The sequence below is a fragment of the Bombyx mandarina genome, chromosome 20 (genome assembly GCF_030267445.1).
Source record: "Bombyx mandarina strain Sakado chromosome 20, ASM3026744v2".
NCBI classification, from domain to species: Eukaryota; Metazoa; Arthropoda; class Insecta; order Lepidoptera; family Bombycidae; genus Bombyx; species Bombyx mandarina.
Window position 1 is genome coordinate 1 of NC_143226.1, and position 58,337 is coordinate 58,337.

At 39.7% G+C, this 58,337-nt stretch overlaps 6 protein-coding genes and 2 long non-coding RNA genes across 11 annotated transcripts; 2 read left to right on the plus strand and 6 right to left on the minus strand.

Annotated features, from left to right (window-relative positions):
• Nucleotides 1-842: 842 nt before the first annotated feature.
• LOC114250710 (uncharacterized) lies at nt 843-11,153 on the minus strand. Its single transcript, XM_089735726.1, has 11 exons — nt 10,816-11,153; nt 10,552-10,733; nt 9,772-9,850; nt 8,043-8,273; nt 6,789-6,925; nt 6,217-6,343; nt 4,105-4,213; nt 3,743-3,859; nt 3,292-3,392; nt 2,049-2,165; nt 843-1,079 (listed from the first exon to the last, which is right to left on the minus strand). The coding sequence occupies exons 1-11, from the start codon at nt 10,957-10,959 to the stop codon at nt 858-860; spliced, it is 1,566 nt and encodes a 521-aa protein (XP_089591852.1). The 5' UTR covers nt 10,960-11,153; the 3' UTR covers nt 843-857.
• A 2,898-nt stretch (nt 11,154-14,051) lies between these two features.
• On the minus strand, nt 14,052-14,381 carry LOC149500563 (uncharacterized). Its single transcript, XR_016324774.1, has 2 exons — nt 14,241-14,381; nt 14,052-14,157 (listed from the first exon to the last, which is right to left on the minus strand). It is a non-coding gene; the product is annotated as an uncharacterized LOC149500563 (long non-coding RNA).
• A 1,544-nt stretch (nt 14,382-15,925) lies between these two features.
• On the minus strand, nt 15,926-18,255 carry LOC149500564 (uncharacterized). The gene is made up of 3 exons (XR_016324773.1): nt 18,048-18,255; nt 17,271-17,353; nt 15,926-16,339 (listed from the first exon to the last, which is right to left on the minus strand). It is a non-coding gene; the product is annotated as an uncharacterized LOC149500564 (long non-coding RNA).
• Nucleotides 18,256-19,274: 1,019 nt separating this feature from the next.
• Nucleotides 19,275-21,747, minus strand: LOC114250711 (uncharacterized). The gene is made up of 2 exons (XM_028184697.2): nt 21,219-21,747; nt 19,275-20,414 (listed from the first exon to the last, which is right to left on the minus strand). The coding sequence occupies exons 1-2, from the start codon at nt 21,626-21,628 to the stop codon at nt 19,391-19,393; spliced, it is 1,434 nt and encodes a 477-aa protein (XP_028040498.2). The 5' UTR covers nt 21,629-21,747; the 3' UTR covers nt 19,275-19,390.
• Nucleotides 21,748-23,868: 2,121 nt separating this feature from the next.
• LOC114250716 (peptidyl-prolyl cis-trans isomerase Fkbp12) lies at nt 23,869-25,250 on the plus strand. Its single transcript, XM_028184704.2, has 3 exons — nt 23,869-24,055; nt 24,130-24,290; nt 24,370-25,250. Exons 1-3 carry the CDS (start codon nt 24,019-24,021, stop codon nt 24,496-24,498), a joined length of 327 nt encoding a protein of 108 aa, XP_028040505.1. The 5' UTR covers nt 23,869-24,018; the 3' UTR covers nt 24,499-25,250.
• On the minus strand, nt 25,237-26,386 carry Pex10 (peroxisomal biogenesis factor 10). The gene has a single exon (XM_028184703.2). It carries the CDS (start codon nt 26,248-26,250, stop codon nt 25,432-25,434), a length of 819 nt encoding a protein of 272 aa, XP_028040504.2. The 5' UTR covers nt 26,251-26,386; the 3' UTR covers nt 25,237-25,431.
• Nucleotides 26,387-30,452: 4,066 nt separating this feature from the next.
• Nucleotides 30,453-38,346, minus strand: MrgBP (MRG/MORF4L binding protein). 4 transcript variants are annotated; one of them, XM_028184698.2, is made up of 5 exons: nt 37,887-38,345; nt 35,895-35,978; nt 34,786-34,893; nt 33,131-33,259; nt 30,453-32,353 (listed from the first exon to the last, which is right to left on the minus strand). In XM_028184698.2, the coding sequence occupies exons 1-5, from the start codon at nt 38,236-38,238 to the stop codon at nt 32,244-32,246; spliced, it is 783 nt and encodes a 260-aa protein (XP_028040499.2). In that variant the 5' UTR covers nt 38,239-38,345; the 3' UTR covers nt 30,453-32,243. The 4 variants fall into 4 exon arrangements, with proteins under 4 accessions (XP_028040499.2, XP_028040500.2, XP_028040501.2 ...); XM_028184699.2 differs by having other exon boundaries at nt 33,143-33,259; nt 37,887-38,344; XM_028184700.2 differs by lacking the exon at nt 35,895-35,978 and having other exon boundaries at nt 37,887-38,346.
• A 784-nt stretch (nt 38,347-39,130) lies between these two features.
• On the plus strand, nt 39,131-57,418 carry NiPp1 (nuclear inhibitor of protein phosphatase 1). The gene is made up of 9 exons (XM_028184707.2): nt 39,131-39,294; nt 39,689-39,903; nt 40,452-40,560; nt 41,378-41,480; nt 49,174-49,257; nt 50,085-50,295; nt 51,783-51,885; nt 52,663-52,751; nt 53,561-57,418. Exons 1-9 carry the CDS (start codon nt 39,266-39,268, stop codon nt 53,656-53,658), a joined length of 1,041 nt encoding a protein of 346 aa, XP_028040508.2. The 5' UTR covers nt 39,131-39,265; the 3' UTR covers nt 53,659-57,418.
• Nucleotides 57,419-58,337: the final 919 nt, after the last annotated feature.

A 58,337-nucleotide genomic window follows, 5' to 3' on the forward strand; every position in this document is an offset into this window, starting at 1 on the left:
CATGTCCTTCTTCAAACGAGGCTTGTGGAGATTATTAAGCGGTAGGCAGCGGCTTGGCTCTGCCCCTGGCATTGCTGAAGTCCATGGGCGACGGTAACCACTCACCATCAGGTGGGCCGTATGCTCGTCTGCCTACAAGGGCAATAAAAAAAGTCTGCGTCGTGCGGAGCCCGAGCGGTCGTTCATCCGAGCGTCAGCTGTTTTTGATTTTGTGTTTCATTGCTGGTTTTAGTAATGTATTTTTTTATGAAACTATGGTTTCATTTGGCTGTATTAACACGATAGAGCGTAAATAATGCTAATAAAACGTTTTAAAAATATGTTTCTTTTTTTAAAATCAATATCGATATTTTCCGTACCATCATCAAAGGTGTCATTAGTACTATCGTCTGTCTTCGTTTTCGAAAGCGGTCTCCTAACACCCTGTATATTGGATATATATTTTTGTTTTAGAACATTTTTTATTCTTTTTCTAGTTGATCGAAATCGATATAGATAAGCATGGCATAGGTAGAAAATAAGTGGAAGGTAGATTGTATAGTAACAAAGCATTTGAAGATTTAGTCTATACTAATATATAAATCTAGTCGTTTTTACGGATGTTCCGTTATAACTACTAAACCATGCATCCGATTGACTTGAAACTTGGTATCCATGTAGAAAATACATGTACTTAATGGATAGGCTAATATTTATATGAGTATTGGACTCCCTACACCAGTTGCGGGGTCGTTAATTATGAGAATCGTCGTGGGAGTGGGAAATAATGATGTTAATTTTAAATGCCCAGCGAAGCGGACGGGTACAGCTAGTTATTATATAATTTTATACAATCTCCTCGACAACCTGGTTGATTTTCAATCTTTAAGAAGTAGAGGACACATAGAAGACATATCAATAGACACAAAAGCTCGTTCCTTTGGTGGTACCGGTACAGCTGGGCGCTGGGTTACCTGGTGGTGCGCCAGCATCCTGATGAGAGCGGCCTCCCAGTCCCGTGCGGCCGGGCACAGGCACAGCGCGGCGCGGCACGACGCCACCGCGGCCTGCTGAGAGCTCTCTGCTCCGACTGCGCCGCTCTGCAAACACCAGATATACATATAAATATTTTGAAGTCGTCGTGGCCTAAGGGATAAGACGTCCGGTGCATTCGTATGTAGCGATGCAACGGTGTTCGAATCCCGCAGGCGGGTACCAATTTTTCTAATGAAATACGTACTTACCAAATGTTCACGATTAACTCTCACGGTCAAGAAATAACATCATATAATAAAAATCAAACCCGCAAAATTATAATTTGCGTAATTACTGGTGGTAGGACCTCATGTGAGTCCGCACGGGTAGGTACCACCGCCCCACCTACTTCTGCCGCGAAGCAGTAGGTAATGCGTTTCGGTTTGAAGGGTGGGGCAGCCGTTGTAACTATACTGAGACCTTAGAACTTATATCTCAAGGTGGGTGACGCATTTACGTTGTAGATGTCTATGGGCTCAAGTAATCACTCAAAAGAAAAAAAAAATCTGCTACAGAACTTGTTGTTTATTGATATCAACAGTTGTTTCAAGGGACGACTGTCAATAACATAGACACAAATCTAATTAGTTACCGGTTACACAATCAAGTCTTTGACCGGGCGTCGCAAGGTATCGGCAAAGCCTTGTTCGGACTAGGAGAGTATTTTAGTCGAGTACCGAGTAATTTAGTGGCTAAACTACTCGCTGCTCGCCCGAAAAAATAGAACAAAACGGATCGACTTGACTAAATTATTTACTAACCTACTCGACTAAATTTTTGGTGCTCAGACACATTTAGCTACTAAATTACTGGGTACTCGACTAAAATACTCGCCTAGTCCGAACAAGGCTTAAGCGACGAGTATGTGCCCGGACAACTGCTACACGATTACAAGTTTTTTTTTTTATTGCCCTTGTAGGCAGACGAGCATACGGCCCACCTGATGGTGAGTGGTTACCGTCGCCCATGGACTTCAGCAATGGCAGGGGCAGAGCCAAGCCGCTGCCTACAAAGTTGTAGAACAATTAATGTACCTGCGCGGTGTAGTGCAGGACGTTGTACAGGGTGTCCTCGAACGCGTGCGGCGTCACCTCCTGGAGTACCTTCTCCTGAGTTTCGCTCGACTCGCACAACGCACCGACGACTTGCAGCTAAAACAAAACCTATATATTAATACGTGAAGCAAAAACTTTGTACCCCTTTTTACGAAATATTATCCGGGCGGAGGAGTATGAAATTTCCCACGCTTATAGAGAATATAGAGAAGGAGTGCGTAATGTTTATATTTTTTTTAAATTATGCAACAATAATGTACATTAAATCAAATATGTAGTAGTAGTAGTATGTAGTGATTAGCGGATTTCAAAATTAGAAAAAGGAATACAGTCAAACCTGGATAAGCGAGAGTTCAAGGGAGCACAATCTCAGTCTCGCTTATAAAGGTTTCTCACTAACCCGAGTTTCTCGCTAATGCACACTCTGAATTTCATTTCGCGATTTTCCGGATTCAATGGCATTCACTATTTTAAGTTTATCACTTTAATTTTCCGTTTTGACATGATGCAGAACAGAACTTTCCTTCGCAATTGATTAACAATAAACTGAGTAAGTCCGACAGAACGGTACACAGGCACACGTGTCCATTCGAAAAGAGTGCGATAAAATAACAACGTTATTTAGTTGCACGAAAGTTAAGAATGAGTCATAAAATAGCAGATGTTAAATCTGTAATTTGTTTTGTCATTTGTTCCTCCTAAATAATATAAATAAATAAAGCTCGACTGTCGCTTATAGAGGTACAGATAAGTAGCACTTACGGAGGTCCATGAGGGAAAAACGACTCTCTCTTACAGAGGTTTCTGTTTCTCGCTAATAGAGGTTTTGGGAGCTTAAAATGACGGGTCCTGGCTCTTACTCTCACTTATAGAGTTTTCTCACTTATCCAGTTCTCACTTACCCAGGTTTGACTGTAGATACTCAACATTTAATTCTACAAGACACTGGTCATGATGTCGTTTTAGTAGTTTTAGTGATTGATTAGCACAGCAGTTTACAACTAAATTTCTACATTATTGTCTTATGGCACATTTCCATATAGAGTCGACGTAGATACAGATTACTTTGTTACCCGAGCGCTGTAAAAAGTTCTTCTTCAAACGAGGCTTACGGAGAGTACTCAGAACGCCTTGACGTCCATGAGCGACGGTAAGCATTTACCATCAGGCGGGCCGTATGCTCGCCTCAAGGACAATAAAAAAAGTATAAAAAATCACCCACCCATTGTAGTCCTGCTTTCCCTGGCTCCAAAGGCGGCACCAATAGACCAGGTAGTCTGTCGCTTATTATTGATATTAGCTCTTGCGGTAAGCGGCCTTCATCTAGAAAAAAATTAATAATCTATGGTACCTTCTAGAATCATCCCAAATCATAGACAAGATTTAAAACATTTTTAAAGTTTTGTCCACAACTTCCCAGATGTCTTCTTGTGGTGATAGCTTCGTCGATAAAGCCCATAATTATTATGTTTAGGATTAGTGGTTTGCTATCAGTGAACACAGACCAGTGCCACTTTCCTGTCTTTACCTGCTGACTAGTAACAAAGAGTTCTGGCCTAAAAAGCACTACAACCATGATTATATGTAATTAAGACATCCACCTTATCTGTGCATCAGCCGCTCAACAACAAGAAAGCCCATGTGCAGAACAAAAAAAAACAAATATAACTCACCCCTGTACTGTGTTACAATTACTGAGAAAAGCTCCAAAGACTCAGGCAAACAGACGGCACTCGTTTTAATACATAATAACATTAATTGACTGTGATGACTCCGTAGAGAATATAGATCTGTAAAAATAAGAAGAACTAAGATACCCACAGTTTAGGGTCAGCTGGTACTGACTTCAGAGGAATGTGGAAAAATGAAGTGCATATTATCTAGTGTCACGTTAATAAGCTAAATGATCTACTGACGATCTCAAGTGGTCCTAGATGGTCTCACTCTCAAAATATCCACACAATACATATTATGTGTGTAAATTATATTAATTTTTACTAGATTAAAAAATTTAATAATTTTAAAGGTAGCTCACCTAATCCAGAAAGCACAGTTAGAAATTTGAGTACGTGCTTAAGACAAGCGCTCGCGGTCTCTGGTTCCCCAACATCATCAAGAGCTGTGCTCACCAGATCGTCTACGTCCTGAAATTACAAAATATAGTAGTAGCATGTGCATACATCAAAGCCATACTAAAAAATTAGGGTTGGTATAATAGCCGGCAAACTTCTTGAGCATTTGTCGACGTAGTGGGGGTAAGTTCGCGCATGGTACACTCACGTGCAAAAACAATATTTACTCTGCGTCATAATGCTATTAAATTATTAAAATCAACATATTATGTATTTAATATAGGTTAATAATTGTAATAATTTAATCTTGGGATAAAATAGATATTCCTTCTATTAAGTCAAAACTAGAGCTGTTGCCAGGTCTTGGTTCAGTTGAAGCGAAGCTGGTATTTGTAATTTTTTTTTCGTTATCATAATCTTGACCAGCATCATCATCAATGTTTTCATCACCCGAGTCGCTATCATCGTGATGAGTCGACATAGGGCTCATCGGTGTAGTTTACAACTTGGTCGGTTCGGTCTTCTTTTTTGTCTATAATTAATTATTTTTTGTAGATATTCGATTCGTAGTAATCGAATGTAACTTTTTTGAATTACCAGCTTCCGATTACTTTCTGTTTTTTTTTCCATCATTCTTCATTCCGAGCCATTAAAATTTATATCTTCTTTAAATATTTTCGAAGCCTTTCTACGATACGGAGTTTCGCTGCTTGTTATGTAGTTATTATGATTACATCTTTTTATTACAGATTGAACGAAACTATCCATTACGGTAACTTTCTTCTTCCCTGATCTTTTCTTACCCGGAGTCCGAAATACGGCGAGCAAGCCAGAGTCTTTAGCTTCGTTAATAATGCACCTAGCAGTACTCACTGATGTTTTTCTTGCTTCCGAAGTCTGTTTTACTTTTTCCATATCATTCTTCTCCTGTTTTATAATGAAGCAATATACGTCGTACACAAAATTTCTACCCTTTCTTTTGAATACTACGCCATAGTGTATTTTTTATAAAAAATCAACAAACACTCAACATATAGCAATGGCAACTAAGTCAACAAGCAATTGAGTCGACTATTATCAAAGCCGGCAATGTGACTTTTGGACAATTATTGTTAAATCAGAAAAACGAATTATTGACTTTGTATTCCATTGGCAGTCACAAAACTCTTCTGAACGACATCTTAGATAAATAACAGGTTAAGTATTAACCTTTATTTAATGCAGGTTTTGAACCGTATTCTTTGAAGGAGACGATTATATTCAAATCAATCTGTATTGACATATCAATAATATTTTTTTGTCCAAATGCACAGATTGCCACCTTTGATAATAGACGACTCAATTATAACAAATAACTTAACGATTAATAACGATAGACTTTTTACTGTACGCAAGCGTACTTTTGGGAGCAAGCGGAACGAGGGCGCGGTGCGGGGCGCAAGGTTCGACTGATCTACCAATAACGCGCTCGATACGATTTCCCCTGCCGTCGCGCCTCACCCTCACCACCAAAGTGATCTAAAATTCGGTTCTGTGCAGTCAAGGTCATTTGCTCACCAAGTTTGCCGGTTACTATAATACAAAAATTTTATGATGAATATATTTTATTTCTTAATTTTTATGTTATTTTTATATTCATATTTGTTGGATAGAATATCCACCTACTTTTTGAAGTGTCTCCCTTACGACCATATGTTAATATTAAGTTAATGGTACTGTGGTAAAAACCATACCTGTAACTCAATTGACAACTGTTCAAAGTTTCAACTTTATTGATTGAACAAACAGTGTCGGAGTTTATCAATGCAATAGGTACCTTATTTACTGGTGGTAGGACCTCTTGTGAGTCCGCGCGGGTAGGTACCACCGCCCTGCCTATTTCTGCCGTGAAGCAGTAATGCGTTTCGATTTGAAGGGTGGGGCAGCCGTTGTAACTGTACTGAGATCCTAGAACTTATATGTCAAGGTGAGTAGCGCATGTACGTTGTAGATGTCTATGGGCTCCAGTAACCACTTAACACTAGGTGGGCTGTGAGATCGTCCACCCATCTAAGCAAAAATAAAATAAAAGGTACCTTAAGAGAATTCGTAAGCGCAGCACTAAAATGAGGGTATGTCAAAACAAATTCCCTTAAGTTCGATTCTGAGCAGAGATCGTTTAGAAATGTGTACGCGTGCAGCAACTGTGTCGCATCACGGTCTCTGGAAAAGAAGGTTTATTAAAAAACAAAGAATTAAGTTTAACGTTATGAGATACATTACATTAAGTTCAAACTGGTTTACATTTCACATAAATTTTTACCAAATATATTTAATTAAAGAGATATATATTGACTTAAAGCAGGATTTAAAGACAGAATCCTATGGCACAATAATCAAGCATGGTACTTTTTAGAGTACAAGATGGATTGGTAAGTTTTGGAGATGGTTGGGTACTGATTGGTCTTAACTTTAATTGGTAGTCAACATGTGAAAACGCGTCACACCACTGGCAGATGCTTATGTATTGTAACTATCAGCTACAGAATCATGAAAAACCTGATTACTAATCTCTTCTGAATGAGACAGTTTCTTATGAAATCAAAGTTACAATTTCATCCTCATATGTGGCCAAAATGATTAGGAAGTTAACAAATAACATTCTTACACAACAGCTTTTTTGAAAGTTCTCATAGTACAGCACAGGTAGCTGTGTGCGTCAGGTTGCCTCACAGCTGTTCCTCTAGTTGCTCCGGACAAACACAACAATAATCTACATACTTCGACACCACCATAGCCCCCGTCCTGTAAGTCAAAAATAATGCTTGGCACCTTTTTTTGATGAATTTTAGAATTTCATCTCCAAGAGTTTGCAGTACTTTCAAGTAATAAAACTTCTTTTTAAGCTTTTTTTAAGTGATAAAAAAATATTAGGCATACTTGCATTAAGGTACATTGTGACCCGCAGTGAGTAACCACCATTCTGCCTATGAACTCTCTCCCCTACACTCTTACACCCGACGTCCGATCTCCGTCCGGGGTCAGAACCCGGTCAGAGTAGGGAGGTTCCCGCGGTCAACACTACAACCAGACACGCGGCGCCACCCCGAGGACGCCCGACCGACGGGTCGTCGAGACGATAATCGACGACCAACGACACCAGTCTCCGCGGTACGGCGGCCCTAATAGGCCGCCCGAGCGGTGCCGCTGGTGTTCCGGGATACCCCGCTGGGCCAGAACCAGCCTACCGGGTTGGAAGGCGATACACCGCCGATCGGGTTGCTCTTCCACGGTATGTTCGGCGACGACAGCGACGACGACAACGCGGACCGCATCGCAGGACGCGTCGTCCCGTCCTCCTGGTGCCAGCGCGCTAGTGTCGGTAGCGTGCGGCGCAGCCTCAACCCCCTTAGGTCGCCCCGTGACCATCACCGGGAGGAGGCTGCCTCCTCACAGAATTCAACAGGGCATCTTTACCTTTAATCCACAACGACTTCAAGGTATCAATGTGCTTCGGTAACCACTTAACACCAAGTAAGATGTGAGCCTATACACCAATCTACACAGATTATTTTAGTAACCAACTAACAATATTTGGTTTGTATTGGGAACATACAGTACAAATAGTCTAGATAGTTGGGTTTTTTGTCAGCATTAAGAAGGTATCTATTAGCAATTATGCTACCCTTCCAATCAGAATGCTTTATGTAGTAGATAGCCAACCAAATTAAAAATATGCCCTTCTAGAAATATTCAAGGTCAATGCTTGGATAAGTACTATTTCGGATGGAATTGAGATGAATGGAAATGAAATTTATTACTAATAGAAAAGATAGATAGATAAGGCTAGAGAGTTCTTAACAAAAAAATAATTACCTAATAACATTACAAGGGTCTTCCGAAACAAATAAATATTGCTTACCTTTAAACTAATCAAATGCACAACAAATTCTTTTGTGTCTACTGTCCTCATTAGAGCATATATTGCAGGCAGGTTTCCATAACACACATTAACAAGCACTGTCAGTGACTTGTGACCAATTGTTTTATGGTGTGGTTCTGTCATCGGCTGTCTTATCCAGTCGGTCAACTGTTTCATCAAACTTGTCAGATATGATTCTTGCCAGCTAATTTTGATACCATATGAAATATCCTATATTAAAATATGTTTGATTAGTTAAACTATATTGTAGGGTAAAGAAACAAAATTGATTTTAGTAACGGAGCAATATATCACACATGCTTAGAAATGTGACATACATAGTTTCAGTATTTTCTGAGGTCTTAGATAGGCAACAATAATTTACAGTTATCAAAAGAAGTTTGACTATTTATTAAATAATATAACATTATTTAATAAATAGTCACACATAAAGCACCCAAGGTGGGTGGCGCATTTACGTTGTGGATGTCTATGGGCTCCAGTAAGCACTAAACACCAGGTGGGCTGAGAGCTCGTCCATCCATCTAAGCAATAAAAAAAAAACCTTGAAAACTACACATTCATTAAAATAATATGTGTAATAGTAGCAGTGATTTTTTGTTAAGGACAAATATGAGATCTATGCTATCTCTCCCAGCAAATAATTCCCTGGTCAACTGATAGTCTGGACGATATAATTGGTAATACAATTCAGGTCACTAATATTTAATAATTGTTTCCTTTACAAGATTCAAAATTAACAAAGTTTAGAAGCACCTTGTGTTTTTTTTTATTTTTTTTATTGCCTTTGTAGGCAGACGGGCATACGGCCCACCTGATGGTGAGTGGTTACCATCGCCCATGGACTTCAGCAATGCCAGGGGCAGAGCCAAGCCGCTGCCTACCGCTTAATACTCTCCATAAGCCTCGTTTGAAGAAGGACATGTCATAGCGCTCGGGAAACACCGTGGAGGGGAGCTCATTCCATAGCCGGATGGTACGTGGCAAAAAAGATCTCTGGAAACGCACTGTGGATGACCGCAGTGGCTCCAGGTAGTATGGATGAACTCTACTCCGGTGGCGGGCGGTGCGATGGTAAAAACGAGATGCTGGTATCATCTCGAACAATTCCTCAGAGCACTCCCCATGGAACATACGGTACAAAATACAGAGGGAACCGAAGTCCCTCCGCAGACCCAGAGGCTCCAAATGTTTACTAGTAATCACTAAATAATAATAGTAATAGTTTAAGAAAAAAAATTAGTGACTATATTTTTTACATATCGTCGCTGTCAAACCAAAATCTGCTATGTGCACTTTTTGAGATTTTTACTTTTTGACCTTTTCGTGTAGTTCACAGCCCTATCTACCATATAAAAAAACTGTTATGCGTCTATAGCTTTAATATTTATCTATAGCTTTCATTTGATATAGTTTTTAAAAATTCACCTTCCTATAAAATTTTATACAAAAATATTTTACTCATTAATTCAAAATAGAGTTTTTGCACATAGCAGATTTTGGTTTGACAGCGACTATATGTAAAAAATATAGTCACTAATTTTTTTTCTTAAACTAAATATTGATTTCCAATTGAAATAAATTAGATAATGTTAAGCTGAAGAAGTATTTCTAGTAGCCGCCGTTATTCATATACAATAATAAGTTAATTTAAGATATAACAGTCAGAAGCTAGGCATATTTTAAATGTTAATTTACAAGCACATACCTGCATTACAGATAGTAATTTTATTTTCTTCTCATTTGATATTGAATCTGTTAACAACCGTGACAATATTGCTATAAATCTGAAATAAAATTAAATTATTACAATTTCAGCAACAGTAAAAACCTAAGCATGCTCTAAGCTTACTGCCCAATGATCAAGCCCTAAAAAACCTGTCTATTATCACTATTTTTACTCCTATTAAAGGCTCTATGTAAATCGGTGCCTAATGATTTTTAGCCAATTTAACACACTAAAATGAATTTTACAAGGTATAATAGGTAATAAGGATGATAAACATGACAATTTTTTTATATCGGCAGTAAGCCCTGGGCATGTTTTGTGTTAATTAATTACTGCTAGAGGTCACTACTTGACTTCTATCATCCAATTTGAGTGTGTTGTTCTACAAGTCACATAATTTCATAACACAATTCAACCAACAAAGCATTTCTCATAATTTGTTATATTGTAGCACAACAATCAGCTGGGAAACATAGACTTACCTAGGATATTAAGGTTTCTTTCTGGCAGTCTATATTCTGTAATTTCTAAAAAACTATCACAGTTTAAGGTATTAATTACGTGCGAACAAGCAACCTTGAACTTAAAGAAGTAATTGAGGTAAGCACAATTAAACACTTGTCTATATCGACTGGAAGCTTGGACGTCGGCCGGCGGCGTCTCTGCCGCTCCGCCTGCATGCTTGCCCCTCAAAGACCCATAAGGAGTAACAATTAGGGATGTGCGCGTTATAAATTTAAAGTTCAGATGTATACAAACTTGTATGTATGGGTGAGTGCATGCCTCGCGCTTGGCTCCGCTGCAGCACGTGACAGCACTGCTACTCCTGCCCAATGAGGACCTCGCCCATCACACATTACTCTCCACAAAGAACTGAAGAACGCGCAAACTTCGGAACGGCCAGGAGAGAATATTGTTAAGTCACAGGAAGATGCAATTAACTAAAATTTAGACAGGAATCATTTCAGAGTAAAATTGAGTATTTATGAACGTGCCATTTTTAAATATACATAGTTCACTTACTCCAAGATACCGAGTCATTAAATTAAGTGCAGATTCACTATGCGTTGCTTCAAATTCACGAGCGGCTGTTACAAAAGCTTTTAAGTTCGCAAATTTGCCATTATCGGAGTTAGTACACCAATTATCAACACTGTCAACTTCCATTATGGATTCTCAGAGAATAAATACAACTTGGTCACCATTAAAAATCTAATAAAATCATATCAAATGTCTATCTAAACTGCGTAATAAAAAACTTTATTAATTATAGAAACGAAAACAAAAGCTCCACTGTTTTTATATTTAAAAATAACAGTCCTTGGTTACATTTTTTTTATTTCTCCTGAATTGTCGGTAACGCATAGGGAACAGAGCCCATACATACTTCAATAGGTTTTTTTTATGATATTTATTTAAAGGACAATGCCCAAAAGTGGGCCAACTTTATGTCAAAACTATTTGTACTTGAAAAACTATGCCTTATTTTTTCACGTTGTTTAGTTTATGTATCAATATTTCTTTCAACCTGGTATTGTTTTCCAAAAAAATATATTACTTAATTGATAACATCCCAAAACGATCCATGCCATAGTTTTTAAATTCGCCAATAGGCAAAGGGCTTAGCCCATACAGCCATATAGCAAACCTTATATGCTGTCAAACGTAATACGTAACGTTGTAATAATAATTATTACTTAAAACCATGAATTATTTAATATTTTTAGATATTAATGATTCCATTAGTAAAAATATCAATGGCCTACCATTACTCTATTCTTATTGTATATGATCAGAGTTTTGGCAGCAACCCGAGTGAAGCGTCACTTGAATTTTTATTTTAATGTTTTTTTAATAGTTTATTGTGTAATTTGTATTATTTGTATTTGTAATATTGTGTATAAAAGGTGTGCGTAAGCTCATGCTCAGTCAATGTGGTATTCGTCGAGTTGACGTCGAAACTCCCAAAAAGCAATAAAACTTCGACAGACTAGGCTGTATAGGCTACGCTCTTTGCCTGCTTATTGGTGAATTTAAAAACAACAACAACAATATCGTTGCCGGCTTCAGGTGAATGAAGCTAGCCCCTAAAAAAAATTTTTTTTCCCTATTTTCTACTTATTTTCTATTAATTCGTTTGTCCATCATTTGTTCTTGATTGTTCACTGTTAATAATTATTTGTTCTGCATTTATTTATTTAAAAAATTTATTTAAAAATATACCTACAAGTTAGCCCCCCTACTGCAATTTTTAATATTTTTTCATCCTTAATGACTCGTAAATATTTATTTTCGATTGTTCTTATATAAAACACGTTTGTTCTCTTTCGAAATTACTCGTTTTTTGTTTAATTAACTATTTAAATTAGTTGAATAAATGTATGCAAATTTTTTTTTAAGTGATTATATGACCTGGTAACTAAGACCTTTAAGTCATGTCTTATTTTAATTTATATTCTTATTTTTATGAAAGATGATAATATGGAGTGAAATGAAATGAAAATGATTAATTTGAGACATTAATAATGAACTGGGATGAAATCAAATGAAATGAGATGATATGGGATGAAATATAATCTTAGTAAAATGGTGGTCATTTACTAAGATTTTTTCAGTGGACTTTTTGGAAGATCCCGAGAAGTTGCATCCAGCGGCTTTGTTTCATTTTCCCACATTTGTGCACTTTCACAGATATTAAACAGTTAATAAACCACCGTTATTACACATTTAAACCTGAAGAAACACTAAAGAGACAAAATAAAACAAATCACACAACTTCACTCCTCGCGTTCCTGCCAAAAAGTCCATGTATGCAAAATATGTGTACTGCGCATAGATTAAACACTATATTTGGTACTGCGCATGCGTTAACTATAATGCCTAAACTTTCTACGCGGTTTTAACCTATCTTTTTTATACCTTCATAACGATTGGTAGGAGGATGGAAAAATGTATTTGGTCTAACTTTACGCCAATGCACATTATTTCATTTATTAATTTATTAATTTTTTTAATTAAACTGTAGACCAATTAATTGATCCTTCAGGATTTATAATTGTTTTTTTTTTCACGATTAAAACCGCGTAGAAAGTTTGGGCATTATAGTTGACGCATGCGCAGTACACATATCTTGCATACATTTATTCAACTAATACAAATAGTTAATTAAACAAAAAATGAGTAATTTCGAAAGAGAACAAACGTATTTTATCTATGAACAATCGAAAATAAATATTTACGAGTCATTAAGGACGAAAAAATATAAAAAATTGCAATCGGGGGGCTAACTTGTAGATATATTTTTAATATTTTTTTTAAATAAACAAATGCAGAACAATCAATTATTGACAGTGAACAATCAAGAACAAATGATGAACAAACGAATTAATAGAAAATAAGTGGAAAACATGAAAAAAAAATTTTTTTGAGGGGCTAACTTCAGTCACCTGCCGGCTTCCGGATTTTCATTTCATTTTATTATTATTATGAGGATATCATAATAATAAAATGTACGTAAGGGCTTATTTCTAGCAACATTAACCACAATTAACTTATTTAATAGGACTTTTGGCGGGAACTCCAAACGTGGCGGTCGATTTAAATATTTTTACTGGTTTTTCGTTAAAAAATTACCAAAACTTATTTTATATAGTATATATATATAGTGTAAATAATTGTACATTTTGTTAATTAATAAAATGAACGAACCGGAGGATCCAGGTGGAACCCCAAAACGTTCCAAAATTCTTCGTAAAAGAGGTTCGAAGGAATGTGGACCTGAAGCAGGCGGCGGTGAGGATGTCTTTATTCCGTTTTTTAAGCCAGGTTATCTGAGACTTTATCCTGAACATTGTACAAATACGGACTTCAAAGTGTTTGTTGAAAGCCAGGACCAACAGGTTAAACTTGGAAATAAAAGCCCAGTTTACTTAAATCATATTTTTACTTCGGAAGTGAAAGGTGTAGTAGCTTTACATAGAGTCAATGCCAACAAAATTGCAGTTGTTTTTAAGCAATACAACACTGCAAATAATTTCATCACAAATACAGAGTTTTTAACAAAGCACAACTTGAAGGCGCATATTCCTGCAGCGCAAATAGAAAAAACTGGAATCATCCGATATGTGCCTACCAACATTTCGAACAAAGATTTATATACGAAACTGTCTTCGATCTATGAAATTATTTCAGTGAGAAGATTCACGAAAAAAGTCGGTCAAAGTACTGTAGGTCTTGAGACTGTTAGTATAACTTTCCTATCAAATGTTCTGCCCGACAACATCCAATATGACCTATTTTCGTTCAGGGTGTTTGAATATGTCCCGCCGTTGCAGCAATGCTTCCGGTGCTTCAAGTTCAACCACCCTGCGAAAATTTGTAATGGTAAACAACGTTGCTCGATATGTGCTGGGGAACATAATTTCAGAGACTGTGATAAAAAAGAGAACTTGTGTTGTGTCAATTGCAGTGGCCCTCACCTGGCCATTTCCAAATCTTGCCCAATAAAAATGAAAAAAATACTTGAAAAGAAGGGTAACATTACTTATGCCTCTGTGGCTAATACAATTACGACATCTGATTTTCCATCTTTACCTACACAGTCGAGCAGCATAGTTAAGACCCTGCCATCAATAAACCAAAGTGTACATAAATTAAATAAAAATGTAAAAATTGTAAATAATGTAAATAAAACAGTGCCTGAACCCAACTTGAACCAAACTCAACTTAAGGCTCAAATTGCAAACAATAAGAATATTTTGATGGCAATGGTCCAAACTTTAGTTGAATTGGGTAATAAAACAGATAATGAACCGGTGACTACACTGTTCATTAAAGACTTACTTTTAAAAAATCTGTCACATTAATGGATAGTACAGTACAGAACATACAGCAGTTATGTATCGCTCAATACAATATTCAAAGTATACATAGAAAAAAACCTTTATTGTCTAAATTTTTAGCTGAGCAAAATGTTGATATCTGTCTACTCAGTGAAACTTGGCTGAAAGATACTCAGCATTTTAAAATTTCGGGATATAATTCCCACTATCATAATGCTCAAAATGAGCATGGTGGAGTAGCAATTTTGATCAAACCGTATTTTAAATATAATATTATTCAAACCAGATTTTACCAAGACATTCAGACTGTGGCATTATCGTTATATGTAAGTGGTAACCACTTAACGATTTTATGTGTATACTGTCCTCCCTCGAATGGTAGCTTCAGAATAAGTAAACTGCGTAATATAATTAGAGATTTGCCTAAGCCAATATATGTGGCTGGAGATTTCAATGCTCACCATGTGGCATTTGGGTGTATGACCACGAAAAGTCGGGGTCATCAGTTATACGATTTAATTGATGAATTTGATCTATGTGTCCTTAACAATGGTAGCTTCACTACTATTAATTATCCTAACCGAAATCCATCGGCTATTGATGTCAGTTTTTGTAGTGCTCCAATCACTCCACTATGCGAATGGTGGGTGCATGATGACTCTATGGGGAGCTATCATTTTCCTACGCTTACTCGTGTTTTATTGTCCGTTGATAGATACCAAATTAATCCTCCCATTGAAAAATTCTTATACAACAAGACAGACTGGACGAAATACAATGAGCTATCTTTAACTGCTTTTTCTAACTTTGAAGTTAATAATGAGAATCCATTACAGTCATATGACGAATTTATCGAAAGGCTTGATACACTTAAGAGGGATACTGTGCCAAAGTTTGTCAAAGCAAATAACTATCGTTGCAAACCTCCAGCACCTTGGTGGAGTGACACATGTGAACAGAGTGTTATTAAAACTTATGAAGCTTTAAAACTATACAGAAGACATCCAACCATTGATAATTACATTAATTATAAAAAACTTGATGCTGTTAAGAAAAAGACTATTTCAGAACATAAACGCAATGGTTGGGCGAACATCTGTAATACTTTTAACAGAACTACACCTGTTAGTATTATTTGGAAATACATCAAGTTATTTAAACGAATAAAATGCAATAATAGAACATATAAAGACGAATTTGTTGTCCCTCTCTTAGAAAAATTATCTCAGAATGGATGTAGGGTTATTGATAATCTAGAAAGTTATTTTCAAATTAATAATAGTCTTCAAAAGTCCAGTTTCCTCATAGAGCCCTTTACTTGGAGTGAGTTTTGTACAAGTTTACAATCCAGACGAAACACAACCCCTGGTTTAGATGATTGTCCATATATTTTAATCAAAAACCTAAATCAGTCCGTTCAAAAGAAACTATTAGCTAATCTTAATGCTCTTTGGCACTTAAAAAAAATTCCTGAATCTTGGAAAACACAGTGTATAATCCCTCTACTTAAGCATGACAAGCCACCTGAAGACCCTAACTCATATCGTCCCATATCATTGTCATCTTGTGTTGGAAAGCTTAATGAAAACATGATAAAGATGCGTCTTGAGTCTTATGTAGAGGTGAACAACATCATTCCACATGTTCAATATGGCTTCCGGAGAGGGCGAAGTTGTGCTGACAGCTTCATCTCTCTCTTGTCAGATCTGAAATATGCCAATAATAATAATAAGTCCAGTGTTTGTGTTTTTCTGGATGTTCAAGGTGCGTTTGATAATGTAGATCCTGGCATTTTGGTTCAAGTTCTTTCTGACACTGGTATACCAGGCATACTTTGCCATTGGTTATTTAATTTTTTAACAGATAGAACTTTGTATATAAGGCATAATAATATTCTCCATGGTCCCAGAAAGGTCTCCAAAGGTACAATGCAGGGGGCTACATTATCTCCACTGCTGTATAATATATATACTAGTCAAATTCTTGATTTTGTAAATATAGAAGGTGTAAATATTTTACAATTTGCAGATGATCTTGTAATATATTGTACAGACCATAATGTAGATAGAGCTGTAAATAGTATAAACAATGCTCTAGATCAATTGTACATATATTATAATGACAGGTTGGCTCTACAGATTAACCCTAACAAAAGCAAGGCCATGATTTTTAGTAAAGATTTTCCCTCTAATGGCATACTCTACAATAATCATCCAATTTCAGTTGTACCAAACCATAAATTCCTGGGTGTTGTCATTGATAACAAACTTTGTTTTAATTTACACATCAATCACATTATAACTAACTCTCTTAAGGGCTTAAATATTATAAGATGTTTAGCTGGTGTGTCTTGGGGTGCAGACCCCAATGTTTTAAGTATGCTATATAAATCTATAGTCAGAAGCCACTTCGACTACAGTTGTTTAGCCTACTCAAATAGTAGTTGTGTAAAAAAACTAGACATAATTCAAAACAAAGCTCTGCGAATTATTTCTGGGGCTATGTGTTCAACTCCCATACGAGCTATGGAAGTTGAAACCAAAATAATGCCACTGTGTCTTAGAAGACTTCTGCTAATAGAGAGATATTTACTAAAGCTGTTATCTGGTAATGATAACGTTCTCAAAAAAATAGTACCTTTTCCTGTACAATGCTCAGCCCAGCAGACTTCGGGAGGTGAGCTTTTACGAGGTTCTTTCCCAATTCTGCCTCTCATTGTACTGCAAATGAATGAAGATTTTAAAAATGTAATTAAACAATCAAAGTGGACATGTTACTCATACCCATATTCCTGTATTATATTTGAGACCAATATTGTTACTAAAAAAATTTTTAATAATAGAGAATTGTTAAGTTTTCTTTCCAACAATAACTACTATACTTTGTATACAGATGGTAGTAAAAGTGAACTCTTTGTGCGCAGTGCTGTTTATGATCCCCAATCTAAGTTTGGTCAAAGCTTTCTTCTGGACCCTAAATGCAGTGTTTTCACTGCAGAGGTATATGCGGCCCTCGAAGCCCTGAAGAGGATCGCACGTATAAATAGTTTTAATAACTTTTTAATTTTAACAGACAGTTTAAGTATGGTCCAAAGTTTAACCAATCTCAGATTTGACTTTAAAAAAAACTATATTTTGTATAATATTAAAAAATTGTTATTTGATTATGCACAAAAGGGTATACAGGTCTCTTTCATGTGGATTCCATCACATAGGGACATAACTGGAAATGAGATAGTAGATAAAATTGCACGTGATGGAACCAACATGTTGGATGTTAGCTCCATAGTAAAAGTACCTTTGACTGACTGTTATCAAACTATTGACAACCAGGTCAATAATTTATGGGTCGAATTTTGGAAACAAGACCAAGAACAGAAGGGTAAATGGTATGGAAATGTTCAAGCAAATCTACCTGTAGCACCATGGTATAACAAACTGAAAATGGCCAGTCGGGACTTTATTACGATTATAAACAGACTGCGTTTTGGTCACTCGACCGTCCCAGCCCACCTAGCTCGGTTGGGAATAGTGGAGAGCAGCTACTGCACCTTCTGCAATGATTCGGTTGGTGATATCGAACATTTCATATTTAAATGTGAGTGCTTTTCGTTTGACAGATTGATTCTTGTCAGTGAAATTAGTGACATAGTGCAAAATCAAGTGACAGTGCAAGATCCCTCCCGCCGCCTGAGTGATATGTTAAAAAATAGATCCTATTACGTGCCTCTATATAAATTCATCAAAAATACAGTGGGGAAATTATAATAAACCGAATAAAAATACTTAAGACTTGGCCTAAAGGTCTAGATACCAGGCCATAAACTCCAAAAAAAAAAAAAAAAAACTTATTTAATACTGTAAATAATTATGAGAGCGATTATTGATTTCGAAGAAAACAATTAACAACTTAATTTTAGCTGCAGAAAAAAACAGATTTCTCTTAAACCTGGGTGAGAATATAAAAATCGTTTTCTGAATATGAAACGATATTTCTTTGTCTATCAAATTAAGTTAAAACCATCATGACAGGACAACTTTTTTTAGGGGCCCAAACGCCCATAGAAAATGGGCATTGTCCTTTAACCCTTATTTGTTGTACGACAGTCGAAAAGCGAAATGGAGCCGAAAAGCGAAATGGAGCGAAACGAAATAAAATTAACAAACATAATTTGATAAAGGGGTTAAATTTTCAGTAAATAAAATAACGTCTCAGAAAAACGGTGGGACTTAACTACAACTTGAATGAACTTTTAAAAAATCCCGTGAAACTACGTTCGACGAATTTGTTACAATTTTAGATACATGGGTACTGTTTTCGAGATTATGCGATGGTAAACAGTCCACGCCGCCTTAAGCCCATCATTTCGAATCCTTCTGATCCACTAACGGTGCTTTTAGTTAGGTACCTCAAGGCTCAAGCACCTGTCACCGCTCTCGTCGAACCCGTCGCTTGCGACGAAAGGTTCGGCATTAATAACTCAAAATTTACTAATATGATATGTGAACTCAATCAGTAAGAGTAATATCATATTCTTCAGAGATTATTTAGAGCATATCTTGTCAAATAATAGAATATAGGAAATTTATTTACGTGCTAGGGGCATTTTTGAGGATTTTATGGGTTTAATAAAAAGACGCGTTTTTAAGCAAAGACTTTATAAACCTTATACCTAGTCTTAACCTGTAAAAGAGTCTAAAGTTATGTTGTTTTTATTCAAATACAGAAAGAGCATTTTTTATTGGTATTTTAATTCCTTATTTATCCTTTTGCATAAAGCCATACACATTATTATTATGCCTTTTTGATTTGCAGTGTCTTACCAACTGCCCTTTTATTATAAAACTGTAATTACAGTATTCACATTTGTAAGGTCTGTCTTTTTTATGTATATACAGTATGTGAGTTTTTAGACCTGCAGCATTAGGGAAGCGTTTTCCACACATCTGACATGTGTACCGAGAAAAGTCACTATGAATACGTGAATGCGTTCTCAGTTGTTGTAAATGAAAATATTTTTTCCCACAAACATTGCATTGGTGTCTTTTTACAGTGTCATGAGTTACTTTATGGCGCTGCAATCCTATTGTGTCTTTGAACTTTTGGAAACAAATCTTGCATTCATAGGGGCGTTCATTTGTATGAACTCTTGTATGGTTGTTCCTTTGCTGATTGTTTGCAAAACCTTTTCCACAGTAAAGGCATTGGAATAATTTGATGCCAGTATGCATGGTCATATGCAAATTGTAATCTGATTTGTTGACAAGACATTTTCCACATTCAACACATTCATAAGACGTTTCGTGATTTCTCAGATGACTTTGTAAATTGTAATTTTTTATCATTTTAAAACACAGATGACATTTCGTTCTTCTATCAAAGTGTGTTTCAATATGTTTTACGATGCTTGTTTTATTTGAATATGTCCGTTCGCATTCTTCACAAGTAAAAACCTTTTTTGTGTTGTGACTTGCCTTGTGAATGAGATAGTCACAGTTATTGGTAAATGCCACTGGGCATTTATTGCAAATAAAAAATGATTCATCATTATGGATTTCTTTATGACTTATCAAATCATTGTTTTCTGCGAAAGTTTGGAAACACTGTGCACATTTGTATGTTGAACTTTTATTTTTATGTATTCTCATGTGATTGTTGTATCCTTGTTTATTAGAAAATTCCATAGAACAAAATGTACATGTATTCATTTCTGGTTCTATATTTGAAATTCTCTTTTTAATATCTTTGACTTCTTCAAATTCATCTATTTGATATTCAACACTGAAAACAGTAGAAAATTTAATCAGGTAGGAAATATACACTTAACTGCTCCTTTCCCAAATAATAAAAAAGGGAATGCTACATTTTCGTACGATTAAATTACGCAGTTTTGTTGAATAAATCTATGAAATAATGAAATTATGAAAAAATTATGACAAAAAAATAATTAGATGAATAAATGGACCACATCAGATAAGTATGATTGGGAATTTTATAAGTACATTTCTAAAGCAAAATTTTACTGTTTCGAAAGTCGTGTTCAGTGTGTTCCGCCAGTAATACATGGATGCTTGGCAGTATGGCTCCATCATCCAGTGACTGCATGGGCACATGGATCTTTTTAAGAACAGGCATCCTTTACAGGCACGGCCACTCTTTTTCCCTCATATCATTTTTTTTTATTTTTTATTGCCTAGATGGGTGGACGAGCTCACAGCCCACCTGGTGTTAGGTGGTTACTAGAGCCCATAGACATCTACAACGTAAATGCGCCACCCACCTTGAGATATAAGTTCTAAGTTCTCAGTATAGTTACAACGGCTGCCCCACCCTTCAAGCCGATACGCATTACTGCTTCATGGCAGAAATAGGGAGGGTGGTGGTACCTACCCGCGCGGACTCACAAGAGGTCCTACCACCAGTAATTACGCAAATTATAATTTTGCGGGTTTGATTTTTATTACACGATGTTATTCCTTCACCGTGGAAATCAATCGTGAACATTTGTTGAGTACGTATTTCATTAGAAAAATTGTTGTCAACAAGTCAAGTTTTATGCCACAGGAGAAAATTTGCTCAACTTACACAGGTTTAGATGTTCTCTTGCGAAGCTTATACTTCCTATAAACTGTGTTGTTGTCACCGAATGTGTCATATTCATGATTCTCCTCAAGAGCCATGAAATCTATTTTCATGGGGGAATAGTTCTCACGACTATTAAACGAACTATTCGTGCTGTCATCTTTACTATCTCGCTTTTCACTGCTTTCCGTCATTTCTATAATAGAATTATTTATTTCAGTTTTTTCTTCTCTGAATGGATTATCATATCTCTCATCCTTTTGTTGTGTTTTATCTGAATCTTCTTTTCTTACATTACTTTCATGATCTGAATTTGAAAAATGTTTTATTTCTATCATTTCGTCTTTTGTGAAATTTTCATATTTTTTTAAAGTTAATGTGTCCTCTGTTTTGGTTGTATCATTGAACTCCATTTTTGTCAATGATGCAATTTATCAGTTTTATTTGTGAGTAGGCAATGAAAGAGATTGTTTATAAAGTTGAGCCAATTTGTAAAATTTAAATCACGTTTCTTCTTCTTCCTTACTCATTGGCTTCGGCACGGTTTGTGCATTAGCCAGCGTCAAATAATAAGATATCTCGGCTCTGAGTGCTTGAGATAAGCACTGGATGATGTGGTGAAGAGATCAGACGACGATGCGCCATTACCAGGTCAGCAGTGGAACGGCTGGGAAAGATTTGGAAGGATAGGAGGATTACCAAGAAGATTAAGGTCAGATTGATGAAATGTCTTGTGTTTCCAATCTTTCTCTATGGAGCCGAAACCTCTCCATGGTCTCTAAGATTGCAGGATCGCCGTAAAATCGATGCACTGGAGATGTGGTGCTGGAGACGCCTTCTAAGGATCCCATGGATAGCATTCCGCACCAATGCATCCATCCACAAAGAACTCGGTATTTTTTTTTTTTTTTTTCCTACCTAAGCTGATAGCCTTGAGAGGCTATGTCAGCGTAACCCTAACTTTAGTAGGTGAGCTCACGGGGCTCAACCTGACGATGTTGCTAACACGAACCCTAGCAAGAGCCGTGCTTCGCAGAATCTACCACCGGATCGGAAACGCGACCCACTGAGAAGATCCGGCGAGAAACTCAGTGGGCTGTGTCTGAGAGTTAATTTATTCGTCGAGCCCTTCGTCGCAAGCGACGGGTTCGACGAGAACGGTGACCGGTGCTTGAAGTACCTAAAAGCACCGTTAGTGGATCGGGAGGATCCGAGATGACGTGTACTCGGTATCAAAGACCGACTTTCGTCAACAGTGCAACTGAGGGCTTTAAACGGATCGTTTGGAACCTCTGGGTCTGCGGAGGTACTTCGGTTCCCTCTGTATTTTGTACCGTATGTTCCATGGGGAGTGCTCTGAGGAATTGTTCGAGATGATACCGGCATCTTGTTTTTACCATCGCACCGCCCGCCACCGGAGTAGAGTTCATCCGTACTACCTGGAGCCACTGCGGTCATCCACAGTGCGTTTCCAGAGGTCTTCTTTGCCACGTACCATCCGGCTATGGAATGAGCTCCCCTCCACGGTGTTTCCCGAGCGCTATGACATGTCCTTCTACAAACGAGGCTTGTGGAGAGTATTAAGCGGTAGGCAGCGGCTTGGCTCTGCCCCTGGCATTGCTGAAGTCCATGGGCAACGGTAACCACTCACCATCAGTTGGGCCGTATGCTCGTTTCCCTACAAGGGCAATAAAAAAAAATAATCTTGGGTCACATCTCCAGAAAAGAGCACTCGATGGAGAGACTGGTAGTCCAGGGCCGGGTGGAAGGCAGAAGATCACGCGGCCGCTCACCGACCCGCTGGACTGACCTAATAAAGAAGGCAACTGAGTCCACTATGGTCGAATGTACTTGTAACGCTTCGAACCGCCAGACCTGGAAGCACATTTGCCTGGAGGGTGGTTGTTGGGAGCATGGGTGACCTAACAGGTCCTACTGCACATATAGTGTCAATGCAACCACGACCACTAAATAGTTAATAAATCACCGTTAATACACATTTAAACTCGACGAAACACTACATAAACAAAATAATTCACTCCTCGCGTTCCCGCCAAAAAGTCCACAGATATACATATATATATTTTGAGATTTTATGCTAACTAAGATCTTTTATCATTTTTCATAAAAATAAGAATATAAATTAAAATAAGACATGATGATAAAGGTCTTAAATAACAGGTCATAAAATCCCTTAAAAATAATAATTAAATATGTCTGTGGACTTTTTGGCGGGAATGCGAGGAGTGAAGTTGTGTGTTTTGTTTTATTTTATCTATTTAGTGTTTCTTCAGGTTTAAATGTGTAATAACGGTGATTTAGTAACTGTTTAGTGTCTGTGAAAGTGCACAAAGTTGGAAAAATGAAAAAAAGCCGCTGAGCGTAACTTCTCGGGATCCTCCAAAAAGTCCACTGAAAAAGTCTCAGTAAATGGCCACCATTTTACTGAGATCAATTTCATCTCATATAATCTCATCTCACTTTATTTCATTCCATTTCATGCCATGTTTCATATTAATTAACTTCATTTCATAATATCATTTTTCATATACAAAAAATATATAAAAGATTACGCTGTATGGTATAATACCTTTGCCTTTCCAGTTCGAAAAATAAAACTACTATTGTCTATGATTTGTTGTGTATATTATTCGCATTTTGCATGCCTGATGCCATAAACTGCCATAGTTTTGCTACTTACTACTACTAGGTACCTACATATTTAATTACGTTTTCACATAAAGAGCTATTAACTCGTAGTTGTAATTCCTCAATTATAACACTGTTTTAACATTATAAAACCATGGGAGTCGACGTGGAAACTATTTCACCTGGAAATGGTTTGTAGCCTTATCGACATTAATTTCATACAAAATCCAGTCTGTAATACCATCGCATTAATATATTTTTATAGGATCAACTTACCCAAAACCGGGCCAAACTGTAGTCGTTCACTACACTGGAACGTTACAAAACGGAAAGAAATTCGATTCATCTCGAGATAGAGGGCAACCTTTTAAATTCACATTAGGCAAAGGTGATGTCATTAAAGGATGGGATCAAGGATTAGCAAAGGTTCGTTTCTTTGAAATAAAAATCAATAGGAATATGATATTTTATACTGAGTGTATGTAATGCTTTCGCATTTTTTTAGATGTCTGTAGGCGAAAGAGCGAAATTGACGTGCTCTCCTGACTTTGCCTATGGTTCCAGAGGCCACCCAGGTGTAATACCACCAAACGCTACTCTCATTTTTGACGTTGAACTCTTACGTGTTGAATAATGTTTATTGATTGAAAAACATTCGGGCCTTAAAGTTTTTACAAGATTCTTCATGAAAAAACCACTTATGCCCACAAATCTAACTCGTATTATTTATTTTGTTTAATAGTTTTATATTTTACAGTGACTTAAAAATACATGTGATAAAATAATATGTACATAATATGTAATTGAGGAGTACAACCTCGGCTTAGGAAAATCCTAGAACATTTCTGTAACTTGCTAGTTTGCAAACACTGTGGTTTATAAGCTTAAATAAGAAAATCAGTGCCTATGTATTTATTAAATGTTTGAAAAAATGATAGAAAAGAAAGTATTTTAACTTGTTTATGATAATTCCTAATGATGTTGGCCATGTCTAATGCATTTAAAAAGTTTATAATTATTAAATAATGGACTATTAATAATAATGTCATAGAATAAAAGTTTAATAAACATATGATTTTGTTTATACACCGCTGGCAGCTTAAGTTTTCCAATGATTATTTTATCATGAGGGCTCCTAAATCTGTTTATTTGCTTACTGATAAGTTCTCAATAGATACTATCTCCACCAAAAATACTTTTACTGAGTACATATTGGTACATTAAAATTGTTTTTTTTTACTTTTTCTTTTAACTAACACATGTATTAACTTCTGTATTATCCCATTATTTATAATGTTCATAAAATAAACAAATAAAAAGATAATTAATTAATATTTGAGTTATTTTGTATTTTTATTATAAATGAAATAAATTTATTTGTAAATATTTTATTTTAATATTTCTTATGTCTATGACCCTTAAGGTAATAACAAAAAAATACATTAGCAGTTTTCTTTTATTTTAAATCATAACCATTAATGAAACCATAACTTGCAAAAATATTAAGTTTATAAGTGCAATATAAAAAACAATAAACAATTTTGTTTCTAAACAATCACAATGAATTTTAACCTCCAGGATAATAGTTCATTAGTGGCACAACAGTATTCTTTGTAAATGGTGTCCTGCACAATGCACAACTGTTTAGTGCGCCATAGCAACATTGATGGCAGAATATATGGCCACACTGAAGAACACAAGGTTGTAATATTTCCTCCAAGCATGCAACACATGTCTTTTCGTTATCCACTTCATTGGGAATTTCTTTTAATTGGTCCAAATGTTTTTTCGCTAAGTAAACACTTTGTCCGCAGCATACAAATGCATGCAGTAATGTTATGTAGCCTAGTAAATTTAAATGAGCATATGAAGCAGTTGCAGCAGGTCTAACATGAACATAATCAATGCCAGTCAGATTTTTACCTATCTGTAAAGGTCCTCCACAGATGTAAGATAATGCCCTGTGAATACTTTGTATCTGTGGTAAAATATCACCAAGAGTCTTTACTGCAATCAAAAAGAGATTTTGGGCTTCAGATGTCAGTGATCGATTTTTTTCAATTTTTTTTCCAACATGATTTACAAATCTTCGAGTTAGATTTTCACCAAAAGTTGATAATAATACGCTTGCTAAACGTGCGTAGTAACTTGGCAGTTTGTGGTAGCTATCATCTACTTGGACGATTCCAGAGTACTCTTCGCCTAGAGTCTGTAGGTCTTTTAAGGTTGTAAATGATTTATAAAGCAAAGAGGATATTGGAATAGCTTTTGAACCGTGCTGTAATGGTAACAGTTTAGATATGGAATCGGCCAGGTGTTTTTCGTATTGATCGTCTTTTTGCCATGCACGTAGAACTTCAGCAGGTTGTGCTACTGGCAAAGCCATCTTTTCATGAAATGATTTGCACAACACAATTTAAAACTGTGCTATAACAATTACTGTAGTCTTGTGTAATTTTCGCTTCTACTACGTCATAGATAATGTTGTATTCTTTAAAGTAGATTTGATAATCAAACATCACTGCTATAAAATTATAGTAAAATCTAAGTCTGTTAAGCATTGCATTATAAAAAATTTAAAACAAATATTCCACTTGAGTGCAAAACGTACTAAAATTATACACGAATATAACCTAGGTATATGGATAACTTCATCGTAATTTTAATAACACCATTATAAAAATAAATAAGACTACCTACCTATGAACACAACAATTGAATCATAGAGTGAATTGAAGCGATTCGTGTTTTGATAAATTTACTGTTTTATCTATTGTAGACGCAAAGAAGGCGCAGCCCATGCAGCCAAATAATAAAAAGAGACCAAAATCAATTTTATTTATGAAAAGTAAAATGGATCATAATTATGTATTAAAATCAAGAAATGTTTTTAGGTCAGATGGAAAACCACAGAATAGATTTTCGATGAAATGAAACAAACTCTTGTAAGAGAATTGGAATTTACTAAGATTAATTGACCTTTTGGGAAAACACTAATGGCTCCTCTTCACAATCGCCCATGATGGGCGATTATAGAAACTCACGACCATAGAGTTACTATTCTAACTGGAGTGCTTACTTCGTTTGACATAAAAACTAAAAATATACTTTATCTCTATGGCTTAAAGTTTATTTTTAAATAGCAAAAGATGTAAGGAAAAACGGTCTGAAAAGAGAATGATTATTAAGTGGTGGTGTCCCTCTCGCACATTTTACAAACAAAAAGCAGTGTTGCTAGCTTAGAGGATTTTCCATAAAATCTCGGAATTTGGACCCCCGTCTTAGTTATCAAAAATGGCTTTTAGTGGTTAGTGGATTTTTTAGTAGCTTAGGCGTTGTTGAAAATTATTGAAAAGGTTAAAATCAATCCACTTTACAGGATTTTAAACATTTTATGACAATAATATATCTAAATACATATTATTTAAACGATGTGACTTAAACTTAACTAGAAAATGTTGCGACAATTTAGAATTTCCATCAACGTCAAAAATTAAATTGGTTCAAAATAAATGTACAAAGTTATGGTGAAATTAGTTTCTGATGATGACATCATATAAGAAGTATTGATTATATGATATATATTGATTTTTAATAGAACATCATATATTAATAAAGCTCATTAACAAAATAAATATTGTTCTATATTAATAAGAACTCTGTGTAATGGAAAATTTAATGGTAGGTACGTAGATTTCTGATGGTTTTCATGTTGAATTTGGTGGGAAGCCAGATTAATCTTTTTCATAGCTCTGGTGGCTCTAGGCTAGGTGATGCCAACAATTAATTGTTGGCATCACCGAAAAAGAGCTATGAATGGATTAAAAGAAAAATGGCGTCTATTTACGTTTGTAGTGCGAAGTTAAAATGGCACTGATACAGCTTGTGGCTTGTTTTTTTTCGAAAATCGTGAAAGTTTCCGTGTAATCATGGTGAACACTTTTAATGTAAGTGGTTTTAAGCGAGAATCCTCTCCAGTTTGTGGAATATCCTTCCATATGTCAGATTCATTGATAAATTTTTACTAGTGTGAGCAGATATTTTTAAAATGTGAGATATTTTTTCTCATTATAATATTTAATACCATTTGTCTTGTAAATTGTACTTAATCTATGTCATATACTAAATTTGAAAAAACAGTCGTGAAAACTATAATTTTGCAATGTATTTTTCAGATTATAAGAGCCATCACGTGGTATTTCTTGAACTTTTTTTATTGTATTGAATAGCGTCGCACGCAAGCATGTATATCATTTGCCTGACGTTAAGCGAACGAGGAGGATCTTCTAGTAAATATGACGTTGGAATTTCTGGAAAATGTCCTTTAAAAAGGTCAAACAAGAAGAATCAAGTACTCAAACGCAAGAAATAAAAAATACCCCGAGAAAAGCAAAATTACGACAAGTTGTTAAGGTATTGAAACAAAAACTTAAAAGTCGCGAAATAGTGATTGTAAATATAAAGTCGATTTTAGATTTATTAAAGAAAAATGGCGATTTTTAATTGAATTGAAATTTAAATTGCGAAATTTTAATGATACTCATGGTCCACTTAGATATTGATTAAAATAAATTATGTATTTCGTTGAAAAAAAAGAATTTACATAAAATAGGGGAAATGTTATATTATAAGACTACAGAAAATTAACTGAACTTAATAATAATAATATAACCAATATTTTGTAAATAGAGATCAAGTACTATGTGTATTGTGTTATCTGTATTGACTTGTCATTTAAGAGTTATTTAATTGTCTACATATATCAAATAAATGAATTTCAGTTCATTTCATTTTATTACCCATTGTGTTTTATTTCTTAAAATGTAACTAGTAGACTTAATATACACGTGTCATGAAAATAGCACAGAAGTAAAAATACAAGTAATTTTAAATCAATTGAAGATGTGAATGTAGGAAAAGAGCACCCGATACGCGCAGACTCAGTGTGTCAAATATTAATTTCCACGGCCCACTTAGCCAGTACACTAAAGTAGGAATTGCGTAATTAAGTTCAACATAATATTTAAGTCGCGGTTGAGTATTCGGACGTTAAACATGAGTTTGAGGCAGTTTAAGTAATAGAACTGAGGTAATGATGTTTGTAATAAAACTCAGTGCTAGATTTTCGACAACGTAGCAACTTCCAAAAAAAACCATCGAAAAAAGGCACCATGACGACGAAGCAATGTTTAGAATTGAATTTACATAAATAAAACGTTGCAAGCACGTGTTTTGTATTTACATAGGGTTACACAGAATTACTTAAGGTAAATTCAAAACTGATGCATGTGTATAATTTTGTCCTATAAATAAATTTTATATGGTCACCACATTAGACAAGGACACCGCGACCAAAAAGTATTCTCTTTCGAGACCGATTTCTCGGCATTAGACAGCACTCCAATTGTAGGTACTTATTAACTCCATGCTCACGACAGTGTAGAGGGCATAAATGTCTATGATCGGCCATCATGGCGTATGATCGTGCGCATTTGGCGTTGTGTCAGTAGATCAAAGGAATGATGGTCCATGATCGTGTGCGTGTTCATGGCTCCTCTTCACAATCGGCCATGATGGGCCAACAAATGGTCGTCCATCATCGTCGCCATGATCGGGCAACTCTCCACACAATCGTGAACGTTCATTTACTGACTGTCTACTGATATGTTAAGACGTCTAAGTATCGATGATGGAAATCGAGGAGATCGTGGCTGCGGCAATATTTTTAGTTAGCTCATATAGTCATTTAGTTAAGGTGCGCGAAAAAATAATCGTGAAAACTTGTTTTTATTGCCCTTGTAGACAGACGAGCATACGGCCCACCTGATGGTGAGCGGTTACCGTCGCCCATGGACTTCAGCAATGCTAGGAGCAGAGCCAAGCCGCTGCCTACTGATAATTATTATATGAGCTAGCATATTTTGCCTCGATTACCTGGACGTCTTAACATATCAGTAGACGGTCAGTAAAGGAGCGTTCACGATTGTGAGGAGAGTTGCTCGATCATGGCGGCGATGAGGAACGATCATTTGTTGGCTCATCATGGCCGATCGTGAAGAGGAGCCTTAAGGTACCAGTCCAGTGATGTTGTTCCAGTTATCCAAACTTGTACAAATTTTATTTATACATAATCATTAACACAAATTTAAACGAAAAGAGACACTAAATTAAGAAAATAAAGTAGTCTTAAGACATAGGTTCACTTTTCTCATTCTACAGAATTCAAAAGAGACAATTCTGTACACATACTTTTCTTTTTTTTTTTTGTAAATTTACAGTATAAAAATTTGGAAACCTACATTATTGCAATTGCACATCAAACATTTGTACCGTTGTAACGAACCCAGCGAAGCAATCACGCGTTCAAGTTTGAGAGTAGGACAATTAGAATTCTGTGTGCTTAGTGCGAGTTTTTTAACGTTCTCGATAGCGTAAAAGTTAACTCATATTTGTATGGAATGGGATCGTTTACGTACGTTTGCCGCTAGGGGCGCTGTTCCAACTGCATACAAAATTGTCTAAGCTTTTACGCTATAGAGAACGTTAAGAAAATCGCACTAAGCACACTGGTGTTTAAAAAAAGGGTAATATTATTATTACATTTTATTCTAATCAGTTTTATGTCGTACGGTTTTCTTCATTCTATCCAAGAATTAAATTCTATTGTAAATATATGACATAGATTTAATATTTAAGTTGCAAGATACAACGGTGTGATTAGAATTGAAATTTTCAAAGGAAACTGTTTTACGCGCTAAGTATTTTAATGTAGTAAGTATTCCAAAAATATATTTATATCTTATTATTATTTTATCAGATTTCATGTGTCCTTATAATAATAGTTTTAGACTAATCAATATCTAATACTAGTTCAAAAACATCATATCGAATGTTCTAGTAGCTTATAGTTCATTTTAATTATTATTAAGATAATAAGGTTGCTCACTGAATACACGCATTGTGGTGGATACGGATGGACAAGCTTATTCATACAAGTCATAACCACAACAAAAACCTATACGACTTCGTGAGGTAGGACAACTATAAATTACGACTTGCCGCTAACCAACTATGTATGTACCTTTGATGCTTTGATGTCGACTTCAAAAGCATCAATTTTTTCAAAAAGCGCGATGATATCGACATTCTTCCTTATTTTGCCTTTTTCTTGTTTTCACGATCTGTAGTTGACCAATTATTTTGTTAATAGATTTTTTCTCCTACCTACGCGCGTTAGTGTCTAATTTGCAATATTGTGTTTAATGTAAAGTGAAATAAACAAAAGGCAATAAAATTTAATAATGAATTATTAAACAAATATGAGTTCATCAGACAGTTCTTATTCAATTAGTTTATTTAAAAATTAAAAAACAGATAAATTGTTTTTTTTATGAGTACGGGGGCTCCGCTCTCCCCCTACCCCCGGCCAGGGCTTCGCCCCCGGACCCCGGCTCGGTACTCCACGAACTTTCGGCCTGGTAGGAGATAAAATAGTATGTGCACCGCGGGAGGAAATGTCCAATGTCCAAATTTTCTCCCTTGGTGCACAATGTACTATTTATTTTTTTCATCGAAACGCGGTTGAACAGAATTTCATTACGTATGACGTCATTCGTGGCTAAGACACGATACGAGATATCCATCGAATGCATTATACATTTCATGCCGATTTCTGTAACCGGCCTGCCTTTGTTAAGCCCTCCCCAATGACCCTGTTAATATACTGACCCAATAAATAAGTCACAGATGACAGGATGCGTTGTTATTGGTACAAAAAATTTTTTAATATTAGATTTGAGTGTTTGCTTAAAAATATACATCATATTACACAAAAATAGCGATCGTTTGGTTATTGGTCTCCAATTGTCTATTGTTATGTTAGAAATCATTTCCAACAACAGAATGGAACCGATAACAATTTTATTAAAAAACTAGCGACCCGCCCTCGCTTCGCTTCGGAAACATTAAAACACACATGAAACCAAAAAAATAAAAAAATAAAGTAGCCTATGTTCATCAGGGACAATGTCGGCTTCTAATGGAAAAAGAATTTTTCAAATCGGTCCAGTAGTTTCGGAGTCTATTCGAAACAAACAAACAAACAAATCTTTCCTCTTTATAATATTAGTATAGAAAAATTGCGATGATGAGTATCCGTCACCATTTATGTAATGTTGGTTTGTTTAAATTGTTTTATTAATTGTTAGTTGGTTTTAAAAATAACCTAGGCAGACTACTAGACTAGGCAGACTACGGCACCCGCGTTAAGTCCCCTTTGACCTGGTTATTTCCGATTGCCTTTTGACCGGGTTGTTTCCGATTGCCTTTTGACCGGGTTGTGTATCAGAAGAAATGATGGTATGTATGTGTGAGCTTGTGTCAAGTGCGGCGACGTTTGGCCGGCGTCGTTGAAGGTGGCGTCGATGTGTTAGCGCGGCGACGTCCTCGTCTGGAAACGGTCTCTTCGTCTAATTGAGGGGAATCCCAGACTGTAAACAAATTACACGACTGTCTTAGCATAAGTTTTTTTTTTGCTTAGATGGGTGGACGAGCTCACGGCCCACCCGGTGTTTATTTATTTAGACACACCAACAGCAATACACAAAAAACATTCAAGCTTAAAATTAACATGTATAAAATTAAGTACTGGTATTTAAGCCAGTTACAGGCATGCACAGCAATATCTTATAACACACTATGACATGTTACAGCAATTTTACAATGTTAAGTGGTTACTGGAGCCCATAGACATCTACAAAGTAAATGCCGCCACCCACCTTGAGATGTAAGTTCTAAGGTCTTAGTATAGTTACAACGGCTGCCCTAACCTTCAAACCGAAACGCATTACTACTTCACGGCAGAAACAGGCGGGGTGGTGGTACCTACCCGTGCGGACTCACAAGAGCTCCTACCACCTATAAACCGTTGAATTATTGATTATTACTAGAATTGAATTATTACTAGACGATGACCGGTTTTTTTTTATAACGCCATCTTGTTGTGTCTTTAAAGCGATTAGTTGCCCTCAATTAAGAAAAATAGTATTATTATTCGCCAATAGATGTCGGGAAGAGTTGATTATTAAAAACAAGAATAAAACAACATTTTCTAAAAATAAATCGTAGCTAGATGGATTTATCGCCCCCGTAATCCCTTGTATACTAAATTTCATCGTTGGAGCCGTTTCCGAGATTCAGATTATATATATATATATATATATACAAGAATTGCTCGTTTAAAGGTATATATAACATAATTTTAGAACCTTTCGACTGACCAGTAATAGAGCTGATTTTAGATTTGGGCGTTTTATCCTTGTGTGAGGTAGACTTTCTGCCGGACGAACCATCCCTTGGGCCGGACGCATTCGAATCCCGTGAATCTCTTCTCCTATCTGAAAGTTTAATGAGAGGACACCTTCATTAACTACCTTTGTTTAAGTAGCAGCAGCTATTGGATACGTAAATTAATCTGAATTCTATATAAAATTGTCATTAAAGATTTTTGAAGTTATACTTCTTTAGGCGCGTTAGGAAAAATTGACGAGAGTGAAACTTTACGATGCGCGCGCACCGTGACACAAAATTAACAGAGTGAAGTTGCCCACTAAATCGCTCATTACAATGCGACCGACGTAACTTGGCGAGTCTGAATATAGCCGCCCGTGAACTTTCGCGCATGTACACTCATAAAAAAAAGTGTTATTAGTATTCATTTTTTAGTAATATAAATGACAACATTATTATTTAATATAATTCATACTAAATATTATTAAATTATTAACGTTAAATATTTATTATTAATTATTTAATATTGGAAAAAAAAGAAATAAATGTAATAAAAATAAAGTATAACTTCTTACGCGCGTAAGTACACGCACCCTTTTTTTTTCAAGTTACGAAAACTTTTTGTGTCGAAGATACATAAGGAGTAAAAAGTTGGTAGTACATAGATAGTTTTTTTTAATTTAATGTTTTTTTGGGCACCGAAATTTCAACTTCAGATGCAACTGCTCTACACACTTGAAGTCTAAAGTTAGAAGACACAGACGTGCACAGTCCCACTTGGCGTTCTAGGGTATAGCAAGACTTATTTTTCAAAATTGCCCAGCAAATATTACAAAATGCAGATGAATCGTACCCCCTCCGCCTATCATTAATATGGCAATCGGCTTGTAATGCCATTGTTGCCAGAGTAAAATTTGTAAAATATTCATGACTGTTTTTTTTTAATATTATTGTATACCTGTAAAATGAATAAATAAATAAATAGAGCGCACTTAAATGAAGTGGATTATCTGCAATTGTAATAATTGAGCATGAAATTCAATAAAATGAAATACGTCCCAATAAATAATAAATAATAAATAAATATTTACTAACAATCACGCCACGTTAACTGGTTCCGTGATAAGTTCGTAAAGAACTTGTGTTACAGGTACCAGATAACGGAAATAAATGTAAGATTTTTATTATACACATACATATATTTAATATACATCCATAACCCTGGAAAAGACATTTATATTTATCATACAAATATCTCCCCTTGGCGGGATTCGAACCCGCGACCCCCTTGTGTAGTGACCATGTCACTTACCACTACACCAGACGGCCGTTAAAATGGTAGTTAGAATTAATTGAAATTTCACAGTGATTTTCTTACATTTTCTGATATTTAAGTACTTTTATAAGTGTTCGCTGCTAATGAAGCATAATTGTTACAACTTTAGTAAGCTTGAAAGCTGTTTGATATGTGGCAAAATAAATCTCTGGAAACACACTGTGGAAATCGATTAATAACCCTTATAACAAAATAAATTTCCTTTTGGATTTATTTATTTATTGGTGTCCTGCTTTTGTTTCATGGGAACCTTCAATCAAACAAAATGTCTGAAATTGGAATGTTTAGAAAACTCACCATATTCTTTTTCAGACTTAATACTCGGCGTATCTGTCGAAGCGTGTGAGCTGCCGCTTTCTTTACGTGTTTTCGTTGCAAGAGCGCTGATGCTGTCCTTCCGAGTACCTGTTTTTATATTTAGAATATAGTCAAAATTATTACAAATTGTTTTAAGATTTCTTTTACATTATAAATTTTGAATAAAATGACCGTATTCTACTATATTAATTATCACATAAAAGCAGGTACGTATAAGCAAATTTATATAATCTGTAAGTTAGTTTGCAGTTGCCTTGGTTATTTTTGTGGTTCAATGTTAATAATGTCAATGCGATGTGAAGCGTATATAGTTCCATTTTTGTTTAGCACTTATAGGTTCACTACATTGATCAAGTACTTAATTTTAATTTATTAGCTTTCATTTAAACTATTTGGTTATTTTTTATCGCTAAATGGTTTAGACATATTATTCAAAAAAATAGGACATAGTTGTATGACTCGAAACAAATACTCCCAACGTCTTAACATTTTTTAATAAATCATTAATGGTGGTTTTTGTAAAAGTTGATACAATCATATATACTGTTATTAAGATTTAAACGCAACTGTCATTGTGTTTTATAAGTAAGAGGTATAGGTTTTTTTTTACTTAAGGGCCTATTCACATCATGGTGAGTTAAATACCTTGAAACAAGGGGTTGTATATTTATTATAAAATGCTTATTCCACTCTCCCGAACAGTATGACTGATTTATTGCAGAAGTATTTTTTTTTTTTTTTTGCTTAGATGGGTGGACGAGCTCACAGCCCACCTGTTGTTAAGTGGTTACTGGAGCCCATAGACATCTACAACGTAAATGCGCCACCCACCTTGAGATATAAGTTGTAAGGTCTCAGTATAGTTACAACGGCTGCCCCACCCTTCAAACCGAAACGCATTACTGCTTCACGGCAGAAATAGGCAGGGCGGTGGTACCTACCCGTGCGGACTCACAAGAGGTCCTACCACCAGTAAAAGTAGTAAGTAAAGTAAAGTAAAGTAGGCAAGAATTTAAAATAAACATTGCTTAATTATAACTAACATTCAATGAATGTTTACTGCATTATTAAACTATAAAGTTTTCTACCTTTAGACATATTGTCTTTAGAAGCAGTCCCTTTAGAGTTGCTTCTCGGAGTTGATTTAGGAGAAGGGCTTCGTCCATCTTTATCTGCTGAAGTTGTTTTCGAAATTGAAGAGTAAAGTTAGATTTATCTTTATTTAGTACCTATAGTTCTTCACAGCACAAAAGTAAAATATTATCAATGTGATATTTCTATCAACATTTTGGGAGTCGAATTTTGATTTGAAGCTACTTTACATATTTATTGTAAATAATTTCATAGATTTACATTATTTTAACTGTACTAACTAACTGAACTAACTGTACTAACTGAACTGTAATAACTACAGAACCATTGCACTGATATCCCATGCCAGTAAAATCCTGCTTTACATCATCAACGCGAGACTAAGATCTTACCTGGACTGGCAAATACCCCAGGAACAAGCCGGTTTTGTGAAGGGGAGGGGCACCAGAGAGCAAATCCTGAACCTTCGACTTATAGTGGAAAGGTGCTATGAATATAACACTCCTACTTTCATGTGTTTTGTGGATTACCAAAAGGCCTTCGACTGCGTTAAGTGGGAGAGACTGTGGAAAGTTCTTTCCGAGACAGGTGTACCGGACCACCTCGTAATGCTGGTTCGCAAGCTGTATGAGTCAGGATATGGCACTGTGACTGTAGGAGATTTAACATCAGGCCGTTTCAAATTCCATAAGGGTGTTCGCCAAGGATGCGTGATATCTCCCATCCTTTTTAATATCTATGGAGAACACATAATGCGACAAACTTTAGATGGTTGGGAAGGTGGCATAAAGATAGGCGGAGTAAAGATATCGAATCTCAGGTACGCGGACGATACCACCCTCTTCGCTTCATCGGAAAATGAAATGGCGGAGCTACTTCACAAACTGGAAACTGTCAGTATGGAAATGGGGCTTGCTATTAATAAATCCAAGACCAAGCTAATGATTATTGACCGTTTCAAAGCTATCCAACGCAACAATCTCCTACATGACTACGAAACCGTAACCCAGTTCCCATACCTTGGCTCACTGATTACCAACAAAGGAAGTAGCGAACCGGAAATACGGAGACGGACTGGCATGGCAAAATCTGCATTGACCCAACTGAGCAAAATCTGGAGAGACCGTAATATTACCCACCGAACTAAAATACGTCTGGTCCGCACCCTTGTCTTCTCCATTGCTCTATATAGTGCAGAGACGTGGACACTCAAAGCCGCAGATAGGCAGAGAATCGACGCTTTTGAGATGTGGTGCTGGCGACGTATGCTACGAATACCATGGACGGCCCGCCGCACCAACATATCTATTCTCAGGCAGTTAAAAATAGAAAAGATTCATCGTCTATCCACAATCTGCCTACAAAGAATATTGCGGTATTTTGGTCATATTGCACGTATGGATACCAGCAATTTGGAACGCCTTGTGGTGACCGGTAAAATAGAGGGAAAAAGGCCTAGGGGTAGAGGTCCCAAACGATGGTCGGACCAAATAGCGGAGGAACTGGGAATACCTATCAGCGACGCACTCCACCGGGCTGCAGGGCGGGATCGATGGAGACAGTTGGTTGACGAAATCGGACGGAGTCACGATCCTCAGCAGTGAGGAACCGATCGAAGAGAGAGAGACATTATTTTAACAGACATATACTAATATACTAATTCTCTACTATCATTAGTATTTAGTAAGCAAGCAGCGAGCAAAAGCTATAGGGGATACATTTGGAGCATTATTAACCTTTTACATAAATAGTTAATATTAAAGCAAGCTCATATGTTAAAATTTAATAATTTCTATTACAGTTAATCATTGGAAAAATCTTGAGAAGGCGATTCATTCATCAAGTAGTATTTAAAGAGTTTTTAACTTTATTTTGTGAAATAAAATAAAATAGAAGCTTTACAGTGGCCTTATTTAAGTCTCTCATTTTTTACATTATTGTACAGCATATTTAATTTAGGATGAATATATGAACAAAAAACGATTTACCTTCAGTTTCTTCACTAACCAAAACCTCCTTCGATTTCTGTTTCATTAAGGCGCCAAATTCATTTTCGGGCAAACAGAACGTAATTTCATGATTGGGAAACGGTATAGGTTCGGCTTCATCTAACATCGTAAAATCATATAAACTGCCTAAGTGTTTCCATATATCTTGGGTTGATATCTCTTTGGTAACTGAATTCGATAATTTCTCCCATATACAGGCCATTTGGAAGTGTTTGTTTATACCAACTGGTTTATGGTTGGCCATAGCGTAAAATAATTGTATCTCCATATCTACGTCCCATTTTAAAGCGTCGTCCTGCTTTGTTTCCGCTTCTTCTTCACTAGAGACCATTTTTAATTAATTGATTTGGTTATGAAAGTATGTTATTCATTTTATTTTCAAGTAACATAATTTTTATTTGTTTTGTTCGGTGAACTCTTTTTCATAGATAATACACTTACTATAGACTTTAGATGTCTATTTCGTCCATTGAATAGGCAACGGGACTATATCCCATAAAGTATATCATTTGGACCAAAGTTGATTAAATAAAAATTATAACTGGGAACAGATCACGCACGGTTATTTGGTCTCAATTTAGAATTTCCTGTGTCATGGGTACCAGAAACTGATAAACATACTTAAATATGTTTAAATCTATACATAGCTAGATAATGAACAAACCTGTTCATCACACAATATTTTTGCGCGATGTAGGAATCGAACCCACGACCCTCAGCACAACTGAGTCAATCAGAATTATTTCGATTAAATACTAATAGAAAACATTTTTGAATTTCGGTAGAAAAGTAAAAGTGATATAACGTGATAATTTCTTAAATACGTAAGTATTCTACATTTAATTTTGCTGACTTCCAAAAAAACAGTGATTTAGAGGAAATATGGCTGCCTCAAAAAAAGGCGTCCCTAGTTCATGTAGCACCCGTGTGCAATAATTACCATAGCGCACTCTAGTAAGCGCGCGCTCATGATAGCCACCTCATTATATTTCTCGTTAAATGACCACCATTTTACCGAGATTATGTTTCATCCCATATCATCTCATCTTATTTCATTCCATTTCGTTTTCATTTAATTTCATGCCATGTTTCATATTAATCAAGTTCATGTCATTTCATGATATCATTTTCATATATAAAAAAATATATAAAAGATTAGGGTGTATGGTATGATACCTTTGCCTTTTCAGTTAGAAAAATAAAACTACTATTACTTACAGAGTACAGACATCTGTCAAAGGTCCACAAATCAAGCCAAAAGTGTTTTACTGGTGCATTCATTACCTTATTTTTTCACACAACCATTAATCTAGTAAATAATTGAAAACTGGTTAATAATGTTATAAATTTTAATTATAATGGCAAATCACTATGAAGTGCCCAATTGGTATGTATAAAAGCAACATAACCATAAAATAATGACGCCGGGTTACTTATTTTAATGAATTCCTGATGTGCCTTCAAATAAAAATGTATTCATTAGTTTTGTCTTTGTAGAAAATAACGTATAAAATTGATAACAATAATATGGCAGTTTAGCAGTGTATCAGTTACAAATGAATAGAGCATTTTATCTTATAATTAATGTAGCACTACTGCATGTACTATCAATATATAGATACAGTTTTTAATTTTACTTTAAAAGTCATCTGTTACTCAAAGATTAGGAAGGTACTGAAATATCATACTAGAAAATTGGATATTATCTAAATGATATTTTGAGTGGAATACAAAAATTAATATTGATAAAAACCAACAGTTAATATTGATTATCTTTTTAGGGCTGGTAAGCCGCCAACCGGACTTCACTTAGACGTTCTAAAAGGAGATAAATTAATTCAGAAACTAATGATAGACGAGAAAAAATGTTATTTATTTGGACGGAATCCTCAAATGAATGACTTCTGCATTGATCATGCTAGTTGCTCGAGGGTGCACTCTGCTCTGGTCTACCACAAACATTTGAATAGATCATTTTTAGTCGACCTCGGTAGCAGTGAGTATGGTCGTAATAATTTTATGAATAAGATAAATATGGGTACCTATGCAAAAAAAATGTTTCATGAACTAATTGAATGAAGGCCTATAATTTTATGTCATGTTTGCTCACTGAGGCCGAAATTAGGTGTTAAATTGTAGGATATTAAGTTAAAAGTGAACTTAATTTACTCTGACAATATAAATGAATCAGAAAAGATGTAATCAATCATTTGACATTACTTCTTAAATTACTATGAGCTAAGTACCATGAGTGGTAGTAGGGCTTATTACAATCCCATACATGTCGGTGTTATATTTTTTTACAAGGATGCAGTCACGGCTTCTAGTTTTATGAGATTGAGTGTTCTTTTGTAGTAAAAATTTAAACATTTGCTCCATGCATCAAGGAACGCATCCTTTAGCAAGCCTATTAGTATTTTTATGTCTATTTACTAGGCTAATCACTTAAAACTAGATGGCTCTGAACTTGTTCACCTGTCTACGTGTTTCACAACACTCCCTTATAATTTGTTGTAGAACTATAAATCATAACAAACTTTTTAGCTCATGGCACTTATATTGGAAAAATGCGCTTAGAATCAAACAAACCAACACAATTACCGATCGATTCTAATTTTCATTTTGGAGCTTCAACCAGGAATTATATTATAAGGCAAGTACAAAAAATATATTACTTTTTAGAAACATAAATTAAAATTAACTAACTATTTATAAGCTTAAGCAGACATGTTGAGTAACATTCCAATCATGTGTATATTTTGTAAACCTACACTTAACTTGACCTTTCTATATATAGGAGAATAATAATATGTATATTGTATGTATGAGAACCCTCACCAATACTCTACAGTTAATCTTAATAGTGTTGTATAACTTGACCCACCCCTAAAAAAAGGAATCCATGAAGTCTTTGTAACAAGAATAGGCAGGAAAGTGGTGTATTGTGTGGACTCAAAATATAAGGAAATTAGAATTAGATGAGCGAAGGACTAACCATGCCACCAGGAATTAGATGAGCAAACGAATAAGCCATTTTGAGACTGAACAGCTTTTAGTCCATAAGCCATTACGCATTAAAAGTGTACAATTTCGAAAAATATTCGAAATTGTGTTAATTGAGGAATCATTTGGTATCACCAGTATTTTTCTCATAAATACTGTCAAAAGAGCGTAGTTTAGTTTTGGTTTTTTTTTTAGTTTACCTATATTTTCACTACTATTAACAAAATTAATACACAATTTTATCTTACTTTAAAAGACAGATAACGAAACTGGTAAAAAATTAAAAATTAATGTTGCAAAGATGATTAATAATATCACCTGTTGAACCTTTAAAACACTCTCCTGTAAAATTAGTATTGTATGTTTTGAGATTATACAGTTTTAATGCGAGAAGACGATATGATTTATTTTGTTCATGGATTCTGAATTATGAAGTGTCTTTTAATTAATGTATCAATGGTTCACAGAGAACGCCCAAGTGGGACATCGCGTGGTATAATGGAGGATCTCCCTAATACAGAAACTGAAGGAGCATTGCTCGGCCTGCCTGAAACACAAACCGAACTAGATGTAAGATTTTGTTCTTAGTATAATTTATGTGTATTATTGAGTTAGATTTCGATTTGACTTCAATACTCCTTTCTCGATTTCATGCTTTGGAGCTTTGGTCGGTATGGCATAAGCTTAGAATACTACTACTAAGGAAATGTTATAGATATAATTAGAAATCACGACTCAAAATATTAAAAAAATATAATTAGAACAATACAAAATACAATTTTCAAATATTATTGATTTTAAATACTAATGACAAAATGTGGGTAACTAAGTTGACACGCGAATGTACAACGTCCGTCTATCCCTGGTGCCGAGATCAGAAAAGAGGCCGTGAACGAGGCAATATGTTAGTGGTGTCCTCAACTCCCCGCTTCAACTCCGACCAGTCTGAAGTCGCTGCTGTATTACGTCAGCAGGCCACGCCCACTTCCTAGGTCTTCTTTCCTTAGAATATAGTATTTGGGGTTCATGAAGACCTATGCTCCTTTTTTTTTTTTTTTTTTTTTTTTCCGGGCCGAGGGCCGAACCTCCTACGAGGTCCCCGCGCCTAGGGGGCGCGCGGGGTATGTGAGACTCTACGATCTGCAGGTGTTGAGAGCAGACCGCGGGCCCAAGGAATTTAGGGCCCACCCACTAAACGACTCCCCTGCACTCTTACACCCGGCGTCCGATCTCCGTCCGGGGTCAAAACCCGGTCAGAGTAGGGGGGTTCCCGCGGTCAACACTACAACCAGACACGCGGCGCCACCCCGAGGACGCCCGACCGACGGGTCGTCGAGGCGATAGTCGACGACCAACGACGTCAGTCTCCGCGGTACGGCGGCCCTTCAGGCCGCCCGGGCGATGCCGCTGGTGTTCCGGGATACCCCGCTGGGCCAGAACCAGCCTGCCGGGTCGGAACGCGATACACCGCCGACCGGGTTGCTCTTCCACAGTATGTTCGGCGACGACAGCGACGACGAAAATGCGGACCGCATCGCAGTCCGCAGCCGCCGACGCGTCGTCCCGTCCTCCTGGTGCCAGCGCGCTAGAGTGACGGTAGCGTGCGGCGCAGTCTCAGCCCCCTTAGGTCGCCTCGTGACCATCACCGGGAGGAGACTGCCTCCTCATAGGGGCCGGAGCTGGACAAACGCCCTCCTCCGACCCCCGGCTCGACGGCGGCGGCACGGCGCCGAGAGGGAGGAAGAGTTCTCCCTCTCCCGTTCCGCCGCTTCCTTCTGCGAGATGGTGGACTCGCAGAAGTCGAGCATCGCCTGCCAGGACTCATCGTTGCCGAGCATCGCAGCCACGACGGTCGGAAGCGACAAGTCCGGTCCTATTTTTGCAACGAGGACGCGGCGCTGCTCCGCGAAAGCGGGGCAGCACGCGAGCGTGTGCTCCGCCGTGTCCTCCTTGCAGCCACTGCAATGGTGGCACTTCGGCGTCGGCTCCCTCCGGGCGACGAGGTGCAGGTAGCGACCGAAACAGCCGTGTCCCGTGAGCACCTGCGTCGCTCGGAAGGTGAGACGTCCGCGGTCGCGATTCACCCAGTCCGAGAGGACCGCGCGGATCGCCTCGACGGTCCGTCGCCCGTAGGTGGGGTCCGCCAGGCGGCGAGACCACGCCTCGAGCACGGCACGCCGAGATTGAAGCTTCCGCGCTCGAACTTCCGCCGCGCCGGGACGCGGCTCCCCCCTGGAGTGGAGATCACATCGCCATGCGTAATCCGCAGCAAGCGCCTCCGCTTCCAGGTCCCAGGGAGGCGTCCCGGCGAGCACGCACGCCGCCTCGAACGAGACGGTGCGGTACCCACGAACCGCCCTGACCGCAATCGCGCGCTGCGGACGTCGCAACGCTGCGACGTTGTCACGGGTCAGGGCGTGGCACCATACGGGCGCCCCGTACAGTGCCATTGACCGCACCACCCCCGTGTAGAGGCGGCGCACCACCATGTCGTGACCCCCGACGTTCGGCAACAGCCGACTCAGCGAGCCGGCGGCTGCCATCAGTCGGGGACCCAATCTTTCGAAGTGAGCACGGAAGCTCCAACGACCGTCAAGTACGAGGCCGAGGTACCGCAACCCGGTCGCCTCGATCTCGACGCGAACGCCTCCGATCACGAGGTGGGCCCCCTGAGGCGGCGCTCTCCGGGCCCCGTGGAACAACAGGGCCTGGGATTTATCGAACGCCACCTCCAGACCCAGCCTTCGGATCCTGCCGACGACGAAGGCCACCCCCGCGCAGGAAAGACGGGCAGACTCGCGCAAGTCCCTACCCCGGGCCACGACCAAGGTGTCGTCCGCGTAACAAACTACGCTTAGACCCGGGAGAGGAGCGCTAAGGGCACCCCGCAGGACCCAGTCGTAGCCGATGTTCCACAAGAGAGGGCCAAGGACCGACCCCTGTGGGACACCGCGCTCGACGGGGAAGCGGAGCACCGCCCCACCGTGCTCGGTGCACATGACCGACCTGTCCTCGAGGTAGGACCCGATCAGCCGACGGAGATACGCAGGGACGCCGTGATACTCCAGCGCCCCTGCGATCACCGACCAGGGCAGGGTGTTGAACGCATTGGCGATGTCCAGGGACACCGCCAGTGCAACCCCGCCCCGGCCGACAGCCTCATCAGAGAGGGCGCGCACGCGCATCACCGCGTCGATGGTCGAGCGGCCCTCCCTGAATCCGAACTGCTCCGTTGACAGATCGGGACCCACCCCCGCCAAGTGCTGGACGATGCGGGCGGCCACCACTCGCTCGAGCAGTTTTCCCGCCTCGTCCAGCAACACGATTGGACGGTACCCCGCAGGTGAGTCTGCAGGGCGTCCCTCCTTCCTCAGCAAAACAAGTCTGCCCGTCTTCCACTGTTTCGGAAACCGTCCCGACTCGAGGCAGGCTTCAAAGAGCCGCACGAGCCGGTCCCCAAGGGCACCGAAGGCCAAATCCCAGACCCGACCATGAACACCGTCAGGGCCGGGGGCCGCGTCCTTCCTCCGCATCCTCGACACGGCCGCACGAATCTCCTCCTCCGAGATGCTCGGAGGGACCACCTCAGCAGGGGCATCACCGCTCACATCACCCCGTGGCGGCGCGCCCATGGAGGGGGGCTCGAAGTCCCTCTCCATCCGCGGGAACAGTCCGGAGACAATCTCCCGCAGCTGCTGAGGCTGGAGACGCTCTGTCACCGGGAGCGCCCACGGCCGCAATTTCTTGCGGACCGTTTGGTACGGGCGCCCCCAGGGATCCTGGTCGAGCGTCTCTAGGAGCGTCTTCATGCTCTGAGACTTGGCCTCGCCGATGACCCGCCGCAGTGCCTCCTGCTTCTGACGGCAGTCGGCATGCAGGCGGGCCGCTACCTCCGTGAAGTCCGCATCGCGAAGGCGGCGACGGCGGTGGCGGGCGCTTCGGCGGCGCGCCCGCACGCACTCCTCTCGGAGGAGCGCGATCTCGGGCGTCCACCAATACGCACCACCACGTGGAGCGCGACCGCTGATCCGGGGCATCGAAGCATCGCAGACGCGACGCATTGTACCCCGGAACCAGTCGGCCTCCGAATCCACGTCCACTAGACGCGCGGGCATCGGCGCCCACGCGGCCACTGTGGCCGCCTCCACCGCGAGCACCTTGTTCAGGCGCTTCAGTGCCCATCGTGGGAATGATCGGGGAGCGCTACGCGGGAGCTCCTCCTCGCCGCGGGCGTCTTCAGCCGGCGCGTTCAACGAGCTGGAAGCAGAGAGCTCGAATCGGACAAACCGATGGTCCGAGAGCGTCTCCGCCCCCTCGAGGACACGCCAGCCAAGGACACGGCGCGCGGCGGATGAGGACGCAAACGAGACGTCCACGTGTGATTCCCCATTCCACCGCACGCAGGTCGCGACCGAACCTCTGTTCAAAAGACAGAGGCCGGTCGCGAAGGCCCACTCCAACAGGAACTCGCCGCGTGAGTCCGTGCGAGGGGAACCCCACGCCGTACATTTGGCGTTGAGGTCCCCCGCCAGTATCAACGGGCGAGACTCGAAGCGATGGATCAACGCCTCGAGCCCACCCAGAAACTGCTCGAACTCGGCGAGACTCCTGTTCGGAGAGAAGTACACCCCGATCACGACGGTTTCGTCGACCCTAACTACGACGTACCCGGGTCCCTTGGCCACCATTCCAAGGGGGGGTAACGCCGCCGACTGTCGCATCACGATCGCCACAGAGCCATCGACATCTCCGGCCCAGGAATCCTCCCGGTCGGGAGGTACGAAGTATGGCTCCGCGACGATCGCGATGTCGATGAACCACTCCGCCATGGTGTGGACGAGGAGATCCTGCGCCCTGGCGGAGTGGTTCACATTCGCTTGGAGGAAGCGATGGACGTGACCCATTATTGAGGTGTCACATCCATCGCTCCCTCGTCTTCCGTCCCGCCTTGCGGCTCGACGGCCGCGGCGGGAACTGACGGGCCGGCTGCTTCACGTGCAGCCGGCTCTCTCTCTGCCTTTTTCTTCTCTTTTTTCCCGCCACGCCGCCTCTTTGTGGAAGAGGGGGCGGAACAGCAGGCCGGGCCTCCAGCTCGATGATCGGCCCGCCGCTTCGCCGCGTCGCACAACACGCAGTGTGGCGTGGCGGCGCTGCAAGAGGCTGCCTTGTGCCCAGCCTGACCGCAACGGAAGCAAAGTCCGCTGCGATCCACAGCCGATGGGCATTTGGCGAGGCCGTGACCGGTGCCAAAACACCGGAGGCATCGCCATGGACGTGCCTCCTGCAACTGCACGTGGGCTATCACCCAGCCCACGCGCAGCCTCCCCGGCGAGTCGGCGGGCCGACCTTGTGGAGGCGTGGCCAAAAGAGTGGCCACCTGCACAGGGCAACGCGCCCACACAGTGAAAGATCCAGAGTAACAACTCCGAGGCTCCCCCACCTTCACTTGTGCGCGGGCGCAGTTGCCCTGCGACGCAATAGCGGCGGCCACTTCCTCCTTAGTGGCACATTCATCCAGGCCCGTCACTTTGACTTCCGCCATCTTGACAGGCCTATCTATGCGCACCACTTCCGGGTCCGGCAGAATTTCGCGAAGCCGGGCTGCCAGTCTGTCTGCGGCCGCGCCGGAGTCAGCACTAGGACATACCAACAGCCGAGCCCCGCTGGCCGTCTGCCGGACTCGGAGTCCCCCTTCCACACCTATGGCGTCAACGTCGACGCTACCGCGCGCCCGAGCCATCACCTCCCCATAGGTGAGGCCCTTTTCCTTGCCAGCCGGCAGCAGTTCTAATACGACCGCTGCCGACCGTGGGGCGCGCGGTTTCTTCACCTTGCGCCCTTTTCTCCCTCCCCCAGTCGTCGCTCGACCCATTGCTTGAGGGGAGGCGACCGCAGGGGTGGTTCGGGTGCTTGGCGCTGCAGCCTTCCTTCGCCCCCGCCTCACCACCGTGTTCCAGGCTTCATCCATGTTGGACGGAGCAGGAGGTAATGGGCGGGGCTGGGGGATCGGCGCCGTCTCAGCGGCATTCACGCCCCTCTCTCGCTTTTTGCGGCTTCTGCCAGGCCCCACCTTGGCAGGCTGGGGCGGGGCAGAAGCAGCGGCCTGGGGCGGGGCAGAAGCAGCGGCTTGGGGCCTCGTGGGCTGGGCGGGCGTTCGTCGTCCAGCGGGCTTAGCCGGTGCACGAGAGCTGCGCACCGTTCGTGTGGCGGGTGCCATACGCACCTTGGCTGCAGCCCCCGTGGGCGCTGGTACAACTGCGGTCGCTGTCGCATTTGTGGGCACAGGCCGCTCGTGCGCCAGTGGAGGCCTTGCGCGTTCCACCGTAGACGTGCGGGCCTCCATTATCGCGAGACACCTCTTTAATTCCTCTATCTCGCGGTCTTTATCCGTTGCTTCCTGCTGTGAGGGCACGGGTGGCGGAGAGGCCGAGCTGCCTTGGCATCCCACGACATCTTCAAGGACCACACGCATCCTGGCCATCTCCTCCCGCACCCGAGCACTCTCCGCACGAAGCTCCGCGTTTTCTACTTGGACGGAAGTGTATAGTGCCTGCAGTTGCTCCATTTGCAACCGCAGGCTAATCACTTCGTCCGTGCTTGTCCGTTTTAGGAGATCGTCCAGTCGTGTCTCCACGGCGGTGGCCACGCGGTTCAGGGCTTGCACATATGTGCCCTTCAACGAGCCCGATTTGGTCGCCACCGCGGAGACAATCTCCTTCGAGACTACGAATGTCCCCCGTGGATCCGTAGCCTCCATTTCTTTGACGAGGGAGTGGGATAGTCGCTCAACCTCACCTTCCCTCACATGAGCTGTATCTCTACGGCGGGAGGCACTGGTCCGCACCGGGGTGGTGACAACCGGTTCGCCGTAGGTCACCGTCAAATTTCGTGCAGGTCCGCATCCTATGGGGGGTAACGCCGTAGCATTCACCAGCCCTTCCTCGACTGCCAGGAACTTGGCAGGTGCGGGTTCCACCTCCGAGGACTCGGAGGGAGCGGGAGCCGCCGGTCGTTTGACCGACTTCCGCTTCCTTCGAGCTCTCGGGTCAGCCTGGTTCCGACTGACGAAAAGTCCGGCGCTGTCGTGGACGAAAAGTGGCGACTCCCGACCGCTCGACACGCAGCCCCTTGCGGAGCTTTGGGTCGAGCGCAGTGAGAGCGCACTGTCACAGCGCTCGGGGTGCACGAGTGGGATCCTCTCCCTTTCGCGGCTCGTGCTGCCGCCGCCTTCCTCTTGGCAATTGTTGCCCCCCCCAGAATACGAGGGGCAGCGTGCCTCCGATTGCTCAGAGGCACGGAGGGATTCTCCTCCCGCTGAGCGAGAGGTACCCTCCTGGGGTAATATCTGTTTGCAATTGTCCATTTTCATTTTTTTTTCCTTTGTTATTTAACCAGGGGTTTGGTCCCCTGGGATCGAGTAATGCCCTTGGGACTGAACTCCCTCCAGCCATTCATCCCTTCGCCAGGCATCGGAGCTTGGGATTGGGGTATTTTTTATAGAGGTTTACGTCCTCGCGACCCCGTGCCTTGCGGCAGCGGTCACCGCCCCCCACTCAGTGGGGATTACGGGTTGGCCGGTCGCCCACCGAATGCCCAGGGCAACTCGGTAGACCACCGCCCGACGCTCGAAACGAGCAACCACGGAGCCACGCCGGCGAACCGGTACCCCCCATATCTGAGGGGCGCTCCCCTGTAGCCGAAGCCGGGGACATGGCAACCAGCGGCCAGCAGTCACAGACATGCAACGCCGGCTCACTTCCACGACAACGGGGCACAGGGTGTCACCGCTCACGGCATGCCGGCAAACCGGTGCCATCGGAAGCTGCACTCTCCAGAAGGAGCACTCTTCACTTAGTGAAGAGTGTGGAGGGCGCCGACCTTCCGCTCCTCCTAGTGCTGATTTGGTCCGCGTCATCCGATCTCTTTCGTTGCAAAGCCTAGCTAAAATATCCTAATCCTTAACCTATATCTAAACCTAATCCTAAACCTAGGACCTAAACCTAAGAATCCTTGCAACGAAAAAGATCGGACGATACCTCTGGGAATGTCGCCCAGAGGATCCCGTGATCCGCCACCTACGGACGCGCCCGGTGGAAGTCCAGCATCTCCCTCGCAGGCGAGACCCGCAGCACGCAATCATTGCGTGCTGCAGACCTATGCTCCTCCTCTAACCAATATGTGGTCTAAAATTATAAACTTAAAATATTTTATTGAGCTTAGGTGGCTGTGTATTGTTAATGTATTTTTGTACAATGATTTACAGAACTTGACTGAATTCAACACAGCCCACAACAGAAGAATATCGATGCTTGGTATATCAACCGAAGATGGAACTGATGTTATCAAGGTGAATAGTACATTCTTGTTTGTTTTTTCGGAAACTAATTACCCATTACAATAAATGTAACGCAGAAAAAAGTGTATTTAACATTTTAATGTATTTATTGCTGTAAATATGTAGATCGACTAGTGAGTCCGTTCATCCATGATCCACAAAGTATTTTGTAGTTACCAAAGATACGTTAAATTTGATTTCACGGCTTGAGATGAAGTTCCAATTGTGTTCTGTAATAGTTGTTACCATGCATGACGGCTGCACAGTGGAAATAGATTGGTGTCACCGTCCAGTATTTCCCCTTAGGTGGGTCCATGATACCCTCCTAGTATGATTAAAACAGTTCAGTCAGACAAACATTTCTGTTATATATACCGAACCTATTATATAAGTAACTAGCAGTACCCGTCCGCTTCGCTGGGAATTTAAAATTAACATTATTATTTCTCACCCCCACAAAGATTCTCATCATTAACGCCCCTGCAACTGGCGTAGGGAGTCCAAAACTCATATAAATATTAGCCTATCCATTAAGTACACGTATTATCTACATAGATACCAAGTTTCAAGTCAATTGGATGCATGGCTCAGTAGTTATAACGGAACATCCGTAAAAATGACTGTAGATTTATATATTAGTATAGATACGACATATTAGATTTATCGAGTCATTCTGGGCAAGTCGAGTAGCTTCGATGTGTTTCCGGTATCTGACAATAGATGGCGTTGTACTTCTCGAGCTTTCTCGGCGTTACTAGTTCCTTTGATATACGTTTCAGCTATTTGGGCGATAGATGGCCTTACTCTTACCATTACTTAACATTACTATCGATTTTCAGCCCACAACCGGTACGAAGCGCACCGTATCGATGCCGGTCGGTGTGCCGAAGAAGCAGAAAAGAAACGTGTCTTTCAACGAAGAAGTGGACATTATAAATCCCGAAGACATAGATCCGTCCATAGGCCGTTTCAGGAACTTGGTCAAGTCGACGATCGTGCCGAATGCGAACGCCATACCCAAGAAACTGAAGTTGCAGAGCGCCGAAGAAAGTAAGTCGTTCAAGTTATGGACCAGCTTGTCCTATACTATAATATTATAAAGAGGAAAAATTTGTTTTTTTGTTTGTCTTGAATAGGCTCCGAAACTACTGAACCGATTTGAAAAATTCATTCACCGTTTGAAAGCTACACTATTACCGAGTGACATAGGCTATAATCTTTTTTGAAAAAAAATTTAGGTATCCTCACTAAAACCCCAATAATGTAATCCAAGGTGTAAAAAAAATACCTAATATATTCTTTACATCGCGTGCCCTGCGAAAACTATTGATGATAGAATAAGATAATGTACTACGACTTTGTAGAATACATTATTATTTACAAAAAGTGTCGCGACAGCATATTATGTCTAACTATTATAATTATGCCGCAATAAGTGTTCTATTATCTTAAAAAAATAAAGGCTTCAAATATTGTTGAAATTTTTGTTAGAGACCCGAGCGGAGCCGGAGCGGGCTGCTAGTCCTATATATCCGTTAACACACTGACTGGCGTGTAGGTCACCGGACAGTTGTCATACGATTCAATTGAGACCTCATGTCTTAAGGTGACAACATTCAGATTACGTCTATGAACTCTGGTCTCCCTTTAACATTTTGATTGCGATGTAGGTCACCGGTGACCTACGCGGCGCACTGAAGTAATTATGTCGATTTCTATTAGTAAGCGCGTCTGGATTGCCTAACTTTGCCTTCTTTTGTTTTTCTGGCCGTCTGGTGTTGTGGTTAGTGACATGGTCACTACACAAGGGGGTCGCGGGTTCGAATCCCGCCAAGGGAAGATGTTTGTATGATAAATATAAAACGTCTTTTCCAGGGTTATGGATGTATATTAAAAAAAATATATGTATAATAAAAATCTTACATTTATTTCCGTTATCTGGTACCTGTAACACAAGTTCTATATGCACTTAGTACGGGACCAGTTAACGTGGCGTGATTATTTTAAAAAATAAAATAAAAAATTGTATGGTTTACTCTTTTAGGTCTCTAGAAATAGATTCAGTCTCAGTATCTTAGGATTCGTCTTTGCTAGATTCTAACTAGATATTCCGGGGTCTTAGTAAGAACATCGAAGATAGAAATCGACGTAATTACTACTTCAGTGCGCCGCGTAGGGCACCGGTGACCTACATCGCAATCAAAATGTTAAAGGAAGACCGGAGCCCATAGACGTAATCTGAATGTTGTCACCTTAAGACATGAGGTCTTAATTGTATCGTATAAGGACTGTCACGCCAGATGTACTGTTAAAAGTGAGACCTTAGAACTTATATCTCGAGGTGGGTGGCGGCGTTTACGTTGTAGATGTCTATGGAGTCCGGTAACCACTTAACACCAGGTGGGCCGTGAGCTCGTCCAACCATCTAAGCAATAAAAAAAGGATGGAGGAGGATGGAGCCACTAGAGGGCCAAAACTGAACTTAAATGGGCTCAGACAAAATGATTTTAATATTGACTTGTTAATATGTATTGCAGATCAACATCACCACTCGTTGAGGCTGCAGGAGATATCTCGGGGTGGGAATCTGTACTCGGATTTGCCCGCACCGAGCTCGCATCTAAGTTTGATCGGGGCCAGGTATGTAACACTAAACATACCGTCAAAACGGGTCAAATGACCCATTTTGAAATTTTGCATTGAAAATGCAAGCATCAACTTATTGCTTTTGCACATTTGACTTCATGACTTTTGCTTACCAATAATTAACCTACAGTTATTATAATTTTTTTTTGGTTTTGTTTTGTTTACTTTGAGTAATACTTATCGAATACCGTCATCTACTCGTTATGGTAGAAATAGGTACCAGTAAGCGTTGGTATGATTCGTGTTAATAATCATCATTGAGCGATGAGAAATTACCCCGATCCATTAACGGTGCTTTTAGGTACCACAATCACCGGTCACCGTCCTCGCCGAACCTGTCGCTTGCGACGAAGGGCTCGACGAGCGAATTAACCCATAGACACAGCCCACTGAGTTTCTCGCCGGATCTTCTCAGTGGGTCGCGTTTCCAATCCGGTGGTAGATTCTGCGAAGCACTGATCTTGCTAGGGCCAGTGTTAGCAACATTCCCGATTTGAGCCCTGTGAGCTCACCTACACACTTTTGGGTGAAGCTGAAATAGCCTCTCAAGGCTATCAGCATAGGTAGGTTTTTTTTGTTGTTAATATTATATTGACATGATAAATTAGCTTGTATTTATAGATGCGATTTGTTAAAATAGTTTTGTAATTATAACCAAGAACATATTTGGTTTATAGTTTAATATTTAAACAACCGAATGTACTGCAATATTTATATGTAATATGTATATATATATATATATTTTAAGGAAATTTTGTCTTTCCCTTTCAGGCTCGGTCTATCGTTGCCGAACCCGGCGCCCGAAGTGGAGCTCGAAGGTCCGGAACCGTTCATGCTGCACGCGCCCTTACCGACCACAGGTCAGTCCAACGCACTATGTACTTTATTGTTGAAGCGTTAAGGTTTGATTTGATGTAAACTCGTACGGTGATTATGTATCGTCGAACACATACGTATTGTCTGATGGTGAGTAGTAATTGTCCTGTCATTGACAGACAAATTCATACCTATTGAAAATTCTCCGCGTCTTTAAGCCGCCGACATATAACAATGGTTACCATGGCAACTGATGTTAATATACCAATCGCGGTTGAAAAATCGATTCTGGCTAGGATTTATTTAAAAATCTCTTTTTTTTATTGCTTAGTTGGGTGGACGAGCTAATAGCCCACCTGGTGTTAAGTGGTTACTGGAGCCCATATACACCTTGAGATATAAGTTCTAAGGTCTCAGTATAGTGACAACGGCTGCCCTACCCTTCAAACCGTAACGCATTACGGCTTCACGGCAGAAATAGGCCGGCATAGTAATATTATCATGAGATCATTGAAGATCCTTCAATATCGAATCACAAGTGAATTTGCTGGTGGTAGGACCTCTTGTGAGTCGGCACGGGTAGGTACCACCGCTCTGCCTGTTTCTGCCGTGAAGCAGTAACGCGTTTCGGTTTGAAGGGTGGGGCAGCCGTTGTAACTATACTGAGACCTTAGAACTTATATCTCAAAGTGGGTGGCGCACTTACGTTGTCTATAGGCTCCAGTAACCATAACACCAGATGCGTCGTGAGCTCGTCCATCCATCTAAGCAATAAAAAAAAGGGACACACATTTTTTGCTTTACGTATTAATTATAGACTCTCTCACTCTATTTTAAATCTTGTATTTTCCAGCTCCCGAAGAACCAGGTTCGTCGGCCGGCCCGCGAAAGAAGAAGTACGCCAAGGAGGCGTGGCCAGGCCGGAAGCCAAGTCTCATACCGGGCGTGTGAAGCGAAACTGAAGTCGGAACGTTTTAAAAACTTAAAAGTAAATAAACAACCATGTCCTTTTGTGTTCAGCGTTTGAATGGAGCTTGCGGTGTCGGAGAGTCAATGTAAAACGAAGTCTCTCGTTTCTGTGTGATGGTTTGTCAATGAGCTCACGTGATATACGATTTGTATTGGTGACGCCGGAGTTGTTCTCGGATGCCAAGGCTTGTGCTGGCGAATCCGTATATTCAATTCATTGTATATTGTAATGCGCTGGAGATAAATTAAAATTCTACGGAAGTATAAATTAAAACTGTATATTCACACTTAGAATACTCACAGAGTACTTTAAAATTCTTAATTCGCTTCTTCCGCTTCGCTTCAAGTTATCCGTTCGCTGTTTCGTTTCGAATAGTTCCGATTACTAATTGACTCGTGCCATCACTGCTACGCTTTTATAGTCGATACGACATCCCTAGAATTTTTGAAAACATTCTATACAAGTCTAGTATTTTCGATGTGTGTTTCCGCTATCTGACAATAGATGGCGTTGTACTTCTCGATCTTTCTCGACGTTACGAGTTCCTTTGATATTCGTTTAGGTTGTTCGGCGATAGATGGCGTTAGTCTTACCGGCGTAATAATATCAATGCATGTAAGAAATGTGGTAGTTATATATTAGCCGATGTCGGTCGTCTCCTAGGGAACGTATCGGCGCGGTAAGACAACCGTTATAAAATACACACAAAAGACTATTATCGCAGGATAGTGTTGTCGTGTTTTGATTCACACGACAACAGAGCTGAGGCCAATCTGACGATAATTACCCAGTAAACCCTCTACGTACCAAGGTCACAAGCTGGTCTCTGTGACTTAGTGTGATCTTTGTGCTTTTTATCCCAATAAACTTGTTGAACTGAAAGTTTCTTGAGCACTGTTGCGACTTCGGATGAAACGGAAACGACACTAGAAAGAGACAAACATATATGTCTATAAGATTCAGCGTGCGAAAGTGAGAGAGAATACTGCAGGCACGTGCTATTTCAATCGTTGTATCTCTGACCGATAATTGGGCGTCTTCAGACATGTGTCCTTAGAGGAATCAAACTAGGAGTCGCCAGAGAACCATCGTCTTTTGTTCTATGGAAAACGTTATTTGATACATACCGCATTATGTGGAAGGCATTGGGGAAGGCCTATGTCCAGCAGTGGGCAGATAAAGGCTGATGATGATGATGATGATGATGATGATGATGATGATGATACACCAGAACCCTAGATCTACAAATCTAATACAAGTAATGTTCATTTATCGATGCGATTTGTTTCAATAAAACCGTACATCATCAGTTCCATATACCAATATGCTTAATATCACATATACAATATAATTTCTATGTGCACATATGATTTTTTAATTGAGGTATTTCACAATTAAAGACATATTGCATTCTGAAATCGATATTGAATTTTGACCTGTAATTGGTTCTTAGGCCTCTTCGATTGTGAGACTTGAGCACGATCCTCGGTTTCTTTCAACCAGCTCTGACCAGACACCCAGCATAGGACGTCACATCCTATTTTATTTATTTATTTCATTTACTTCAGATTTTGCATCCACATTACATTCATTAACATTTCATATATATGAAAAAAAAATTGTCAAAACTACCTTAACTTAAAGGCTGGCTATATCCTATATCCAACTCTGGACTGATATAAGCTGATCACGATAATGAACTGGTTCTTATGTATCGATATTCCTAACGATGTCGATTTTCCTATAGTACATTGAGAGCGACCTGCGTATACCAATATGAACTGCGTGCAGACCTCCCGATTATATATCCGTATTTAGCCCTTAAAAGGGAAAATAGTTTTAATCTAGGACCACAGTTTATGGATTTATCTAGAAAATTAATTAGCACATTAACTGCGGTTGATAACGTCAATTGCCGTTAGCCAAGACAAGCGGAAATGTATCTTTATACGGTATTCGCGATTCATAGATGTAATTTGATATTAGTTCATTCAAATTTATTAATCCGTCGACGAATTACAATTTCGTCGTCCGTCACCCATGAATCGTCCTGCTCCTTTTTTTTCGCCACCCACCTTGAGATACAAGTTCTAAGGTCTCAAGTACAGTTACAACGGCTGCCCCACCCTTCAAACCGAAACGCATTACTGCTTCACGGCAGAAATAGGCGGGGCGGTGGTACCTACCCGCGCGGACTCACATGAGGTCCTACCACCAGTGATTACGCAAATTTTAATTTTGCGGGTTTGATTGTTATTATACGATGTTATTTCTTCACCGTGGAAGTCAATCGTGAACATTTGTTGAGTGCGTATTTCATTAGAAAAAATGGTACCCGCCTGAGATTAGAATACCGGTGCATCGCTCAACACGAATGCACCGGACGTCTTCCCCTCATTACTGTGGGTCGTGACTCGCCCACTGCATCAATCTCTCTTGTACCATTTATCTCCATCTGCTGCGATTCTTGGCCTCGTGAAGGGCATCGTGACGCTTGATGTCCAGACAACCCCTAATTTGGTCGGACCATTTCGTAGGACTACGCCCTTTGAGATGTTTTCCCTCTATCATGCCCATTGCCATCAGGTCCTCAATATTGTGACCATCCTTTCAAGCAATGTGTCCAAAGAACTCCAATACTCTACGAATGCATATTGTGGAGAGTCTAGTTTTAAAATTAAGCTCCTTCAGTATTGAAATATTGGTGCAAAAGGCAGTCCATGAAATGTAATGAACGCGAAATCAAACATTAACTTTTAATCATGTCTACGGCTCGCGAAAACCCAAGTAAATACTATAGTGTATTGTGGGCGTTGTATGATATCACTGTAGAGTAATCCCCCTATAACGCGGTAGATCGGTTCCGCGTTATAGGAAACGCGTTGTAAGCGTATTCTCGAATAATGCGCTTGTGTGACCTCATATAACGCTTTATGCATGTACAAACATAATATATGTATATATACAAATATAACCAATGTTTTTACAATTCAAAAACTAAGAACATAAATTTAATAAATTAATCTAATTTTATTTTATAACAAAACAATTGAAGACATGAGTGGATGAAGGGGATATGATACAATTTGTTAATTTTGAGAAAACCGGCAACAAAATTTTGTTACTTGTACTTTTTCTTCGTTCACAACTCCTTCATTACATGCAATTTCTAAAAACAGCCTTTAAAGTCTGAGTTTTAAGGTCTAATACAGTTTATAGGCACTTAACACCTTCATTCAATGTATAAACTCAAAAATCTTTAAAATGGTACTTAACCCATTCATTCACATATGTCTTCAATTGACTCGATGTGCAAAAGTAAGCGAAATTAATTATAAACTGTACGAATAATTATAAATTTCACAGTACATTATGTACAGAAATATAACTTGTGAAATCCCCGCGTTATATGGGGGATTACCCGCGTTATACGAGGGGTTTTAATCGGTGTTATAAGATTACCGTGTTATAGGGAGGATTATTGTATTGCCTACATTGGGCGGCGCCACTTAATGTAACAAGGATGTTGCCAGACGAAAATCTGTTACATGATATCTTTCTATTATATCGATAAAAATATCGATTATAATTTTTAATGTACATAATTATATGTATCGATTTTAAGGAGTACCGTAGATTAATTAAACAGATAATCGATTATTTTACGTGTGTATACACAACCCTAGTGCTAAGTTGAGGGTTTGGTGAAGAGAAGCAATGACTAAAGTTTTGTTACAAAAATATTTGTGTGTTTTATTTCTCACAAATTATTTTATAAGGCTTAAAATTAATGAGTTAAGTGTCTGATGAGCTTCGTTCGTTTGTCTCTAAATGTCGGTAATTTTTTTTTACAAATAAAGAAGCTTTTCTTTAACGAATAAAACTAGAATATCATCAATGTAGTGAAAGCCAATTAAAAATGCTTTGATCACACACTTCGATAAAGCGGCACGTCACGAGAACCCTCCCATCGTGGCCGCCGGTAACTACATTCCCGATCCTGCGGACAGAATGGAAAGCAGTCGACATCGCCCAAAACACGTCATTTCGGATCCTCCCGATCCACTAACGGTGCTTTCAGGTACCTTAAGCGCCGATCATCGTTCTCGTCGAACCCGTCGCAAGCGAAGAAGGGCTCGACGAGTAAATTAACACTCAGACACAGCCCATTGAGTATCTCGCCGGATCTTCTCAGTGGGTCGCGTTTCCGACCCGATGGTAGATTATGCGAAGTACGGCTCTTGCTAGGGTTCGTATTAGCAACGTCATCAGGTTCGAGCCCCGTGAGCTCACCTACTAGTTAAGGCTACGCTGATATACCACATGAGAAGCACTAGATATCAAATAACGAAGTCAGAGTCATAAAAATCGGTTCACGTAGAAAAAAGTTCTGTAGTGACAGATATGTACAAAATAAATAAAAAGTTAACAAATTACCTAATTTTTTTATAGTTGGTTGACCAAAGGAAAGTAAGTCTTGGTAAGTATGAGTGAAAACTTTTGCACTGGATGGGTTAATGTCATGACCCACTGACTTAAGTATTTACCGGAGTGTCCAGACATGATAATCTGAATACAACCATCCATCTTAAAAAATAAGGTCGAAATCTCTGTTGTATTGGATAACGACTGTCCCAAATCGCAGACCGGATCGCAAGGC

Bases quoted from the DNA above. Each gene is read 5' to 3' on its own strand.
- LOC114250710 (XM_089735726.1), bottom strand. From the start codon at position 10,959: ATGGAAGTTGACAGTGTTGATAATTGGTGTACTAACTCCGATAATGGC. The intron at 6,344-6,788 runs GTAAGAATGTTA...CTTCTTTTCCAG, and splicing joins ACTTTCAAAAAAGCTGTTGT to AGACCGTGATGCGACACAGT. The intron at 3,393-3,742 runs GTGAGTTATATT...ATTTTTTTCTAG, and splicing joins AATTGTAACACAGTACAGGG to ATGAAGGCCGCTTACCGCAA.
- LOC114250711 (XM_028184697.2), bottom strand. From the start codon at position 21,628: ATGGAGTTCAATGATACAACCAAAACAGAGGACACATTAACTTTAAAA. The intron at 20,415-21,218 runs GTAAGTTGAGCA...TACTGTTTTCAG, and splicing joins AAGAGAACATCTAAACCTGT to TGTTGAATATCAAATAGATG.
- LOC114250716 (XM_028184704.2), top strand. From the start codon at position 24,019: ATGGGAGTCGACGTGGAAACTATTTCACCTGGAAATG. The intron at 24,056-24,129 runs GTTTGTAGCCTT...ATATTTTTATAG, and splicing joins AACTATTTCACCTGGAAATG to GATCAACTTACCCAAAACCG. The intron at 24,291-24,369 runs GTTCGTTTCTTT...GCATTTTTTTAG, and splicing joins GGGATCAAGGATTAGCAAAG to ATGTCTGTAGGCGAAAGAGC.
- Pex10 (XM_028184703.2), bottom strand. From the start codon at position 26,250: ATGGCTTTGCCAGTAGCACAACCTGCTGAAGTTCTACGTGCATGGCAA.
- MrgBP (XM_028184698.2), bottom strand. From the start codon at position 38,238: ATGGTCTCTAGTGAAGAAGAAGCGGAAACAAAGCAGGACGACGCTTTA. The intron at 34,894-35,894 runs GTAGAAAACTTT...ATATAAAAACAG, and splicing joins TAAAGACAATATGTCTAAAG to GTACTCGGAAGGACAGCATC. The intron at 32,354-33,130 runs GTTCTAAAATTA...ATTTGTTTACAG, and splicing joins TATTACTGGTCAGTCGAAAG to TCTGGGATTCCCCTCAATTA.
- NiPp1 (XM_028184707.2), top strand. From the start codon at position 39,266: ATGGCAAATCACTATGAAGTGCCCAATTG. The intron at 49,258-50,084 runs GTGAATAGTACA...ATCGATTTTCAG, and splicing joins ATGGAACTGATGTTATCAAG to CCCACAACCGGTACGAAGCG. The intron at 50,296-51,782 runs GTAAGTCGTTCA...TATGTATTGCAG, and splicing joins GTTGCAGAGCGCCGAAGAAA to ATCAACATCACCACTCGTTG.